At 42.0% G+C, this 71,875-nt stretch overlaps 4 protein-coding genes across 4 annotated transcripts in view; 1 reads left to right on the plus strand and 3 right to left on the minus strand.

Moving 5' to 3' along the window:
- Positions 1-11,017: 11,017 nt before the first annotated feature.
- Positions 11,018-18,877, plus strand: rgs7bpa (regulator of G protein signaling 7 binding protein a). The gene is made up of 6 exons (XM_068709330.1): positions 11,018-11,996; positions 12,979-13,145; positions 15,963-16,093; positions 16,512-16,656; positions 17,524-17,594; positions 17,807-18,877. Exons 1-6 carry the CDS (start codon positions 11,847-11,849, stop codon positions 17,896-17,898), a joined length of 756 nt encoding a protein of 251 aa, XP_068565431.1. The 5' UTR covers positions 11,018-11,846; the 3' UTR covers positions 17,899-18,877.
- Positions 18,878-20,285: 1,408 nt separating this feature from the next.
- c7a (complement component 7a) lies at positions 20,286-28,009 on the minus strand. Its single transcript, XM_068709332.1, has 18 exons — positions 27,933-28,009; positions 27,683-27,744; positions 27,476-27,554; positions 27,124-27,265; positions 26,891-27,035; positions 26,671-26,809; positions 25,346-25,489; positions 25,012-25,255; positions 24,129-24,242; positions 23,851-24,017; positions 23,493-23,721; positions 23,096-23,267; positions 22,872-22,959; positions 22,362-22,494; positions 21,324-21,512; positions 21,038-21,137; positions 20,760-20,944; positions 20,286-20,663 (listed from the first exon to the last, which is right to left on the minus strand). Exons 1-18 carry the CDS (start codon positions 27,936-27,938, stop codon positions 20,473-20,475), a joined length of 2,529 nt encoding a protein of 842 aa, XP_068565433.1. The 5' UTR covers positions 27,939-28,009; the 3' UTR covers positions 20,286-20,472.
- Positions 28,010-34,257: 6,248 nt separating this feature from the next.
- Positions 34,258-51,242, minus strand: plcxd3 (phosphatidylinositol-specific phospholipase C, X domain containing 3). Its single transcript, XM_068709335.1, has 6 exons — positions 50,727-51,242; positions 41,670-41,926; positions 41,265-41,438; positions 39,523-39,698; positions 39,118-39,219; positions 34,258-36,983 (listed from the first exon to the last, which is right to left on the minus strand). Exons 1-6 carry the CDS (start codon positions 50,977-50,979, stop codon positions 36,827-36,829), a joined length of 1,119 nt encoding a protein of 372 aa, XP_068565436.1. The 5' UTR covers positions 50,980-51,242; the 3' UTR covers positions 34,258-36,826.
- Positions 51,243-53,488: 2,246 nt separating this feature from the next.
- The window catches only part of oxct1a (3-oxoacid CoA transferase 1a), a 43,293-nt gene continuing 24,906 nt past the window's right edge, over positions 53,489-71,875 (minus strand). Inside the window, exons 14-17 of the mRNA XM_068709333.1 lie at positions 64,589-64,678; positions 63,236-63,316; positions 54,282-54,383; positions 53,489-54,174 (exon numbers count right to left, since the gene is read on the minus strand). Coding sequence (XP_068565434.1) covers positions 54,139-54,174; positions 54,282-54,383; positions 63,236-63,316; positions 64,589-64,678 — 309 coding nt within the window. The 3' untranslated portion in view covers positions 53,489-54,138. The remainder of the gene's footprint in view (positions 54,175-54,281; positions 54,384-63,235; positions 63,317-64,588; positions 64,679-71,875) is intronic.

Raw genomic sequence — 71,875 nt, forward strand, 5'->3', positions numbered from 1 at the left:
TCTCCATCTGATAAACAATAAAGCAATCTGTTGAAACAAAGCGCCACATCCTGCCTTCTCAAGTTATTATCAAACACATTTAGATTTTCTTAGAGTCTAAAGAAACTAAAAATCAGACATCAAATGAAGGAAAAGTCACACACACACACACACACACACACACACACACACACACACACACACACACACACACACACACACACACACACACACACTGTTTGTGAACCCCAGAGTGAAAAAAAAGCTGACACCATGGTAGTGGTCGTGAGAAAAAAAAAGGTGCCTCTGGTTTTTTCACCTTATTTTTTTGTGTACTCAGTGGTTGTATAGCAGTGTGTTTTCTATAGGTCACACGGGACAATAGTGAGGCCGTGACCAGTGCACCTATTGTGATGGGGCTCACCAGGGGGACTTTGTCTTTGCCAACAGTGTGGAATGTCCCAGTGGGCTGCAGGGGCAGGAGAGGGCAGGCCAGAGGGCTGCAGCGCTCACCTCCTCTACACTGGAACAGTCCCTCTAGCTCCTAGAAAAAAAACAACAAGTTACATCCAGAAGGAGTGGGATGCTGAGATAAGACTTGGGGAAAGATGACAGGGGAAAGACCAGGCTAGCTGGTTGAAGTTGAATCAGATGCGATCTGCTGGTGACTGAGGGCCTAAGAAAGCGTCGCGATGAGCTCCCATTTGGGAGCGCCTAGTGCAAATGTCTCAGGCAGAGTTGGAGGTCGCGGAAGCGAGGATGCCGTCGAAGAAAACGACAACAACGAGACTCGCACCCAGTGTTTAAAAACAGCGAGACCTAGGCAGAGGAGCGCAGATCCAGCCGGTGAGGGGAGGCCGAGCGGCGTGGAGCAGCTGGTGAGACCTGCCCTGCCAGGGAGGAAGGCACACAGAAAGACCTGCAGCAAGGACAGCAGAGGACGATGGAGAGAGGGAAACCAAGACAGGGAGGAGGAGAGACAACATGTTGAACACGTAGGAAGCGGGGAAAGAGGAAAACAAAGGCAGAGAAAGGCGGAAAGAACCGGCGCACATGGAGATGGAGCCCAGGACAGACAGGGAACAGGAAGCACTGAAAGTTTGTCCAGCAGTAATTCTGACGTCCCGTTCAACAACACTTTGGAAGTTGGAGAAGGATCAAACAACTTGCAGAGAGGATGCACATGTCCCAGACCTCCAAGCACCGGCTGCACCCAGACCATCACCACCAATTTAAACCCCCAATCCCCTCGGCCAGCAGTGAGGTCCATGTCGTCTGCTCTCCCTCAGCCTCCCATCCAAAGCAGATCCACGCCTCTGTCCCCTCAGAGACTTTCATCCAGAACAGCGGCAGGAAACCTGCACCACCACCACCACCACCACCACCCATTTAGTTCATGCAGAGTGGCAGATCCGTTCTGGATGGAGGCGAGAACAGGGGCAGCAGCTGGACGATCATCTCAAAGTCATCAGACGCGCATCCCATCTCTCATTCGCTCAGAGCTAGGAGAAGAAGAGGAGGAGGAGGAGGAGGAGGAAGAAGAAGAGGAGGACTTGGATGATGGCGAGGAGGGAGGCAGTGGCGTGATGGAGGTGATCGGTCAAACCTCAGCAGCGGTGCCGCCTTATGTTCCCTTTGGGGAGAGGAGGATGAGTAAAAGGGAGAAGAACAGGATTAGGTGTCTGAGGAGGAGGCAGAGGAGAAGGGAGAGGTGGAGACAGAGTCAACTGCAGGAGAGCAGACAGGTGAATGACACAATTAATTGAAGTCAACATTCTCTTGCCAAATGTTTTGCCAGTTATTTTAGGACTAAGATCAGGCAGAAGAGTCACGGAGTTTAGGATTAAATCATTGAATGATGTATCCTTCTCTTCCCGTTTCCCAATCAACACTGTAAATTATTTATTACCTATAAAACCAGTGTGTTATTTCTATGCGGCCACTGAGATGTAGGCGCAATTATCTACCACTGATTGACAGTCACCAAATCAAACACTGCCGTCATCATGTGCAGTCTTTTTTTTTTTTCTTTCAGTTTGCATTAGCAGGATACTTGAGAAAACCGTAGGATACTCTTAAGTCGCTCAAGTCTCAAGGCACTCCAGCCTTAAATGACCTAACTGAGCCACTCAAAAGTCCATTTACATTTTAGGGTGGAAGGCTAGTGCAAGAAATCAAGTAAGAGTTGTGTGTGTGTGTGTGTGTGTGTGTGTGTGTGTGTGTGTGTGTGGTACAATACAATGGGCAATCAGACTAAAACATCGCTTGTTGGGTCCACTTTTAACTGTATTTATTGCTGGCACTTTCCGTGACTGCTGTGTGGCCACGCGTGTATTTTGTGTGTCAGTTGTGTGTTCATTTCAACGACAGAGTCTGACTGTCGACAGCCCTATCAGCACCCGGCTCATCTCAAAAGCCATTGTCTATGCGGTTTAAAGTGGGGTTACATCTGAATTAGTTGCATGATGAGGCTTGGCTGGAGAGCCCTTCAAAAACAAGCGGACAAAAGAGCAGATTCGGTTTTGATTGGCTGCTGGGGATCTGCTGTCACGTTGGCGTACTGAAATTATTCTGACTGCTGAATTAGAGAAAGTGGAATAGAATTAGTTGCTTTGAAACACAGAATAGCCATTTTCTAACTCAATACCTCCCCGCTGATGGTGTTATTTTTGGTTAAGATATTCCTCTCTCTCTCTCTCTCTCTCTCTCTCTCTCTCTCACACATCGGGGTTGCCGTGTTAATGTATGCACGATGTAGATCCATAATACACATGCTATCTGGCTCTAGCAGATACAAATTGTGTTTGTTATAATGTGGTCGTTTATTTCTGCGGGAGATAACAGATGGCACATGCCATGAGGAAAATGCATGCAATGTTTTTAAATCTTCCCCAATTTGTCCACGCAGGAGTTATCAGGAGCCAAATGTTTAGAAACTCAGAAGTTCTTGCTGAGTCAGCGAGATGAGAAGATTGATACCGCTTTCACCTGAGAGCGGTGTTGGTCTTCTCACCTATCTCTCGGTAAAATAGCGAGTAAGCGTATTTGTCCCAACTTTACCCTTTTATTTAGTCAGAGGAAATTGAATAAGCTCGCTTGGTCGTTTGTCATTATCAAGGCCTATTTAGTATGCAGGCTCTTTTTTTCCTCAATTTTATCCAACTTTGCACTTGTACAGCTACATTCCTCTTCACACGGGAGCTGCTCACTACAAGCACAGCATTTCTGCTGTGACTCATCGCCCTTGGGATTTTAAGATGCTTCTCAAGGGCAGCTTAACAATAGTTTTTCTCATTCACCCTCTCATATAAACTGTTATTATTTTGTAAACCCATTGGTCTCCAAGCCTGATTTATATTGTGGATATGTATTTCACAATGTGCATATCCACGTATGATGCTTTATTTATTTTCTCCCCCTGCATACACACCAGCATCTTTTGGTGGAAATGGTTGTTTTAACTCCCCTTGATAGAATCGAATGTAAACACGTCTGAGTACAATGTCCTGCTGTCTTTTTTGCATACAGTATAAAGAAGGTCAAAGGTCAGAGCGGGTGGTCATCCAGTTCCCCACAGGAAGTGGTGTCATCCTGTGTGATGGGGAAACCATTAGTGCTGGATTGCTCAGCTACTCGATCCAGCTGCTGCACGGAAGCTGAAATGTGGTTTTTAGTTGCCGCCTGTAGTACTGCAGAGACATTTATTGGTATAAGAATTACAATACTTTCAGGTTAGTGGTGCAGTAGATGTCTTCGAAGTTAAGATGGTAAAAAGTCGAGGTTTAGGCCTACTCTGTGTCTACAAATATATTTAGATTTACATTGCCTATGATATGGAATTATATCTACTTTTTACCAATGCAATCAAGACAAAGGTGCCGTGATAAAGTGCAAGTTGCCAGGGGAGAGCCTCAGTAGCCGTGATAACTTGGGAGCTGAGCGCTGTGTGTTGTCTGCTCTGTGTTAATGACACACCTTGGGAAGCAGGACTGGTGCGACGCGGAAATCCCTGGAGCTCCCCCTGTGTGAGAAAGCGGTAATTACTCTGTATGAACACCCGCCCCCCCTTCCCCCGCCTTTTTTAAGACACAGGCTTCAGACACCAATCCTCTGGGTCTGCCGACTTAGTAGGTCTGAGGAGAAGATGGGGGGACTTGAGGGGCCCCAGATACAGTTCTCTAAACAGCTTTTGGTACTCCCTCTGATATGAGTTGTAGCTGAGTGTGGACTTGGGAGGGTGGGGGGGTGTTAGATGACTTGAGCTATATGGAATAAAAGGATGCAAACTAGACTTAAAAAGGTAAACTGACGACAGGCCATCTGCAGCATAAACAATTTTTTTTTAAATCTTAGAATCTGAATTGTGTCTTATGGAGAAAACTGTACCTGAAGAGATGCAACACCTGTGTTTTCTGTAACGTGAATGGAGTTTGAATTGGGGTCAGCTTCACGGTCAAATAGCTCCCTTTAGCGAACAACGTTTATGCTTTACAATAAGAAAGTGAGAACATGTAGGAAGGTAGACGTTTCACTCTGTTGAGCTCACACCTGACACCCTCATGTCCTCACACATATTATTATGCTGCACAGGTGGGTGTCAAAGACATTTACACCCAATCAAATAGGGTGTATTAAAGAGCATTTCATACACATTCTCAAGAGGAACATGAAAGAGGACAGATTCTCACTTGAATCTTGTGGTGATAATGTATGCTCAGAATCTAATATGTGGGAGAGGGGGCAGATTTCTGAATTGGTTTCCTTTATTCTTATACTTGATACTTATAATCTGTCTGTCTGAGAAGCTCAATCTGTATAGACATGACCCTGTAGAAAAAGATAGAAGAAGAGATAAGCGTTGCAATAATATTATGAATATATTCACAAAAGTATTTTATCCATCCATTATATACAGATTATCCAGGGCCAGGTCTTGGGGATAGCAGGCTTATCAGGGTATTTTAGACGTCCTATACTGCTGGTTTCCACCAGCTGGCTCTTAGGCCAAGCATCGACCACCCTGACCCCGATGTGTACATGTTTTGGTTTACCCGGTCTGTCCGATAGAAAAGCACCACTAAGGTTTAGATAAGGAAGGCCGTTCCCTCCGATCCACGCCGCCCCTCTTGTCCATGTGAGATTTGAAGTCCCCAGTCTGCGCCGTTCCCTGGGTGCAACTCAGAGACTCCAAAAAGGCCAGTTACTCCGAGTTGCTGTAACAGTAAGAGATTTCCTCTCAACGACTCACAGTCTCACAGAGGCAACCTCTTCTTTCTCCGGGGAGAACTCCAACACTGCTGCGCTCAGCCTGTAAGTATCCCCACACCTGCTTGGGACTTCTCACCTTGGGCAACTCTGGAATAGACCGGAGTCCCAAGAGGGAAGGGCTCCCCTCCGAGGTCTGGCCCCAGAAGGGGCCCCCGGTTTCACTTTCTCCAGGCGACTCTTTTCTGGACGATTCATATAGGGGTCAGTGAATCGCTCTAGGTCTGGCTCCTCCCCTGGGACCTCTTTGCCTTAAAAAAAGACCCTACCAGGAGTTAATGCCCCTGACAACACAGCTCCCAGGATCACTGGGGCAAACAAACCCCTCCACCACGTTAAGGTGGTGATTCGTTGAAGGGGGTAAAAGCACTTTATTCGTATACTTTTTTATAGTAAATGTTTATTTTGGCAGTATTCTGATTTGAATCTTATAAGCCAACTCATACATCTATGTTTGCATTTATACACATATATATATATATATATATATATATATATATATATATATATATATATATATATACATATATATAGATTTGCAAGAGGAGTAGGTATAAAAGAAAAGATGCACATGGGGCAGGTACATCTATCGATCTATCGATCTTTTCTCTCTCTGCCTTTCCTCCTCACCCAGAGTTCAACAGGGAACCCATCCAGCAGCAGCAGTAGCGAGGACGATGACGTGAGCGCCGGTGACAAAGAAGGCTACGTCTGCGCAGTGTGTCTGGACGTGTACTTCAGTCCTTACATGTGTCAACCCTGCAACCACATCTTCTGTGAACCCTGTCTGAGGACGCTGGCTAAGAACAGCCCCACCAACACCCCCTGCCCCCTCTGCAGAACAATCATCACTCATGTCTTCTTCCAGAAGGGTGAGCTAATGGGCAGAAAGCACTTGCTGTACAATTCACATGATTGGAAAAAAACAAAAACGTATCGCCTCTACTCACTCAGACAGTTTGAAATATGCCAATAAAATGTGTAGTTTAGAATGTAGTAATCCACGACTGCATGATATAACAGTTGATATATATGCATACAAGTGTATATTTGCAGCTCTATGTGTATTCGTACGTCTGTTGGCTGTTGTACTGATGACATCTAAGCTGCAGATTGTTCAGAGGGCCCAGCTGCAGATGCCCCACAGGGAGCAGTGTAGACCTTTAGTTCAGCCCCGACCAGATGAGTCACCCAGATCGAGAACGAGAAGACGAAATCAAACACGTTCGGAACACTGTCATTTAGGTGGAAATAAGAAATAAAATTCCGTGTAAGTGAATAATGCATTGGGCTATGACAAAAAAGATGTTTTTAGCAAGGACGGCAACAGTGGAACATTAAACTGTAACTCCCTAATCATCAACCTTGTGATCTCCGCATGCTGATTACATGGGACATGGTCGTGAAGTCCTGTGATTCACTTTGTCCTACTTCTAGATGTATGGAGGAGAAAGTGAGCGGCAGACACACTGTTGTGGCCATAACAAGACAGAGTGGCTCGGTGGTTACGAGCGCCGCAGACGCACTCAGGGCTCTTGTGAGTGATTAGATGACAAGGATCGTAGATTAGATTCTTGTGATGATTACCAAACCCAAGGTGACACAGAAACGGAACAAGGAGAAAACGAGGGAGTCTGGCGATGCAGCATCTGCTGCTTTTTAGAATACATCCAATAAATCAAACATAATCCATCCAGGTTATGATGAAGCGGCGGCGTGAATAAGATGTTCACGTTTGATAATATTGACTTACGTCTCCCTGTCTTTCTTGCAGAGCTAAACCAAACAGCGAGGACATTCTTCCCAAAAGAATACCTTTCCCGGAAACAGAACTTCCAGAAAGCAAGTTGTGCAAAGTGGCCTCTCCCAAGCTGCCGGAAACTCTTCCGTATCTTTGGAGGCAAGTCTTTAATTACCCTACATTGAAATTCTCTCAGTTCAGGATCAATTCATCAGCTTTGGCAACATATCAGCAGCAGTAGGACTCGTTTGTAACTTTACTGCTATTCTCTTTGTATGTACAATCATCCTAAAAGTACCTGAAGGCTTCAATGGTACAAACACAACACTTAAACTATACAGTATAGCATACGGAATACAAATTGAAGGGGACTTTCCCACACATGCAGGCAATTTCTTATTATACAAAGAATGTTTGGAGAAGATCTTGAGGGGAAGCAGTTGTTGCACCATTCCCAAGAGTCATTTGCTTACATATGTGCAATTAATGATATTGCATAATTGCTAGTAATATAAATACATATTAAAGTATTTAATGTGGAGTCAGCAATTCAGGAGAAAGATTGCTGATATTTGAACTCAAACAAATAATAATAAAAGAGATTTACCGTCCCTCTCGCTCCCACTGCCTTTCTCTTCATACATCCATGGCCTTTCTCCTGTCCTGTGCTCAAGCATGAATGTCGATTGGCTAGGAATGGTGTTGTGCGGCCCGATTTGAGCCATGGCTGTATAAACACACAGAACGGACAGCTAGTGGACCGTGAGGAGATATTATCTGAATTTGGAAAAATTGTGTTTTGGATCAGAATTGCGGACTAAACCTTCAAACACTCCAACCTTGTGGCAACAATTACTTTCGGCAAAATATGAGCTCACAGCTTCAAGTGAAGGAGCAGAACAACATGGATAAGCTGCATGAAGCAAATGTGACTTAAATACACAAAGGTTTGGTATAAAGTGAGCATATGGATGCACAGTGGAAAAGTTGATTATGCTGCAGAAGTCGATTGAAACGTTTTGTTCAGTATTTTGTAAGACACAGAATAACTCACCCATCTAAGACATGTTTGACTATTTACCCACCAAACTTGTTTTGTTGTTGTCTGAAGACAGTCAGATTTTAAGATATATACTCTAAAGAAAAGCAGAATCACGCTTAAAATCCCAATTTGTTTGTAATCTCACAATGTACATTTCATTGAATTCCCCTGATTTCCCTCAATAATTGCTTTATTTTAGAACTGCTTTTCCAAAATTGATTTTTTTTTTTTGGGTGGAGTATCACTACCACCAGATGAGATGCCCCATTTGTCACCCAAACCAGGCTTCCAGAGGCAGTCCAGCCCCATTGCTAGACGCCAGTTCCCCCACGGAGGAGGCTACCGGCTGGACGATCTGGACTTTGAGGACGAGTCTCGAGGCTGGCGTTTTGACATGGACATGGTGATCATCTACATCTACTCAGTCAACTGGGTTATTGGCTTCTTCATTTTCTGCTTCCTCTGCTACCTCTTCTTCCCTTCTTTTTGACAGTCATGGCAACTATGAGTGAATTTTAAGCAGGTGGGATGACGAGGTAGAAGAAAAGTACAAGAGTGTACAAGCTTGTTGTCTCTTCTTAATAAATAATTGAAATGGGGAAATATTGTACGGGGAAGTTTTGGGAATCAATTGTTCTCTGTCTCCACATGTTGCACATGAAATGTGGGTTGAACAACACTTCATATATGCATAACATCTCCTAGGTTGTAGTGATTTACTTCCAACATAAGTACATACAGTCTGTTAATGCTTACAATTTTGATTAACACCACAGTCAACTACAAATTTCATCATCATTTCCTAAAATCGCCCCAAAAATGTCTAATTTAAGAAGATCTGATGGGCCGTGGAACGAGTTTGCGTTACATTGTTTTCATTGGGAAACACAAGCATGAGCAGCTCCTCTGGTCATGATTGACTTCTTTAGTGCTTCTTTATACTTCATATAACATTTCAGTACTACCACAGGTATTTCATATTCCCATGATAATACTGTAGTGTAAATCCTAGTCTAATACAAATGATGATAATAATAACTAAACCACATTAAAACTGAAAAGACTTAAGTGAGCATTTTTTGGATGGATTTACCTCACAAAACTTAATTAAATGAACGATTTGCTCTTTGGTATGGGTTTATGGTTTTATGAACCTCTTTGTTCCAATTTACCACCATACGCCATATCCTTGCAAAAAAATGTAATTGGCACTTTTGTTATACTATACAGTATGTCTTGCTAGATGATTTTAATTTGCTTGGACTTTGTGGTTTGTATTGTTCTTAAGCAGCCCTTTGAGGGAAGCATGTTTGACTAAGTCACTGTATTTCATAGCCAATAACGTTTACACAGTAACACCCACATACAGACATGGCTTTTTAAATGAATATGTACATTTTAAGTGATTTCCAATTTTGTAACGAAACCATGTGTTTAAGCCAAATAAATGACTTTATACTCGACACATTTAACGCTATTTATTTGAGACACCAAAATTCTGTGTATGTTTGAGCTTTTCCAAGGAGCTTCACTTTTAGTTTCCACTTGTATCAGTGTAAAGTGGTCTGGTGGGTTGCCAGTTTGAAAGCGAGTAAAAGTCGAACTAGCACTTGGGACTGAAAGCTATACCTCTGTGGTTAGTGGCTAGTACAGTAATGTACAGGAAGCTAAGTGTCTATGGACATACGAGGAGGAGGCCATGGAGAAAGACTTTCAGTAGGCAACTCAGGAAGGCAAAGCATTTCATATTCACCGGCAGAGTTATAATGACTCTATTTATTCAAATGGTACACACGTTGAAGAGTAAAAGCCATTTAAGAAGAATGCATTGACTTGTCATCGCTCAGAAACCAGGAAATGGGTTAAGGTCCTATCTCTTCCAAAGCCAACTCAAACACATGATCGCTGCATAATCTTTAACATTTTAATAGACATAAAATTACACTGTACATTTCCTACGTCGCTCCGCGCTGTATGTGTCTTTTTGTGTTTGTGTGAGTGGAGCTGTGTGCGTCTGTGGGTGTATGTCACTTACATAGATGGATTTTGAAAGTCTTCCTCTGCATTCATAATTAAATAGTAATGCAGGTTTAGAAAGAGCACTCACCATACACTAAAATGGACTCTTAATTTATTCATAATATCTACACTTTCCTCTTTGTGGTTGTGAAAAGCATGCAAGGGCAAATAGCCACCGCTGAATACGTTTATAGTAGCAAACCAAGAATAGGAATCTTGAAAGAGTATGGTTTTTGTGCTGTAACCAAAGGCAATGAACTGGCACATGTATCGATAAATTATACATTTATATATTCATATACACTGTAACCTGTTTTGTTTCTTTGATGCCACCATTCTCCATTTGTGTGTGTGTGTGTGTGCATGAAAGAAGCATACTATATTTACATAATGCTTATTGTGGTTATGTATTTGTCTGCCTGACATGTTTTGCATGACATGGATTGCAAGTAAGACTTTCGGTGGTATTGGGGGGGGGGGTCTACTACCACCAAACATAGGAGGTATATTCCAAATATGTAATAAAACCCAAAATATTGCTGTGAACTCTACTAAAGTAACACTACACCACTGTGTGTGTGTGTGTGTGTGTGTGTGTGTGTGTGTGTGTGTGTGTGTGTGTGTGTGTGTGTGTGTGTGTGTGTGTGTGTGTGTCTACAAGCATATTATATTGCTGTAGAGAAGAGACATAATATAATAAAACACACTTTTAGTCCCAAAACAACGGCCCTGCATATCACAACTATATGCCACAGATGTGTATTTCAACCGTGGTGTTCAATGCTAAAGTTTAAATTGACCCACATTTAGTCTCCGCTGGTCTATCGAATTATCCTTATTCCATTTGACTTTTATTTTCCACGCGGACGCAAAGTGGCCAGCAGCCCGGTGTTCACACGTTTAGGAGCTAATACAGCTCAGGGCGGGGGTTTCACCTGACGGGCCCAATTAGTATTCCCGTCCCTTTGGGTGCGCAGTGTTGCCAGCCACAGAGCCACGTCAGGCCTGTAGCAACTGCTCGTCTTCTATCTGCCTCTCCAAGGTTAGAGATACAGGGCCGCCCGACCAGCTGGAAGCGCTCGAAGGGACCAGACCCTGGGAGCGGATTGAGACACCGCCATAGCAGGGATTAAGTTTTTTCTTTTTTTTTTTTGTAACGTTCAGATTTTCTCCGGCACAGAGGCTTAACGTGTCGCCTGTGCGATGTGAAATCCTCAGCGGCGTTGCGTCTCTATATACGGAGGTTGTGCAGAAAAAGATCGTTATCGCCCCATTTTTTTTTTTTTTTTATCGCTGTTTAATGGAAACGCGCAATCATAAAAAATGGTTGCATTTGGAGAATATCCGTGAACGCGATCGTCTCCTTCCGACATCGGCGCGTCAGAGAAGACACCTCAGCTAGCTGGACTCCGGGTTGGGTGTGAAGTCTTCACTGTGTGCACCGCGCGCTGCTGGATTGAAGGTGACTCGCGCCCCGTCGCAGTCGAGGCAATGCGGAGAGGAGTCGCAGGCGCTCATCCGGTACTTTTTCTGCACTCTGAGGCTCGTCTGGGAACATATTTGCTCCGTCTCCCACATTAGAGGGGGAGGAACGTGAGAGACGGACAGAGCAAAGACAAATAATCGGGGTTTCAACCCAGCCAGTAGTTGGCTGAGGTGAATTGAGCGTACAGGCGGAGGAGAGGGAAAAAAAGGTGAACAGGGTGGTGAGGCAGGAAGAGAGAAAGTGGTGGAGTTTGGTTGGGGAAATAAGACAGAACCGTTCTGTGTTAGTGCTGTTTTATTAGTGGATGTGTATGCATGAGTTCTGCATCGAATGGGCGCAAAAACCGCCCCAGATCCGCCGGGAACATCTTCCAGATCGGCAAGCCTCCGCACCGAGACCCACAGAGGAGGGAGAGCACCGAAAGTACCCGCAAAGCCCAGCGCGCCGTGGCCGACTGCAGAATGGTAGGTTTGCGACAACGTCGATGCCTGCATGGTGCCTCTGATTAGGACGTTATTAGCGCAACCTTCCTTTGTTCTAGGACGATCGACTATCCCGTGCGTGCAGGATGCACAGGCGACAGCTGTTAATAGCTGCAACAAAAAAAAAAAAAGAAGAAGAAGGATTGTAACCCGGTCTGGGAGCCTAAAAATAGATAAGCATTTGCATTGCTTTGTCGACAGTGAAGGCAAACAGATCATCTCGGCATGCAGATTGATTGTGATTTGCATTTTGGAGCGTTGGTGATTTGGGCTGATTTCAAAATTGCCCCAATCACAAGATGATCGAGATGTTCGTGACCGTGGCACATGTTTTGACAGATGTTTGACACGCGTATGTTGATCATGTGTATGTTGCATACATCAGATTTCGCCATGCAGCCCTCGCTGAGTGCAGCAGGATGTTGTAGCACAAAATGAACCAAATGTTTGTACACCAAGCCCAAGCTCTTCAGTTCTGCAAATTTAACATGATGGTACCTCCGACAATAAAAGAAAAATCTGTTGCTTTTTGTATCATCCACTTTGACTTTGCGGACTATTTTAATGGCAATGCTTCACTTTTTTTTTTTTGCTCAGTCACAAGTTACTCTAAAGATGGACTTTTGTGACCACATATGTGCAAGTTTGCAATTTATTTTTTTTAAATGCTACTTCTATTCAAGCACCGTGCACTGGCACGATATTTGTCCTCCGTGTGGGAGAAAAAAGAATAGTGAGGCTGTGTGTAGTACTGCTCAGCATTTCTTCCTGTCTGACACGTTTTCATGTTGACAAGTCAATATGCAGGCCAAGGGATGAAGGGCATTCTGCTGCAATGACCACAACAGGAAGCCACGAGCCAGCAGAAGTTGTTTGTTATATGTGTGCGGTGCTTACTTCACGAAGTCATTTTTGGGGAATAACTTATGTTTTCGTGTGATTTCATCATCTCGTTGTAACACAGATCGTCCAAGAATTCAACACGCTTGTGGCTCTGTACCGTGAACTGGTCATCTCCATTGGCGAAATCACCGTGGACTGTCCTTCTTTACGGGCCGAAATGCTGAAGACCCGAACTAAAGGCTGCGAAATGGCGAGAGCGGCGCACCACAGTCTCTCCTTGATATCGGGGTGAGTTGGCACCGACGCTGTCCATGGTGCTGGAAATAAGTGCCTCGTAAAGAGCTGATCCACGGTCCTGATAGTGCGCCAAATGGGGCGCTCTGCAACATTGCTGTGCCTAAAGTTGTAAAGTATAAATATATATATTTTACCAAAGTACATATGTGATTTGCATAAGCATCCCCGTTTTAGGCACATGTATATTGAAGCCTGCTCCTCAACACTTCAAAGAAATCATCTACGTGTCTGCCTTATTAGTGTGAAAGGGGGGGGGGGGGGGGGCAGGACACGAGTTCAACTGAAAGCATGATGTCTCTAATTGCTAGTGGGACAGCTTTACCAGGAATCAATCACAACAACATGCTGTAACTGACCGCTCCCCATTAGCTGGGGCCTAAAACGATAATGCACGAAGTGGAACGCTTCCCGGGACGAATATCTGAGATAATAGTATCAATAATGTGAAGCCAACGACTTTTGCATTGCTTTTTGCTTTTAATGTATTGTGAGTGTTTGTGTGTGTGTGTGTGTGTGTGTGTGTGTGTGTGTGTAGGGGGGTTCAGAATATTATAACAATCCAAATCCTTGGCTTTATCTCTCATTCAAAAAAAAAAGCCAATGCAAAGTGATCAGAGGATGTGAGGTTGTTAAAACAGTGGTCTGTTTACACTCGAGGTTTTGCTGAAGATATAGGGCAAAACAGCTGCGATGGAAGCTTGACGTGTCTGTTGACTTGGCCCGCACTCTCCATTGAGCACAACATCTACTCCACATCGGTGCCAGTGGAAGAAGGGCAGAGTGAGGCTTGGGATTCTGAAGGTCCTCAGTGACACTAAGATGCCAGTTGACTTGGCACCCTCAAACTTACTTAAAATAACAATTGGACAGACCGAAGCCAGTGGTGAGAGGGATTTGGAGAGTCGCTCTGCAGTTGCTAGCTGCTTGCCAAAGCTCAGGCGCTATTGGAACAATAACAGCGTCAGGTTTACTACAGCCCATCTTCCTCCTACATACACATTTGCCGGAGACCTGCAAAAATCATTCAACGATCTCCATTAAACATTAGCCTGCCATATTTTTCCATTGGCACGAGTCTAAATGTGTTAGGCTGTACTCTGCTCTGCTCTGTAACCCATTTCCCGGCTCAATAATTAATCCACTTGCTATATCTTACAGAGATTTAAGAATGCATATCCTTCACTGTCTGTTACATGCATGACAAAATCTTTCCATTTAATGTATGGAGGCTTTTGAATCGTCGCATGTGCGTCACACACTATGGTATGGTTAGCCAGCAAGCACGTCTATACTGCATGTTTCCTGTCATAAGGAGGCATGAATCATACGACATCCACTGTACAGGGACATCTTCCAGTTGCATGTTTTATAACAAGGCTTTAATACCATCTTATTCAAATCATTGAAACAGTTTACAGTGCAGAGCCCTGATGCTCTGTGCTTCTTCTCCACATATATGGCATCGTAATTATACAGCCAGATACAGTTATACCTCCGAGCCAACAAGTACTATCGACTATAGTCCTGTGCTTGAATTTTTTCTGCCGCTGCTTCAGAAAAAAGGAGACGGTGCTATAGCAGCTTTAGAGAGAACTCTTAAGTTTCCACTGCTAGCAGCATCAACGTCATTGTCATAAGGCTCTAAACCTCCTCCTCTAAAAGCTCTCCGGGACCATTTCAATGTCCGTCTCCACTGCTAGAGACGCGGGGCTTGAATTAGACAGCACAGATCATTCCCCTTTAATCAAATAAAGCCAGTGTGTCTGAATGGTTTGAGTGATGCAGGGCCTCTCCGATGTGCTAGAGGAAAGCTGATAAGCAGGATAGCATTGATGACAGCTCTGCTTTAGCAGCAGCGCCGTAGAAGGCAGCGCTGGGACAACAACAAGGATGGGAAGGAGAGGCTCGCTGTTGGAAGAGGGGAATGCAACAGCATGATTTGTGTGAAAAAATATTTGCACCAGGTGCAAGTTTCACGCCTTCCATCGCTGTCACTTTCCCCTGTGATATCACACCCACTGGATATCACCTGCTGTAGTTCCCCCTTACGCCAGATTTATGTGCTCTTGAAGCTGCTGCGGTGTCTTTTAAAAGCTGCTGATCAGCTCTGGGTAAATACAAAATACTCAGATGGGGGTTTTATGTTTGAACTTCTCCATGTGATTTTATTTACACATTCTCAGATGGATAAACAAACTAAAAAAAATATGGACACGCAATGAGAAAATCAAGCAAAATCCAGCCAGTTGCAATTTTGACCTCGTCTGCTGTTAATGCAAACTCCAGCTTATCTCTCATCTGGTGGTTTAAATTTGGGAAACTGTTTTTATGGAGTCTGATATTAGTTATTTTGGTCAATGTGTCCTTGAGCAAGACACTTAACCCCAAAATGTCTCCCGTAGCTGCGTCTACGGTGTGTAGATAGACACTGAATTGTGAGTTGCTTTGGATAAAAGCGTCTGCTAAGATGACTGTAATGTAAAATATTAAATTCCAGTATTTAAGGAATAATTAAGTTAGGTGAACCTAACCCTTTACTTCACTATGAGCCGTACTATTTGACTTTTTTCCCAGTTACCCAAATCAGGCAATGTCTTCCATTTGTATGCAGTTTGGAATCTGTATGCTGAGCACTGATCAAAGGAACTGCTAGGGTTAGGTGTAACACATCGAGTACCTGAGTTGTTTTGTGTTAATTTGTTAATGAATTATTTTTGTATTTGCTTCCATGAAGTGTATCGTACCCAGAGTTCATCAGGCTCCAGCTGTCCAGTAACCATTCTGTGTCATAACGACGTGTCATTTCAGGCCAGAGGACGGGGAGATCCACCCGGAGATCTGTCGGCTCTTCATCCAGCTGCAGTGCTGTCTGGAGATGTACATCACTGAGATGCTCAAATCTGTCTGCTTGCTGGGCTCCCTGCAGCTTCACAGGAAAGGTTAATACATGAACCAGCCTCATGGCATAGCTGTTGAGCTTGTGTGTATACGGCGTGCTTTGTTTGTCTTTTTAAAAAAATGTCATTCATTTAAAATAAAAGACAAAGAACACAGACTAGCAGATTTCAAAATACATACACAGATGTAATTATTTATTGACAGCTTTTAACATGTTTTATTATTCAGAACATCATTTAAAACTTCCCCAAAATGCCTTTAATACTCACCGGCAGACTAATCAACAAACCTGAATATATGTGTACAAGTATAAACAAGCGCTTCTGTACATCTTTCACGAAGTTGGTAAATCCCGTGATCGGACGGGTGATGTTACGTCCGTTTCCCTCGTCCTTGTTCCCCTTATGTTCAATGTAGTGGTGACACACGTTTAGGCTCGCTGCTCTCTGTGTGCTTCAGGTAAGGATTCCTGCGGTCCTACCGGGGTCGAAAGTAAGACGGAGGAGAGCTCAGACATCCCCATCCTGGAGGACACCTCTTCTTCCCCCATTGACTTTCCTCAGCTCTGCTGGCTGGTGGCCACTGACATAGAAAACATAGAAAGGTAGGCAGACGAAGAACGTCCTTCTGCGTGAGTGTGAGTTCTGTGTGTGTGTGTGTGTGTGTGTTTGTGTGTTTGTGTGTTTATTGATGCGTGAATAATTACGTGTTCCTCGTTGTAGTGCCAGTGTCAGTAAACATAATGAAAAGCATGCAACTATTTTTTTTTTTGTCACTTTACAGGGTTGAAAAGATCAGCAATGCATTAACAGGTTGCTTCATAACATTCATTATTTTCTTTATAATATATATTTAGTTAAATCACTTTATTCAACTACACCTCAAATCCTCCTCTTTCAACCTCACCAATGATGTAATAGTTCATCATTTAAAGCTTGCTTTGTTAAATATTTGTTTGTATGAAGATATAATTGCATAGCTGTATACAATGAGGACAATGCCTCAATAAAGTACCAGATGTTTTTGTGCAATGCCAACCCACGGTATTAACAACCGACTGTACTTTGCACTGTACTAAATAAATATGTAATGTAGAGTCTGTCGTTGATTTTATTAATTTAAACGTTTCATTAAAAACACGGAATCAAATTATAAAAAATGGAAAGCATCCAGTTTTACTCGGGATGTTGCAACATAGACTGTTTTGCAAACTACTTGAAAAATAGCTCACATATTGAGGCGTGTCATCATCTGTGCGTGTATAATATCAGCGGCTGAAATTAGACTATTTTATCATGCCGAATACAATTTATTTAAATATGTATTTTTAGATGACACTGCAAAAATGGGGCGGGTGAGCATTTGCTGAAGTTGTGTGTGTGTGTGTGTGTGTGTGTGTGTGTGTGTGTTTGTGTGTAAATACAGCGCATGAAAGATGCTCTATTAAAGCCCTTTACTTGTGTTATTGCAGGGATATGAGGGAGATGAAGAACCTTCTCAGTAAACTCAGGGAGACAATGCCTTTACCATTGAAGAACCAAGGTAAGACGTATGAAGCTTCGCCCTGTTACACACGCATCCCCACACACCCCTCAACCCCATAGAGCAGTGACACTTTCTAAGTCTTTTAAAGTCGAAAAGTATCGACAATTCGTTGAGACAAAGCCTGGCTTAGAGAAAAACACACGTATCTAACACTAACAGAAATGTCTAACTCGGCAGTGTTCTGCTCTGCCGTGTGTTCTTGTGCCCAGATGACAGCAGTTTGCTGAACCTGACTCCCTACCCACTGGTCCGACAGAGGAAGAGGCGGTTCTTTGGGCTCTGTTGCCTGGTAACCAGCTAAGGGCCCCGCCTTCGTGGGTAGGAGGCGGCAACAAAGACACCATCACCCACTGTCCTTCACCACTTGTGTCTCCCACCGATCTATTACTGCCATTTTCAAATAAATTGTCTCTTTCTCTCTCTTTTTTTTTTTTTTAAAGGCTGCCCCATTTTATAATTTTATTTTGTGATACAAAGACGAATTGTAACTGCGATGTAATGAAAACAAAAAAAGTCATGAACATATATTTTAAGATATTTTGCAACAAATTTTTTCCCTTTTTTGGTAAATGAAGTGAGATATTTGCTTGTCCAGTGTAAAAGAGAATGAGAGGTCGGTTGAAATAGTGTCAATGTTCATTTACTTCTGCAAACCCGAGTGAATGAAATGAGGATTCATGTAAAAAAAAAAAAAAAAAGGGAATGTAAATGTCAGTTTTTGTCAGATGTGTTAACTTATGAATAGAAGCCATCTGAATATTTCAGGACGGCACTTGCAAAGACAAAGTTATATCTCCGTGTGTCTAAGCTGAGATGAGAGGTGTGTGCAGGGTAAGTGTGTCGTGTATTACAGTATCTGTTTTCTGTTCCTTGCTGTTTTTTCTTCTTAATGTACTTAATTTAGTCTTCCATAAACCAAGTACCTGTATCCAACTTTAACTTTCCAGCTTCAAAATGGAATATATGATACAATACTCAAAAAGAAAACTTCTTTGCACACAATATCTATCTATAAATTGAGACATTAGACTTGTATATACACATACTCTTTACGCAACGCTCTCTGGATTCTTTCAAAGATGGAGATGGGTAGTACATATTCTGATTGTTGGTGTAAACAGGGAGGGTCTCCCTCTGTCTCAGGCAGTCCAGTGCAGACAGAGGCCAGGCAGCATGGTTCTTGCTTATTAATGATAGTGATCAATGTTTATGGCACGGTGAAGGTACAGTAGTCGAAGCTGATATAGGTCATTTTACATTGTTAATAAAACTTTTGTTATTGAAACGAATCATCTAGTCTCTGGACTTGTCTTGTATGTAATCCACTGAATCATCCACTGGGTGGAGACAAACTATCAGAAATGTCCCATTTGTCTGACGCGTTTGAGTTCTGGTAAGAATCGAACTGTGAGTCAAAAAAAAAAAATCACTTTTTTCATATTTTTTTTTTTATAAATTACACTATGACTTTTTTCAACAAATTATACAATGACTTCTTTTTTTTTACTTAATAAACTATGACTTTTTTCGACATAATATTTGGTAACTTTTTTTGACATGCTATGCTATGACTTTTGAGACTTTTGAAGACTTACTATTCAATGGCTTTTTACATGCTATGCTATGACTTTGCAACGTGCAATATTTTGACTTTTTCTAACTTTTTTCAAAATAATACTCTATGACTTTTTATGACTCTTTAATGACTTATTTCTAAATACTTTTTTGACTTTGTGACATTTTTACTATTTCTTTCAACATGCACGTTGTGACGTTTTTTTTCGACATACTTTACTATGACTTTTTTTTGACATGCTATACTATTATGACTATGACACTTTAATGACATCATTATGACATAGTATACTGTGACTTTACGTACAGCCATTATTATCCAATGGCTTTTCATTTCATGACATTTATGATGGCACACTATGTAAATAGTTTCTTTATGGAATACAATACCATGACATTTTCAAACATCTTCATGGCAAACTATACAATTATTTTTTATGACATTTTTAATGACTTCATATGAACTTTGTGATTTTCATATGGCATACTATACTTTGACTTTTTATGATATTTATTTTATATATTTTACTTTTTGTGACATACTTTACAACAACTTTTTATGGTATACTATAAGATGACTATTATGACAAATAGTTTGCAAACTATACTATGACATTTTCATACAATTTTAATAGAATACTAACTTTTTAATGAGACTCATGCCATACTTTAATAACACTTTGACATTCTTTATGCCATATTATCATCCTTTTTGACATTTTTATGGCATACTATACTGTGTCTATTTATGAGATTTTCATGGTATATAATTATTTTTTTTATATATATTTTCATGGTATATCATTTTAACAAATGATAACAATTTTATTACAAGATTAATGTCATTTTATACTCTGACTTGTTCATGAAAGGTTTTACTAAACTGCCATTTTCATACAATACTGTATTTTGCCTTTTAATCTGATATCTATGGCATACTATCCTATGATTTTCATGACATTTATATGGAATATTATACTATGACCATTTCGACCTTTTTATGGCATCCTACATTATGACATTTAGCTGGTGTCACACAGTTTACAGGCAGGTTCAGACACACATGCACTCACACCTTGAGAGGGCAACCAGCTAGAATACATTTTCATCAGGTCCATTTACCATTTTGCTATTTATTCGTTGTTTTGATACAGTTTTACATTTATGGTTTTATACATGCATAACGATGTTCGTTATCAATTCTGGTGAAGCGGTAACATCTGATACAATGCTAATTCACCGGAAAAGAGTGCTGAGAGTGTTATAGAGGATTACTGTGTTAAGATTTAAAGTCATGCGGTCAATCTTCGGCAGTACAAGGCAGGATACTGACAACCGACAGCGTTTCTCCTTTGCATCTCCGTAGTCCTGCTTCCCACTCGCTCATGGTCTGAGACGCTGAGGTTGCATCCTCCCCAATTTTTACACACACATTTAATCCCGGGGTCAAGCAATCTGCAGAGTCCTTGCACTGACACGTGTTGGTTTGATCTGAATGAATGGAGTGAAGACAAATGGGATCAATTACTACAAACTGCAAATCCTGTACGTTGTCGTTGATCGTTTGCAACTGTTAGACGTCCCTACCGTCACAGGTCTCCCACATGTGACAGTTGATGCAGCCTGTTGTGTTGCGCTCCGGCCACTTGCATGTGCTGTCCTCTGCTATAGTATGGTTCTTCCCCATACACTGCAGAGCAAGCATTTTGCAGACATTCAGAAGGATTGATTTTCTTTTCACAGGATTAGTGGCGCACACCTCCAGAGACAAACTGGTGGACAAACACAACAACCACAGGAAGGAGAGAATTATTGAAATCCGGCCGATTTGCAAAATGTCACGTGGACAAAGTGATGAAACATACCTGCACTCAAAAGGCATTTTGCAAACGCATTTTCCTCTGGAAGACTTTTCCCACGGTTTACATTGCACGGCAGGAGAGCTGCGTTGTTGCGGTGTATCGACTGTGGGATACATACAAATCATTCTTCCACATTGCTGACATCCATGGATGCAACGAGGAAAATTATAGTATATGGAACATTAAAGAATGAATGAAAAGTAGGGCACAATCACATCTCGTTACACAGCAGTTCACAAGCAGTCTGTTAGATGACTAAAAGGCCTGTACACCTTGAAGTGAAATGTACCTGGGCTGCATTTGATGCCTGCTGGGTCTGGTGAAAAATGCAGACTGGGGTCACATATAACCGTCGGTTCTCCTAGCAGCTGTCTACCTGCCGGACAGGACAAGGTGACTGTGTCCCCTATGCCATAGACCTGCTTTGAAGGAGAGGCTGTGACGCCATCGGAGAGGGACTGAATGCTGCACCTGGAGACTGAAAGAAAAGCGGACTTCAACGGAGTAACGCTGTACTTCATTGTGATCGTAAATGTTAAACTTTGGTTCTAAGCCACACAGGGTCCACCCTCTGCTGGACTCTAAAGGTATCACGAACAAAGTTATCACAATCATCATTCGCAGCAGGTGTAGAATATCTACCCCTAACGTGTGCGGTGTATAAGGCAGCATACCCCGGTGCTAAACTGCTGCCTTATATACTGGGTCCTCACATATTCAGGTAGTCACATCCTGCTTGGCTGGCTCCGCTTATGCAAAATGTCAGTGGGCGAATGCATGCTCCTGATTGACGGAGAGTATTACCCATAGAGACCAAGCCCCCAGTAAGAGCGCCAGGCTTTGAAGCAAATTTAAAACGGTGGAATTACAATTTCAAGGTGATGCCAGGCCCAAAAAACACTTTTCCCGTTAGATGTAGATTGGGAGAGACGTATCTCAGTGGATAATGTTTTTAGGTAAATTAACTTCCCTGTACGAACACTTGAATAGCTGTCATTTAAATCTTCAGGTCGCGAAATCTAGAGTTATGACTTCCTCCGTTCATGTGGATGAGAACGAGGCAGGACCGAGGGCTGGGAGGTGGGGTTGAGGCTATTGCGCTTGCTCTATGGGCCCAGTGATGCCAAAGATCAACGGGAAATCTGGGTATTTTCAACTAAATTCTGTAATCGGAAGTCAAGCTTTTTATTGCTATGTGAACCACTGAGTAACTTAGATAGCAATGAATGGGGCGTCAGCTCGGACACTGTATCCACTTTTCTTTATACATCCACAATGGAGTCCTTATTGAAGTAGGATTATCCTTACCTTTGTTATAGGTACTCACTTGTACACAGTCCAGGGCTGGTAGACCAGGTTCGGTTAGCAGTGCATTCTAGGATGCTGTCACCAACGAGATAAAAACTGCCAGTGCAGGTGTACTCAACCATACTACCCACAAGGTAAATGTCCTTAGGGACCTGTGGAGCAGGCGGTGACAAGAAGGGTATTAAGTTCCATTTTTCCAGTTTTGATTTTAAGTACAGATCTCTTACAAAGGAACAGAAATTAGGAACTAAAATATAAATACCCAAATGTGACTCCATGTCATTGAGCCAGGCTCATTTCCCTTTACTGGATGCACATGAAATATTTAATTTCACATACACAAAAGGCTGACTGATATATATATATCTATATATATATAGATATATATATATGAGGAGTAAGACTAAACTGTGCCCTTCTTGGACATAGTGACCCCAAACTTGAAAATCAATTAGTGTGACCATGGAAATATTCACTCTTTTCAATAGTTTGTTATGTACGGTATGTAGATGTTTGGCTTAATCTTCACCAGGATGTAGCCGTTGATTAGAACAGGCGGGTTTCCACACGTCTGACTTGCTGGGAGAGTTTGGTCAAAGCAAAGAGGCTCCATTGTTCTGTAAACAAATGAATAATAAAATCAAGATGTTGCAAAGCGTTGACGTTGGATGTTGTGAAACCTCCTTCGATGCAGAGAACCCTGGTGCCTGTTACAATAGTGTTGCAAAAAATGAAACTTAAACTCGCTCTGACTTTAAGTATTGCAGGTCTTGGTCTTCACAGTCAGACGCCTCAGTGGGTTCTCCGATACATGATTGACCCCCGTTCTGAGGAGTGGGATTAGAGCAGCTACGTGTTCTTGACCTTCGACCCCCAGAGCACGATGACCAGGCTGACCAGCAGGCCCAACTGCCGTGGATCACTCCTTAATGGGCAGAAACAGAAAGGAAGAACGAGGGAGAAAGTGAGGAACATATTGCCGTCTGTGTGATATTATCCAATAAATTCATCTCTTCATTATCTCAGAAAGGAATTGAATGAGCCTATTTACCAAAAATGTCAAATAATTCCTTTCAAACATATCAAACCACCTTGAGACCAAAGTGACAGCAGTTGTAAAGAAACCTGCCGAAAAATACGTAGCACCCACCCTGCTGACCCTCCACTTCACTTCCATGCTCACAGGCCTGTCCTGATGTGTCAGGCTTACAGATGCATTCGCATTTATCTCCAGCCATGACAACCAAGCCATTGTTTCTGCAGGGCCGGCAGCGGCAGGTGTCGCTCTCGGTGAGGTACTGCTCTATGGCCCTGCGAAGGTAGAGTCTCTTCACCCCGGCGCACTGAACCTCTTTCACCAGCTCCGACAGCGGCCGCAGCTGCCGGAACAAGAGAGCGACGGAGCGTTGTGTTATTTGATAAGACGACTTAAATGCGTATACTGTATGTGAATCCAACATTACGTTCACGCTTTTATAGTTCAAAATGCTTCTTTTACTCTCCCTCACCGTTTGTTTTATGACCTCTGGAAAAGATCGGACAGACTCGGCCCAGTTTGAGAACATTTCCCAGTTCCTGTTTGGATCAGAGAGACGCATGCTCTGCAGTGCTGCGATGTGTTGGATGCCTCCTCCCACCACGTTCACTTTTTTCACAGAATTGCTACTGGAACTTCCTATTTTGAAAAGGTTTGCAGAGATGAAGGATGACAGAATGATTCAGAAAAGGCAAGTGATTTCAGAGGCTGGTATGTTTGTATTTGTTAGTATTAACAATGAAATTGTACCACTGGAATCTCTGTTTTGCTCTTGATCACGATGGCACACCGTTTTGTAGATGGGGATTATAAAAACCCAACGTTTAGTCTTTTCACATTCATTCTTCTGATAGCTCGTGCGGACTTGGAAACAAAATCAAAGGAAAAAGAGAAACAAAAGTCAGTGTCAGAAATGAACAGCAGGATTGAGGCAGTGGTAATTAATCAGATTGACAATTGAAAAAAAAACTACTAATATTTCTAATACTAATACACTTGCATCCAACCACAGTTTTTATGGTTGCATTTAACCACTGAACATTAAAAAACTTTAATTTATTATTTGTTATTTTGGAAATTCTATGTGACCTGAAAATTGTTAGTGTCATGTTGCGTTTAAAAGACAATTTAAAATAGTCTGGTGCTCCTTTCATTTCTAAATGCATCAAGAAACAAATTGAATATTGCCTATTTATTCAAATTTTGCTGCAAATATCAAAACACATTTCAGAAAAGCAAAATAAAAGTATTTCTAGAGTAGGTTATTTGCTGTTATGAAATGTATTCAGGGAAAAAAACATTCCGATGATGTTTTCCCTAAAATATATATTTCAAATATATAATTTAGCCATTTGTGTCAATGGTGAACAACATTATCTAGTTCTATTATTTTTTTTATTTTTGTCACTTTCATATATAATACAACACAATACAAATTAAAAAGACAACTAGCCACCATTAGAATAAATATGATTGTCAACCACCAGTATGTAAAAGGTGGTTTCTTACCGTTATGTTCCATAATGGAAATGAAAGTTTCTCAAAATCATGCTGAATTTGTCAGGCGCCTGAAGATTCACTATTCTTTGATTCAGGCATACCATGAAGCTGCTGATGATATTTGAGTCCTCACCCATCTGCTTTTCAGTTTCTTCATCAATCTTGACGATGATCTTAAAGGAGCCTCCAAGGCTTCCTTCAGACAGGTAGTGTGTTCCAAACCTCTGTAAAAGCTTCCTGTAGGCAGCGTAGTCGTAGACCGACGGGAGTTTAACCAGTGCCTTCCAGAACTCCTCCGATAGCGGGAGGTACTGATGAGAGTTGCTCTGGAACTGGGCTACCTCTATGTCGCTCTTTAGAACCAATATCTTTTGGTTCTGGAAGGAATAATAACCCTGAGTAAGTTTCATTTTCAAGTTTTGATTTTCCTTTTCCTACAGTGACACATGATCAGATTCAACACGCACCTGGGTCCTGTCCTGTGTCTCGTGATAGTCATATGTGTTGTATCCTGTCGTGGTCCCGGTCACTGTCTCTCTGTTGACAATGTCCTTCGCATAGTGCCATTTACTGGTGTACATCTCATCACTGAAGTCATTCTGAACTTTAACCTGAGAACAGCACAGGTTTCACAATGTCAATTTAACAATTTAAAGCACCCAATCTTAAGAAGATGAAATAAATGTGCACAGAAACTGAAGATCTTGAGTCTTCAAAGGTACCCTGTGGTGTAAGTAAGTAATGATTTCACCACTAAATGTCCAGCATTCACAGAAGGTCTGACACCACAAGACTTCACCAATCTGCGGCATCGGTTATAACACTTAAAACTAAGCAACCTTTGTGGTAGAATGAGCTGAGGCAGCGTTGTTATTCTCTCACATTTACCCCCTTTACACCTGGAACAAACATGCAAACTGTATCTGTTTGTCCTACCTGAACAAGGTAAACGCACCCAGAAGCTAAAGCAAAAGCTGATTTAGAAATGAATGACGCCCATTCGTGGCATTGCTTTGCTTGACTTGGAACGCACCATTAACTGATTTGCATGGAGATCCGAGGACAGAGGTAAAGTGAACGCTCATTGACACCCGGATGTAAAGCAAAGATGTCATTTTTCCAGATAATATTTCCAGATACAGATCACATGTTAATACCAGGTGTTACTGGGGTCATTGTGGATGGTTGGGTCATCTAACTCAGCGACAAGTCATGTCTTTGAATCTCTTGTCCTTGGAGGCTCAACCATCGCCACATACTCTGTCTGTATATAGAATATTTTTATTTTTATTTTTTTAGTTATATTTAGCAATTGTGGACTTTTGTACTTTATTTACGTAGTTGATATTCTTTACTGTTTATTACTATTTATAATACTTGCTGCTCTGGTTTTTTACCATGTACCTTGTTTGCACTGTCCACTTTGCTGCTGTGATCCTGTAAATTCCCCCACTGCGGGACTAATAAAGGATTATCTTATCTTATCTTATCTTATTCTTGTCGCAACTTTAGTCGAGAAGCTTTAGTTTGCCAAAAATGAACCAGATCATAAAATGCATCGATATGAATGCACCTATACAAAGAGGAAAAGAAGAATAGATTAAAAAAGTGCTTTACAAATCAGGTAGAACATATTGTCACGTGTTTATAGGCCTTACGGATGCTGAGAAAACAAAAGCTGTGGTCATGAACAATCAAAACTCTGCAGGGTACCTTCACAGTAAAAAGTGAGAGGACTCCAAGAGGAGCATCACTATTAATTGCAACTCTAGATGTGTCCTGAGTGACCAACCATGAAGCTGTACTGGGTGGTACTGAGGGGCAGTCTGTAGAGAGCATTGTGGACACCGCTGTAGATGGTGCGACACTGTCCCCCAAAGCTCACTGTGTTGATGACAGAGGCCCTCCGCTGCCCTGACACCACATCAAACCTACAGAAAGCATCCCGATGTTAAGCATGTGGCACGTGCTTCTGTGTTGGTGTTTGGGCGCACAGATGATTGGTCACTTACCCGAGTCCTAGCTGGTCAATTTGAGGCGGGAGAGTTGACTGTAGACATACAATGTGTCTATCAATGTCACAGGTGCGTTCGTCATGTCCGTCCTCCTCACAGTCCTGATCTCCGTTACACACCAGAGACTTGCTGATACACTTCCCTGTGGGTCCGGAAGACAGACAAAACAGCTCTGTGATTGTTATTTCATTCTGTATGCGTATGGAAGTGAGCAGAGATTATTTTCTAACCCGATCGACAGCGAAACCTGTCACCGCATCCATCCTCTAGAGGGCAGCCTTGTGTGGTTTCACAGGACCTGGTCTCAGTCCGCCCCCCATCACAGGGGTTCCCTCCAAACTGAGCGTAGACGGCCATAGCTCGGCTTCTTGTCTGTGACAATGTGACAAAGAAATATGAAAAAAATATATACTAACAAGCATTAAAAAAAAAAGATATCTTCATCATTTAAACAAAAAAAAATCTTGCTCGTAAAATGTGTATTTTATCGTCGTTCTATAAAGTGTTTAACTTTAAGTTGTGCTAATAATTACCTCGACAGAGAAGTGCACTAGAGTCAATGCTAGAGTTATTGGTCCTCACCTGTAATTTGGTGCAGCCATCACACTGTGACCAGTCACCATAGGGCCCCCACTGGCAATGGACACTCTGGACACAAAACCTTGGGGATGAAATCGAAATCAAATGATTCGATAAACGAAACAAAATAATCATTGCCGTTATCATTTGTATCATTTATAATTTTTTTTGGTTTTTAATGTTGAAACAGCAGAGCATTAACAGATTTACCCTTTTGGAGTGAAAATGAATAGCAGCCATGGCAGGGCCGCTAAAAAGAGTTGTGTAATGCTCTAAGGAAGCGAAAAAAAAGAGGAGAGGAAAGGAGAGAAGAAGGCAAGAGAAGATGAGAGGTTTCAGCAGTAAACTGAGGACACAAAGTAAACGCTCAAATACTCAGAAATCTAATCTCAAATTGTTTTGCAGAAATCTGAAGAATAGGCTGGTGATTTCCCTGTTATTGAGTGTGAAGCCTACTTGCCTTCATGGTGAGTGAAGAGCAGCAAACAGGAGAGTCTTGAAGAGGCTTTGGCGCTGCTCAGTTTTGTTCGAGTGAGGGAGTCAAACTCTTAGAGGAACATTCCTTGGAATTCATTGGGTTTTATGAGAGGAAAGGAAGATTTATGTGTGTGTGTGTGTGTGTGTGTGTGTGTGTGTGTGTGTGTGTGTGTGTGTGTGTGTGTGTGTGTGTGTGTGTGTGTGTGTGTTTGAGGGGGGGGGGGGTCTTTGTTTTGGACAAAAGAAAAGAACATATTTTTGTGGAGCTGCCAAAATGCTCATTGTGAAACTAAAAACTAAGTTTCTTCTTGGAGTGAGGATCTCTATCTGCTGTTCTTCTTCTTCAGTATTTCAAAAACATTCCAAAAAAAGCCCACAACAACATAACTACTACCTATTTTCTGGGTTGCCCGCAGCACTAAAGAAAGGTCCGGCTCCGCACATTATCATTCTGGTACAGCAGGGGGAAAAAAAAAAACGCTCTGGCCTATTTTGCATTTCTTGAAACCAATAACAATCATCTTGGGCAGGGCTAAGCACAGGATGCAGCGACAATGCCCTTGCAAAATAGATCAAATGCTGTACATCAATCTCACAGACAGGACAGATGTGCAGTTTCTGTGCAAGTGTATCAAGACAGTGATTCGTGCAGATCAAACTGTCTGCTGTGGGGGAAAAAAAAAAAGGCCGTCCCGAAAATAGGTGAAAGAAATGCCATGTTGGGGTCAGTGCCCCTTAATTTCAACCCAATCAGCCCCTCCAGGACTCCTCATGGTACATTACACATGTTAGCTTAAAAGTTCATGCTTTTTCAAAGGTCAAGCTCAACTTTTAAACCAATGTAGACAGAAACAGAAGCAACTTTATTGGCCAAGTATGTGTACACAGACAAGGATTTTTATTTTTTTTGCATCGCTCTCAGTGTACACAGAAATAGACATCCCAGCTTGGAACAAGGACAACAAAGCTGATATTAAAGGATAGACAGGACTAGTATGTAAAGAAGTGTGTAGAAAAAGTAGGTGTACACAGTATACTCTGACCTTTTTATGATTTTTGACTTTTTGTGAAATACCATGACCCTTGTATTACCTTTTTGTTATATTAGACTATGACCTTTCACAACCTTTGTGACAAATTATTCTATGACTTTTTAATATATTTTTCATTCATTTTGTGACACACTATGCTTTGATTTTTGTATCATATTGTTTTATAACTCGCATTTAGGAGACACTGATGGGAAGATGCAGTTCAGTTCTGACTAGTACTGCAGTCTATGAATTACTTTGTACCAGAAGCATCATGCCCTTTCAATATTATTAGTCAAATGTATTCTCCTAATTATGTAATGTCATAGATCATAGGCTACCCCAAAAAGTCACAAAGTAATCCCCCATGGTGTTGGTTTCTTTCCAAAAGTTAAACGGATTCGCAACAGCAGTTATTCCGGCTCTCGGCCCTCTGTTGTGCATCGATGCTGGAGGAGATGTAGGCTACAGACGCTCTATGATAAAGACGACACATTACAAGATCTGCTAATGGTTTGAAACGGTGTTCACTTCCTGTCTTTTAAGTGCGCATGGTCATGGAATGTTTCGCCTCCCTCTCCCCCCCCCGATCCCCCTACCTCCTTTGGAAGCTTTGTGAACGTCGTCCAGATGGAGGAAAGCAGATTGCGTTATATGTGCACAATGCATCTATATTTGATGTTGTTTGCATTAGATATTTACACAGATATCAGCCATATTTGGCATTACAAAAATGCCAAATTAGCTCGGGCATTCGCAAACCTTACTTGCCAGATTCCGCCGGAGTGTGTGTTGCCGAGACAAAAGAAAGGTCTCGAACAAAGTACATTTTTCCTCACTTGTCTGTCTGAAAAATGCCATTTCAGTGTCAGAATGCTCAGAAGATATGTGGTTGGCGACCGTGGGACTAAAGACAATCAGTCACGATCTGTGTTCACATTCACTACTAATAATGGAGTTAAAGGAGCAGTGATCTAAGGACCACTCCCTCCAGCGTGTCGGAGGTCTACTGCCAGGATCTGTTTCCTCTTTATCTGTTGAGATATTTGCATCAATAAAAGAGGATTGGGAGCTTCTTGATTTTAAAGGCATCTTGAATCATTCTCAGCAATGGAGGAGCAACACCTTACGAGTTATCCACATCTGGGACCACCAGCCCAAAATACTACAGCAGCATCTGGTGCAGTTACTCTTGACATTTTTATGTTCCACTTTTTTTAGATGCGCGAAAGAGAAACAGTCAGCAGAAATCTGACAGTCTAGCGTTTGAGAAGGCTGTCTCAAACTTGTAGAATTGAGTGTGCCACTCAAAAGATGACAGCGGTGTAGACTTGTGTTTTTGAGCTCCTCGTGATAAGTTTGAACATCTACAAGCAAATTTAGCAAATGTCATTTTCTTTGAGTAAAGTACAAACCATTTGTTTTTTTCTAAAATGAATGTATATTGTCATTTCTGACTTGTTCAGAGGGAGATTTGCTGAGAGCATCAATGAACAAAAACTAAACTAGACACACATAACTATGAGTATTGAGATGTGATATAGTCTAGTAAACACTGGAGGGCAATAGAGATTTGAGAACCGTTTCCTCTTCATGGCTGAAATATGATTCAAGGCATGGGCAAATGAATGGATACGGTGAGTAAGTAGAGGCGATTTTTAAGGAAAACTGCATATAGCTAAGGCTCTATTAGGACATCTTAATGATTTGTCCGCATGTTGAAAGAGACAGAGAGAAAGAAGAAGTCCATGACAAGCAGAGGGACATCTCTTGCAGCCATATATTTGAGTTTCTTCTGCTATTTAATGAGGAAGTGTTCCCAAATTTGAATGTGGAATCCACATCGCTGTCTAATTACGGGTATATATCTGCTGTCACAGCCAGACAGGAGGCCATACTGTGCATATCCATCACATACTGGCAGCTCGAAAGGGAATACCACTGAGTTTGAGCGTTCCGATGAAATGTTTTTTCAGCAGCCTTAGGGCAGGCGAGGTTGTGTTAGTGAGCGTTGATTCCTGCTGTCTATCATTTTTGAGAAACACGCAAGAGACAATTTTATCCTGCCCACAAATTTAGGACGTCAAATTAAATGTGCAGCTCAAAATGAGCTACAAAAGACAAAATAAAAAAGTTAGTTTTACTACAGTGGTGATGGAATTTTTGGAAATGCGACAATATTTTCTGTGCCTTAACAGCAGAGGTATAAAATAGAGAGAAATACAAAGCTCAAACAAACACTTTGTGCCAACAAACTTAGCCCTGCATTCATAAAAAAAAAAAAAAATGAAGCTCCCTCAAGGTAAGCATCTTATTCAAGAGCAATTTTCCAGGTACAGCAATTTTAGAGCAATGCACAAATTGCATGGCATTTTCTTTCTTGACTGTCATCTAAGAGTAAATGGAAAAGCGAGCCTTCTATCTAACATTCAGCCCTATCATTTGTTACCATATACTGTGAATATATAGCATTTTATGCAACACCGTCATATCCAAGAAGGTGTCTAAAGAACTACATTGTTCTAATGTTTTGAGGCGAATTGATCTTATTACCACACTAACATATAAAAACCTGGAGAAAACTTTTACACAGTGTCACCCCAGGTCAAAATAGACAATCAAAGCATAAGGGATGCAGACTTTGTGCATAATAAACTGAGGAAATGACTGCAAAAGTGATTTACTGTATTTCTGAAATGACCACCCAATACTAAATGACTCGCTACTGTACAGTCAAGTCCCTGCACTTCAGGCCAGAACAGTTGGCTCAGACAATAGGCCACCAGACCGTGCCCTCCATTAGTGCCGCTTCTGTGAGTCTCATGATGTTCAGAGGGCATTTTTGATCGCCATCTGCCCTGGAAGAGAACGACAGGCGGCGAGGCTCCGACAGAGACAGACTTGGTCAATAAATACGGGGCTTATGTGCTCTACTCCACGATAAACCGTACCAATATCTCAACATTTCTTCATTAAAGTGATACTTGTGTCCTGATGGCCCACTGGTTTAAATGCAAACTGTTTGTAGCTACTACTACGTCCCTGCTTTGATTTTCCTGGGGACCTTTGGTTGCATATCATGTCGTATCCTGTCTGTTTCTACCATCTGTCAATTATAAATAAGTATAAAAAAGATATTCAAAACGTTTTGGAGCTGTGAACTGACAGGCTGTGACGTCAAACAGCTATTAACAACAACTTTGTCAGTTCAAGGTAGTTAGACAACATACTGTAGGCCAGTGGTTCCCTAAACTAGGGGTCTAAAATATATCATTATTTTATTTGTTTCTAACTTTTCTGAAATCTCTGTTTTATTCAGAAATTCTGGATAATTCTACTTCCTATCTAAGAACTATGAAAATGAAAGAGCTTCAGAAGGACACATCACTCTTGTCACTGCATCACTTGTCTTTCTTTTGCAGGTTGACAATATAATTGTCTACTGCATGTATAAGGCAAATATAACGAATGTATTTTCACAAAGCTTTAATATAGGCTGTATTTTTCTTACTTCGTGCAAAGCTGGTGTTTTTGTAAAAACATGTTTTTCAACGGACAACAGCAATGTGAAGATATGAAGCCTATGACAAGGGGTCACAAGCCAAAAGGGTTGAAAAGAACCAACATATAGGTCAAAATGGATTTTGAGCTGTAAGAGGCAACAGAGGAGCTGCACCAATCCTGAGTGGAGAAAGGGAAAATGATGTCAAGGTCACGCCTAACTCTTTGACTTTATAGGTGAGGAAAAAGTGCACCTGTGATGAACAAAGTTCTGGCCGATGACCCTTTTCAGACAGAATGACAGGATTAACTTTGAACTCTACTGTCTCTCTCTGTCCCCTTGCTGCGAGTGTTGCCTGCTGCCTCCATTTGTCCGCTTGCTGTTTTCACGTCTGACTGAGTTAATGAATGATTCCAATCCCCAGTTTCCCCCCCCTCTCTCTCTCTCTCTCTCTCTCTCTCTCTCTCCCTCTCCGATAATGACTCCGTCTTTTGTTGACTTTTAATAATTAACTGTGTATCCCAGCCTTTTTACGTCTCTCGCTATAATATCGTAGATCGTTGTGTGTAGCTCGTATTGGCAGATAAATTGCCAGCCTGTGTTTGTGTGTGTGCACCCTATGCAACTAGACACAGGAGTGGCTGGCGAAATTGCTCTTCCTCCTCCTCCTCCTCCTCCTCCTCACACTCCAAACTTTTCTGAAACTGTTCATCTCGTTACTGCCCCTCTTTAAACCGTCTGAATGCCATCATCCATCTCTACCTCCCACACCTTTACCTCCCCCTCATCTGTGTGTGTGTGTGTGTGTGTGTGTGTGTGTGTGTGTGTGTGTGTGTGTGTGTGTGTGTGTCGGAGAGAGTGACACAGACAAAAACACCAGCTCACACGGACAGTAACATCGGACATTTGCATTTTGTTTAAAACTGTTTACATGAACTCCGAGGACATAAGTGCCTGTTCTTTCACTTTGCACGGTACAGCATGAATACTGTCCATTAGGAAATGGAATAAAGTGAATAAAGGAAATGAATAAGCTATAACCATTTCCTTCACTCAACTACTGCAATGTAAAATCGAAGCAATCAAAGCACTTTAATACCCATCCAGTCAGCTGGCCTGTGTTTACCAGAACAACACCGCTGCTGTACTGGGGAACTTCCAGAGAAGTATTTGTGTATGCGTGTGACATGATGTCACTTAACCCTGTGCATAGAAATGGATCAATATGAGAACTTGACTATTCAATTCAGTGTTCGTTAAAAGCAGTCTCATGCTTTATTTATGAGGCGCATGACAGAAGGTCAGAGTAACTCTGTAAAATACAGATTTGTGTTCTTCTTTTTAAAAGCGAAGACCTTGAACCTAGATTCAGATGCGCGTGCGCACACACACACACACACACACACACACACACACACACAGTGAGCCACTCTGCATCGGAGTTATCTCCGTTACCCTCTTCGTGAGCAACACCTGGCTGCAGAATGGCAGATGCTGAATTACAAAACACAGTCTCAGCAAGGTCACCCTGGGTGCCGCTGCCCACCCACCTCCATCCTCATCACCCTGGAAACTGGATGATTTTAGGATGCTCCTCTGCACAGAGAGGGAATGGAATACTGGTATGTTAGCTTAAAAGGCTGCAACTCTAGATTTATAGCACTGCCATTTGCTGATTGAATTGAATCACAATTAAATTATAATGGCTTTAATTACAATTTTTTTTTATAATAAATGAAGCATCTCACAAACCAATCACCACTCAACAAGCCAGATACTTGACGTAGTCACTCATTAGGCATAGAAGCTTTATTTGATTTGCCGTTTCCACTTACAATAGAGTCACCTTTGAACAAAAGTTTTTTTTTTTTTTTAATTTTACAACAGCAAAGGACTCTTTTCACACCAGAACATAAAGGCAATGACAACGGTATGGACCAGGGAAGACACAAATGTCCTTACAACACGATTCACAAGCCTTTAAAGTCTGCTCGTTTCCATTCCTATGTGCACGGAGTAGTAGCAGTGCAACATTCAAAAAAATAGATCCATTTTGGAGATGTGTCTTAAAGGGTAAAAACATTTCCAGCTGAGATGCACTCGTGCTCTTGAGAGCCTTATGCAGAAGGTAACTTAGCAGATGCACAAACACTAATGGACCCTGTTGCTAAACAACAAAAGTACTGTTGGGTTCATGCACTTGAAAAGAAGAATAGAAGAAGCAGTATGACAGCTCAGTTAAGGTATAAGTTAAGAAATTATCGTCAATGACTTTGCAAAAGTTGAAATCATTTACAATTCATCGGCAGCATACTATTTGCAATTACAGTATGTACAAACTGTCCACGATATATAAAACATTTTAACATGAAACCACACTGAAGTGAACTGTTCAAACTCTAAAACTTGAACTTGAGCTCCGTATTGAAGCATACAATACAAAAAAATAAAATAAAATGACGTTCCAGCTGATACTCAGTCACTCCATCGTGAGACTTTTTTTTTTTTTTTTTCCTTTTTTTTTTTGTAGAAATGCCACAGTTACTCACAAGACACATACATTCACAAATCCAAAGAGTTGAGTTTCCTGTTTTGGTTGTATGTTACCAAACTAGACGACAACGTCTTTACAGAATACATTCTCAGCAGAAGATACCGCACTGATCAGGACAGGTGTGGATGTTTGACTCGTATGTGATTGTTTCCATGCAAAGTGGCGCAAAAACCTTGCAATAAAAAATATTCCTATTTTTCTTTCTGGGTGCCATTTTAAAGTACTTTTCCATCCTAAATGAAATACCGCAGGGTATAGAATGACACCCATTGAACATACATGAAAATGAAATTCAACTAAAGGATAGAGCAGAAATCCGGGGATTCAGTAACATTCAACACATGAAACACCTAATAAGGTAGACACCGAAGAGTTACAGCTAGATATTAAACTAAACATTTACTGTACTATTTTCAACGTGTCAAAGCACGGCTGTTACATCAAGACCCACTGACTCCATATTATGATGTTCAGCCCCTTCCTGACTCGAGATAAAACGTGTCTGTGAGTGAGCGTGAAGCAACATCATCACCTGTTATTATGAAAGACACAACACCGTGATACATCTCATGATGACTCATATATATATATACCGCACTACAGCAGTAAGTATAGGCGCACACACAGACAGTGGGTACACTCTCGTACCCAGATGTACTGTATTTTTATACTTGGCTATCACGACTCAGCACCCACCACAAAATCCAAATGCATTTGTCACGTTGGATTCTGAACCGTTAGAAATGACTAGTTTTTTGTAAGGTTCCTTGCAGCGACACCTGATGCTTGTCTTGGAATTTCAAACATGCTGATATTGTTAAGATTGTTGTTTAGATGCACCAAGGATAAAGTACGCATAGCGGGATCGGTACATTGATCTCCACTAGCCGAGCCGCACCCTCTCGAAATCTCTGTGGTTTTGAATGAGCGGGGTAATGACTTACCGATGCACAAAGGTTGTCTGATCAATGTCTAGGCTGCAAGCTGACTTCAGAGGAGACTATTACTGGGAGAAAGCCCCTTCAGAGGTTACTGCTGAGGAAAACATGTGGAAGATGGGTCGTTTATTGTCTATGTACCGAGTAAATAGATTGTAATAACACGTTTTAAACACATTCTGCTGTTGTTGTTTTTTTCAGAAACACCTGCAGTGATCTGACCAGGGATGCATACTGTAATAATTATTTAAAAAAAAAAAAGAAAACGTCTTTTGTACAGGTTTGGACGAAGAACGTCAAGCTATTTAAACCAGCCTAGAATTAGAGCGGTTTAAGTTACATAGGCTTATTTTACAACAACTTCTGAAAAAAAAAAAAACTGTCACTAGAATACAAAAAAAAAATAATGAACCAATACATTTAGTTGAAAGTTGATATGCTGTGAGGAATCTAGCCCAGGTGAAGTGGGAAGTCAGAAAACTGTGCATTTGATCAGTGGAAAAAGCAGTTTACTTTTACAGAACAGGAAGTAAAGAAAATCAACATCCTTGAGAAAGAAAATGTTGATCCCCAAAATAGAAGAAAAAAAATAAAATAAATCATAACCTCACTCTCTTCGTGCTCCAACCAAACACCTGTGTCGTTTCTCCCAATCCCAACTCCTCTTACCTCAACACCCTTTTGCCATTTGAGCTGTCAATTCACTATAGCCCTAAATAAAGTGAGAGGAGCAGTGCAGCTCCCCTCCTGAAATAAATGCCAAAGAGAAAAGAGTGAGAGCACAGACCAAAGCCCCTAGTGCTAGTGGTGGTGACTGTGCTCCCCGACGCCCCCCCCCCCCCCTGTGGGCTCTCAGGTGGCATCATCTTCATCGTCGTCCAGGTGATAGTTGAGGGTGATGACGGCGCTGATGAACTCTCCGAGCTCCACAAAGTCAGCTGTGATAATGTTGATGCCGCTCTCCCCGGGTCTCTGCGATCTGATCCACTGCATCATGCCCGGTAAGGCCCTGGGAGGACGCACGGAAACACACACACACACACACACACACACACATACACACACATACAGAGACACGGAGACATGTTAAGGGAATGAGGAAGACGGGGATACAAAGTTACAAAAGATCTAGAGGGATAGAAGAAGGGATGATTCATGGTTGGCTGGTTTAACACAGAGAGAGACTCGCTGTGATAAAAGATATCTGTGACGCAGCATGAAATGTCGGCGAGCCAGACACCAGCTGTGAGGACGACACTCTGAACACTTGCCGGACATGTTCATGTCAGCTGTGCAGCAGGGGGAGGGTGTTACTCCTGCAGATGCCTCGCCCAGGTTTTCTGCGTGGCAAAATTCTCAGAGTTGTTTCCTCCTCATGCTCGCCTCCCTGTTCCGTCGAGTTCTACGCTGGCAGACTGTGTGGCAAAACGAATGGATGGAATTCTGAAGGATGCCTACATCAAAGTAACCAAACGCCTGGTGAGAATGGCTGATAGTGAGAGTTGTCAAATGAATAATTCATGCCAGGAAAATTGACGTTGTTTTTTTTTTGCTGCTGAGGCTTTTAAGAAACTGGTGACACTAAGAGGGAGTTATATACAGACAAAAGTGGAGGTAAATCGTGAAAAGAAAATCCTGAACCAGAACTCAGCAGGGGAGATATAGAAAGAGGGAGGAGAAGGAGGAGAAGCATCGCCTTGGGTTTGTGTCAGCTGTTTGAAAAAAAACTTGAGGTTAGTGTCAAACGCCTAGAGATACCGAGGAAAAAAACAACATCCCTCTGGATTTAGTAATTACATGCTACAATGACTCACATATGACTGTTTATGTGAGTGTGTATGTGTGCACGAGCACATGAATGTTTGTTTAATAAAGTTGCTTTGTTTAAATCAGAGGTCTTCAACAGGGGGTCTGCAAAAGTTTTGTTTGATTAGACAATTATTTTTTTTTTTTTTCCCCAAACATGAATCAGTCCATTATTTTAATAGTTCAGTATTGTATGCAAGATAACAGGTATGTTTATGCATGGCAGTGGCACTAATAGGCCATTTTTGTTTCCACATTTATGTTTAAAATAAAAACGTCAATTTGAGTAGCTTGTATGCATGATTATCATACAAGGTGTGTTCATGAATGGCAGTGGAACGGCCACCCTACTCACTGTACCTTTACAATAAAAACATGAACATATGAACCTGTGTATTATTTGAATGGCTTAGCATTGAATGCACAATAACAAGAATCATACATGGCACTATAGGCCCAGTTTAATATAAAACACAATTTTATACAATATACTGTACATAGTAGGGGGTCCCTGCTCCATCTCTCTATCAGTTTGGGGGTCCTTGGCCTGAAAAACGTTGAAGACCCCTGCTCTAAAATCAAATCTGAAATTAGACAAATTGTCTCATGAATGTGATTTGACGTTGGCTTGTGAATGAGATTTTGAAGGGCTTTAATTTTGAAATGCTACATCAGAATGTCCTGGTTCTCTCCGAGTGACACCTTGAAGTGGTCTGCTATCGACCTGAAGTGAAAATAGTTTGTAACTATGCACTGTTTCCTCTAAAATTAAATCTGAAATTAGACAAATTGTCTCATGAATGTGATTTTGAAGGGCTTTAATTTTGAAATGCTACATCAGAATGTCCTGTTTTTTTCTGAGTGACACCTTGAGGTGGTCTGATATTAACCTGAAGTGAAATGATGTTGCAATTATGCACCGTTTCCTCTAAAACAGAGGTCTTCAACAGAAATAAAAAATAAAATAAAAACATGAATACATAAACCTGTGTATTATTTGAATAGCTTAGTATTGAATGCACAATAACAAGGTATGTTTATACATGGCACTATAGGCCCGGTTTAATATAAAACACAATTTTATACAATATACTGTATATAGGAGGGGGTCCCTGCTCCATCTCTCTATCAGTTTGGGGGTCCTTGGCCTGAACAACGTTGAAGACCCCTGGTTCTAACCATCAAAAGGTGTTGCTATAAGCTTGGTTCCACAGCGCCCGTGTACGTTGAATAACACTGTTTGCCGTGCTAACCCCACGTCTCATCCAACTTTAGTGTCATACTGAACATGTCCATCAAACATTCTATCTCTGTCATACATAAACAGTCGTACACACCTTTCTGTGATTGTCTCTCTCAGTCCGCTAGCCACGCCCTTCATCACAGTGCTGGCCTTTGGTGTCAGAACCACCTGGGAGACAAAGAAGGTCCCCTTCCTCCTGCAGGAGTCACATCACGTATTCAGAAATTATTTTTTTTTCTGTGTTTTTCTTCATTTTTTTTTTATGTAAAGCACCTTATGACATCTGCTGCAGAGAGGTGCTAAATGAATACATCAACGTTGCCTTACATTCAATTTATTACTTTAAGTAACCACACGGGAGGAAAAAACACTTATTCTGTCAGGAAAAAAAACAACACAACTATTTCACATGCAAATTTATGTCACATTTTGAAGCCTGCTTCCTATTACCAGTTTCCTATAAATGAATGTATTAATGTGTTTTAAAGTAGAGGCTGACCTGCGGTCAGTGACAGACGCCTGGAGAAACTGGACAAGCTTCTCTGGGTCGGTAGTGTTGGCCCAGGGAGAGGGCATCATCTGCCCTGGCCACAGGAAGGGCACTTCCAGGGCATTGGGGTGGTGGTAGAAGACAAGCACCTGGTACTCCTTCTCCCACAGATACTGCAGAGACACCTGGAGATGGAGGCACGCGCTCAGGTTATAGGTGACAAAAGAAAGAGCCCCTTCTGCGCTGAGCGACAGAAAACATTTCAAACAAGTAGCTGAGATGGACTTGGAAGTTTGTCTCGTAAGCTTTATGAATAAATGGATAGAATTGCCTGATATGATGCATCACTACAGCTTGATTATTAAGCAGCTTTGGTTCAATATTCAGTTCTGATTGACTATAGACATCGTTAGATCGATCACTACGGAGAAAGAGGGTATACTCCTATGTATTTCCATGGCTCCTCTGAATGTTCCATTGGCCACAGTATATCTGATGACAGTATTAGAGGTGGATATACTTCAGAAACCTACTCCGTATACCTGCGTATATCCTCCACTACTCCAATACACAATTAACATTGTTATTTCTGAAGAAAATCTGCAGGAAGACTGAAGACTATTCCAGCCAGAAATCCCATTCCTAGTAAATAATGAATAGCACTTTTATGCAGATCTATATGTATTCAACCTTTTTTCATAAACAGCAATATTTTTGTCATTCTGCTAGTGTAGCATATGCACATGAGAAACATATCTTTTGGTTAAATCTCTGCTGAAATATTTTCGCTGGACGAGTGTAGGTAAATCAATTAAGTTAGCAAAAAAAAAAAGACTAAAATAAACATCCCCTGTCAGCTGATTAAAGGGAGAAGCCACATGAAAAGTTGGATGGTGTGTAAGGAGGTGGCTATAGTTGAAGAATAGGCTTTTTCATCTTGACCCCAAGATCCACACAGCTCATTTATTTAGTTTTTGATTCTCCATCATTCATACTTATTATGTGATAATGAGCCTCCAGCTGTATATTATCCCCTGTGTATTTCTATTGTGAGGTAGAGGGGTGACGAGGGAATAGTAGAAGAGATCTACTCAAAGACAAAGAAGTGGAAGAAAGGGGAGCGAGGAGTGAATAAAATACCTGTGGAGGAAAGAACCCCATTCGTCTGTCTTCTCTAAACACCACCCGAGATGCAGCGCTGAGAAGACTTATTATCGTAATCATTACTTTTCCAAGAATCCACAAGTCACTATTGTCCTTTTCCACAAACTATGATCTTTGGTATTGATTACTACTCCTTCTTCCAGGTTCTAGAGATACACCGTCACCTCAGGGTGGGGGGGAGGGAGGGAGGGAGGGAGGTGGATGAAGTGGTGGAGGGTGAAAAAAAAAAAATGGACTGAGAAAAGAGAGACAAGTCTATCTGATCATGGGAGCACTTTTCTACTCAACCTCTATGCGACAGGGCAGACGCTGTGTGAAAAACAATGAACACATATAAGGGATGTGATAACCATCATTCTGCATCTCAAGAGATCACAACATAGAAATCACTGTTATGCTGCGCTGAGAAAACTATAATTTTCAAAAGCCCTTTGAACACACACACACACACACACACACACACACACACACACACACACACACACACAATGAGAGCCTGATTTGCGTTCCTTCTTAATCAAGAGTCGTTGAGTTGAGAGAAGCATCTGAAATAAACGTTTGGGACCGGCTTGTAGCTTCTGCAGTACCTCCTGAGCGAAGACGACTGGGCAGAGCTTGTCCCCAAACACCTCTTTCAACATGGCCACCAGTTTTTCATGGTGCAGGTTCTGCACGCCGTAGAAGTGGTTGAAGTCCAGGAACACAACCTCTCTGGCATGAGACGACAGGAAACTGCTGATCTGCTCTAGACCTTCTCTGACCTAAAAGAAAAGCACAATAAATAACAATACATGTAGAAATAAGTTGCTTCATGACATACTTATATATAATATAGGCACATAAAAGACTGTGATGTACTTAAAATCTCTGAATGACCATGTGTGAGTCTGCACTCTCACATAAATATGCTGCTACAAACAGCTATGTAAAAACATCACTTAGCAACCACAAGCGTTGCAAGAACATTCATCACATCAAAACTGTGTGCTGACCGTGGCACTGAAGAGCCCGTGGGCGAAGAACAGCTCGTTGTCGGGGTCGCGGGGTTTGGTGGAGATGCGCAGGTCAAAGAAGCGGATCCCGGCCTCCAGCTGGGTGGTGAAGTTCATAGTCTGCGTTGCTAACCACTTCCTCATTAGTTTCTTGGCCACCGTGCCGAAAACGGAAACAAAGTTCTGCACCGTCTCTGGCTGCTCGGGTCCCACCGGGGACGCCTCGTCAATGTAGAAACTGAAGGAATCATGGGAACCTGGAGAAGACACAAACGCGAGGACGCATGCGGGTGTTGACTGCTGCTGGTCTTATTTCTGCGGCGGGACGCAGCTGGAAGAGTCGGGGTCAGCGCTGGACAACATACCGGTGTCATGGCAACAATACTGACAGTGAATAACAGTATTTTTTGGTTAAACCTGAAGCCGGTCTTCGATCCTCTGCCTCTGTCACTCTGCATTCCTTCAAAATCCGGTCTAGTCTTCGATGACTCAATTTGAAATTTCAGAGCCGTGGAGATTTTCTAAACCCTTGAGAAAGGCCCACTTCTACCTTTTCACAGGATCTCATAGATAATAAGATCCTTCCTCTTTTTCATACAATGCGATTGGTATGCTCCTGTTGGTTGGATTCCCGGTGGTAACTTTTGAATTCAAGTTTGAAAAAGTTTAAAGTCTAGACATCTAATCAATCATTAAATCAGATGTCTTGCAGAGACAAAGAAAGATAAAGAAAGACTACAAACTCATGATATTTCTCCGGCGGATCACAGCTACTTCACCCTCTGTATCAAGGACACATAGCTGTACAAGCAGAACTGGATAGCTCTCTACCAGACAAGGTCGCTGAACTACTGCTACTGCACTGAGACGCACCTGCTGTGAACAGGCTGACCTACCATTACATTTCACGCCACCTGTAGCGCTCATTATCACTCTGTAAAACACCAAAAGATTCATGAATCTATTGCTTCTGCAGAAAGTAGTCCTGATGAAACTGAAAAGATACACATGCTGTTAAATTTTCCAAATGTCCTTTTTTATTTTGGCCTCAAGGCTCAGAAACCCATTTACATTCAGAAGCAGCGGAAATGTCAGAGATAAGATATCTCAGCAGATAAAACGGAAGCTATCAGAAAGGATTAACACCGCTTTTGGTGAGCGAGTGATGATTTACTATCATTCGGTTAAACAAAAAAATAATTGAATCAAAAGCTTATTGTAATTTAATTCTAGGAGCTGTATCAAGAGAAAGAAACAAACTAAATCCCATCCCACCAGTGGCTGTTAAAATGACATTGGACAAAAGTCTGTCAATATATTGAAGCCTTCCTAGGCGACACGTAAGCATGTCCTTACAATCGATCCATGGTGAGCTCTAGCTAAGCTAGCTAAGTCTGAAGGTTGTGTGTCCTTCCATTCCTGTTTGAGAGTAAGACAAGCGCGCGTGTGTGTGTGTGTGTGTGTGTGTGTGTGTGTGTGCGTGCGCACATATTATCTAAATTAGGCTGGCAGTAATTCTGGTATCTTCCTCCTTGCTCTCATAATTGCAATCAGCTTCATCACGTTCCCTCACTCAGACAAACATTCCCCCTCCTCCCCTCCTCCCCTCCTCCCCTCCTCCTCCTCCGACACACAGACACACTGGGCTTGCGTTGACCTTCAGCTACACTCCAGTGCCAGGTCTTCTCAGTCGGCCCACAGAATGACCATAAGCAGGTTAGACAGCTGAATCCTGGGGGCAGGGCAGCAGCCAGCATCTCTACGGGCTCATTCGTACCACCGCGGTCGCAGCGTAACAGAGTGTGACCTTAACCGGTCACAACAGCATACATCACACTATTGTTTTATTTATCCACTAATCTAGTTGTTGTTTTTCTTCTTCATTAATTGATTAAAAATGCCAAAATATGGTGAGAAATAATCACAATCACAAATGTGTGCGTAACTAACTAGAGCATGTATGACAAAAAAAGACATGGTGCCACACTGCAGAGAGGACAAACGGCGACCGAAGGGCCGAAACGTCGGGCGAAAGGTGCAGAATCGGCAGAGAAAGCCGCATTCCATCACAGTCGCACTGCTACCTGAGCGGTGAACGTGATTTAATGTTGTTTATGTTGTGAAAACATTTGCTTCACTTTAATGCCGGGGCCGTGTCTCAAGGGCAACACATTCATTTAGAAGTGTAAGGAAACACTTTTTGAAATGAACTGCGCAGACATCGCACTTTCATCTTCATACAATTCTTTACATCCAACGGCATCGCGCTTCAGACATGAGCCGTTTCCCTTTTATTACTGTCTGCTGGAACTAACAATCCACAATATGTGATGTTTACGCAACTTTTTTAATATTTTTAACTGGGAGAACGTTAGACAAGCCAGTAATCTCTGCTACCACAGAGCTCACTGAAGGAAATCCAAACTACTACTTCCCTAGTGGCCTCAACCCACCGTGAACAAACTTATTCATCTGTATCAAAAAAACAACAACTCATTTGGTGGTAAAGGCTTGCATGGTGATCATGCTTTGGTTCGCCTTGACTTAAAGGGCCACAGTCCATCATTTGGAATGACCTGCTTACTGTAAACAACATCCAAACTGTCTACTCATGCAGTTTGATAGGTGCAGCTTTGACAGATGTGAAGATTCAACATATTCTTCCTCCTAACTCATCAAATACCGACGCGTCGTCAGTGGCTCTAAGTTTCAAACTATGACGCTATATGTCCCCCCTCCAGGGTCGGTTTGGGACGTGTCAGTTTCCACTTGAATGGTGTCTTTTCAAAATAAAATTCCGTCTCCACAGAAAGTTAGATTTACAAAACCACTTAGTTAGATTTAGGAAAAGAGTGTGACGATAATGAGACTAGCGACTCACCCGGGTTACATTAAATAACCATAAATAACCACACTGACGTCTCACGGGACTAACGACTGCTGGAGACAAAATGTCAAGACACAAACAGCAGTCTCCTGGACGAAAGTCCTGTTTGTTTGACCGATCCGACTCGCACCGAGTGTAGTATTTCTCTCTTTACACTATACGCTGTGTCTAGATGTGTGCATGGACAAACGGCCAAAGGCAATGAAAATAACTAAATCCTTGAATAGTGCTAGAGGACGTCAGCTTTAAATGTGAACTTTGCGACATCATTTCGTCACTGGGGGTGAATAAGATGACGGGAACGTGGAAAAGAGAGACAATGTGCCAGAGTGCAAACAGATAAAGGCTGAAACAAGCAGAGGTAATGATTCACCTGATGATGATGATGATGATGATGACTGTTACCTTAGAGAATTGACCTGTGTTAACTGACCAATCCTGACTGAATGAGAACAGTGAGTGACCTTTTTCGTGACCAATCACTTCGGCTCACCATGGACTCTGTAGAGCAGAACATAACGTATCTTAAAAACGTGATAGTGTTATAAGTAACAGGGTGGAGGTGAGCTAAATGAAACTTCCCATCCTCTCATGGATCTTTCTATACATAGTCATTGAAATGTTGCTTCCTACAGCCAGATGTTCTCTCGTTCAATTCGCTCCAGTCTCACTTTGTTCCCCACCTTGCTATACTCTCTTCCATCTTGTTCGACTGGCGGCGCGCACAAATACCCAGGCGTTTTTTTTCCCGATGTGGCTGAATTTTTTTTGACTTTTAGAATCAAGATGAATGTCCTCCTGCTGGAGAACTCAATTAACTGCTGTGGTGAGGCAAAAGCAGCCTGTGGAGAATCCACACCTAATCATTTCGGCCCGTTTCTTAGATACTCTGACAAAAAGATTTCCTCGAGCGACTTGTAACGTTGGAAAAAGACTTCGCCGTCAGTTATAAAGAAGACATGAATGTGCACCTGGTCGGAAACAATGACTTTGGTCAAGCTACAGTTGAGGTAAACAGAGATTTGGGTGGTTTGTGACTTGCCACCCATTTGCTTCATTTCTCTATGACAATTATTTCTCTCCCTCTCTCTCTCTCTCTCTCTCTCTCGCTCTCTCTCTCTCTCTCGCTTTGTCTTTCTTTCTACCGAACTATTTTCTCCTGCTTTGTTTGTTTTCACTCTTACACCCTCCGTTTTCCAATGGATTTTAAGCCGACTGATTTCCTGCCCCTGAAGCATCTCACTGCACTGCCAGTGTTAATCCTGGCATCTGATACCATTCATCCTGCTTGTTCGGGGGCTTAAGTGGCAGCATAATGGTCTCGGGACTGACGGACAGATTTACAGCTAAAAGTCCTGGGCCGGCCTTTCCCTCTGCCCCAAGGGAGGCGGCAAGACTGACTGAAGATGCCTTTTCTGTAATGGATTTGTTTTTATTGCCTTGGAGGCCATCTTAACTCAATCCAATTGCCTTCACCCTGTCCCCCTGGCCTAAGGTATGCTATTCATTTCTTACTTATGGTAAAGCCATAAGCTGCTACAGTCAGCGATTGGAGAGGGGAGGTATGGCTCCCATGAGCCCTCGCATGTAAATATGACCCTGAGGGCTTTTTAGTATCTTTGAGGTAAAGTCTTCTGTCCAGTAGTTTCTTTGTTTTTTAATAAAGTCAAACAAAATGTACTTTTCCCTGATAGCGAATTAATTCATTTTGGCTAGCTACTGTCTAATTTTGAATTAGATGCTACGTTTTTTTTACGAGTCACTGTATATATTGAAACAAACAAACGATTAATGTGCTCATGCAGTATATCACAGTAGTATACCATGACAATTTCGTTCATCATAATACAATGCGTCCCTTTTCCAAACTTGTGTAAAGTGAAATAAAATTAGTTAGGCCAGTTCAACAAATAGTTTTAAAGCTGCATTGATCAATATTGCTCATATAAACATTGAAACAAATCATAATTTGTCTATAAAAAGGGGTAAAATAAGTAATTTATAAGGAGAAAAACACATCACTGACTGCGGCATGTATATCGACCTGTTTTGGAGTTATTCCGCCCCCTAGTGGCCAAAAATCGATTGATGGAGTTTTAAAAAGCCAGAAAGAAAAGATGTGGATTATTTGTTGATGTAAATCACTTAGAGAGTAAATGTAAACGCTTTGGCTGATTGAAAATAATCAAAGCATAGCTTATTAATACAAACAACATAGAACTTTAAATTTAGTCCTTGTGCACACCTGTAGGACACAGATATATAATGAAAATCCAGTTTAATTACTATGGTAGCAAAACAGCCGTTCCCCTGCAGTAAAGCGTGTTTCATGCTGAGAGAACCACAGAGAAACAGATTCACAGTATCTCTGGCAGCACACCTTTAACTGACCACCTCAGTTGGACGAACGTGCAGCCTGGCAGTCTGCAGCACTCACCATGCAGATCTAACAATAGCCTCAGAAAGAAACAGCCCATCATGTCCCCCGCTGATCAGCCTGGGGGGACGGAAAATGATAACTACCACCCCGCATCTTTCCCTCCTTCTCTCCCTTCAATGACCTCCATCTTTAATCTGCTACCGCTCCTTTCCTCATCCCCTCACCTTTTTCCCCCAATTAGCAACAGAGTGGAGCCGGCGCAGGTCTTCTGACTTGTAGGCAAAAGTGGCATATGGGACCAAGCATGAGTCATGTCTGAAAGCAACCATGTTCTTATCTCACAAAACAAGGTGATTTGGACTGGCGAGAATATGTTCATGAAAATATGTATTATTTTTATGTAATAAATGATAGAACCACAGTGCACCCGGCTGCTGTCATGAGTCACAGCAAAATAAACAACTCATAGTCCAAAAAGTTATGTTCAACGTTGCCCTCGTATCAACAAAATAAAAAAATGAATCTGACTGTATTCAAGAACCTTTTGTTTTGAAAAAAAATATATTTGTATCTGATTCTGACAAAAGCTGTCTTTTCACAGCTCCTCTCCTTTTCTGGACACATTTCAGTCAGCCTTCACAACAGAACTGAGTCAGCTTTCCTCAGCGTGACAAATGATTTATCGGTGTCTTTGGACTCTGGTAATCATGGGATTTGAATTCAGTGGGAGCTCTCCATGACAATCAAAGGGAAAAGAACAATCGATTTTGCAAAAATATGTGGGAATCATGTTGGCACTCAGGTTCAGGCTTTGATCAGCTACGGACAGGATTTATCGTTCACATTTTGTCTTCCTCTGCTGCACCTGTCTCTGCAGGCGCACCGCAAGGTTTCATTATAGTGCCCATTTTCGTCCCATGGGATACGCTTGCAGTGGGATCTATTTAAAGAAATTAATTAAATAAATATTTACTAACACTTCACATCCTGGTTACAATGAGAAAATGCAGCTTCATGAAACTTGCTCTCCATCTTTTTTATGACCCTTTAAATTCCAACTGTGTCCTGAGTGGAAGGGTTTATTTCACCTAAGAACTGTCGAGAAATGAAACCAGTTTCTCTCTTCTTTAGGGACTCGGAAACATGCTTTTATGTCTTCACTTATTGATTACAGTAACTCTTTGTGTGGGAGTCAGTCAGTTGGCCTCGTCTCGCCTGCAGCTTGTTCAACATGCGAGGCTACTCAAGAAGAAAGACCATCCCTCCCCCTGTTCTGGCCTCCGTTCATTGTCTTCCAATTAAATGAATCCCTTTATTAATTTTTAAAGCACTGCATAATTGTGTACAGTAAATCTCCACTTCAAGACCCCTTTGAACAACATTTTCAATCCAATCTAAACTCTTGGGTGATTGAGCGTTTCCAACTGTTTGACCGGGAAACAGTTTACACCTTACTGTTAAGTGTGTTAACGTGCTTTTGAGAGTAAAAATCGGAGCACTTTCCGATATTTTTGATTTGTATTCAAATTGTCTAAACCTCAGCACTTTGGTCAGCATTTCTTCTCTTCAGGGTCTGTACATAAAATGTCTCCACTTGCTGAAAATATTGAATTGCTTGTTGGTAACTGCTATGTTGCAGACTGTACATACTGTACGGAGTTATGAATCCTTGCTTAGATTAGCTGGCTCTTCACCATTAGTGCATTCCTTACACAAACAAACAAACAAACTGACGAACCATTCAATCATCCTGACAAAAGGCAGTTCACGGCAGAAGTGATCATCCATGATCAGTATGAATTATATATATGTTGTATAATGTGACTTTTGAACTGTTTTCACTAGAGATTGGCCAGGTAGATCTCAGTCAAACGTAACAGGAAGAGGACAGAGATAGTATCTGTCATTATGCTACCTTAAGAATCTAAATGGTTTATGGGTACGACCATATATCTTCAGGTCCTTTGGCTGCATTGGTTCACATCCAATTACTGTAAATGTGGAAAATAGATGGCATTAAAACATCATAGAAATCAGATAGCTCTGTCACAACAAAATGTTATGATAAAATCATCACGAATCATACAGATTGTATACTAATGAGTGCAGCAGTGCAATGCTGGCAACGGAGACACAGCGGGTTTGGCACCGTGCCATAACATCACCCCCACATGAGCGCTCCAAATTGCCAAAATACTTTGGCCTGCATCATTGAGGCTAGTGAACTCTATTTCTTTTTTTCTTTTTTTTTTTCCCCGTCAAATAAATAGCATCACTGAATTACAGGCAACAGCGGGGCGGATGCCGAGGATCGTATGTCAGGAATCCAACATGATGAATGTGATATCATTTCAACTCAAAGGAAGAGTGAAACAGTCGTCTCATTTGTTTCTTGTCTGTCCCAGTTTTAGCGCAGCTTGAACAAAGGCTTGTAATGCTGCGTTCCAAGATGAGATAAAGGGACGCAATATGAGAAATCAAATACATACTGCAATAAGAACACATCGTTTTTGGCTAAATAAACTCATTAAATCCTAATTTTTTTTTTTTCCTCGACAAACCTTACACCAAACTATTGCACACGAGCACAAGAAAGTGCAAAGACTGCTGATTCTGTTAAGGATGTGAACAGAATCAGCATCCAAATGGAGGATGGACAGAGAGCAGCTGAGCTGCAGGCCGCGGGGCCAATAAGAAGTAATGATACCTAATTAAATGGGACAGAGCATGTTCCCATGCTGGCTTGGCATGGGTGAACTGTGGCGTAATGCAGCACATGTCACGTGATTCGGCAAAATTACAAGCATGAGGTAATACACGTCATGCTGCTCCTGTCTATCAGCGAGCATTTGATTACATCTAACGCTGGACTACATGTGTCTTGGTATCCGTCAAGAGCAGTGGGCACAGTGCTGGTAATATGCCACGCCTCATTGGACTCAAGGTCCAAGCCATCTGCACCTGAAGAGCCATCATTGCACATGCCATCAGTAAACACACCAGGTACTAACAGAAAGAGAGAAAGAGATGGAGAGAGGGAGTGGAGGAAGAAAAAGAGAGCAGAGAGCGAGGAGGATTAGATATGCAAGAAAATGAAGAATGAAAGAGCTTTGTGTGGAGGTGTGATAATCACTAGGCAGCAGATATGGAATTAGCTGGCTGCTAATAGGCCATTCCATCACTCAGATCAGTGGTGGGCTTTACAACCAGCCTTTCCAATTTGAATGGAGTTTAAGGAGACCTGCACAACGATTGGCTGAAGGTCTAACAACTCATTTTCTATGGGAAGCGCTGTGATCTACTGCGCGCACAGACTGAACCCATCCCACTCTCTCCTCCTCTGTGGCCACCACCCCAGTGCACGCGCCAAAAGTCCCACATAATACAGAGCTCGTGGTTTATATGTCTAGTCTCAAGCTTTAGAGTGGCTCTTTGTCTTATTTTGTTTTACCTCATATCTTCTCCTCGGAATATGAGAAGAACAAGCAAGACAGCAGACCATCACAAGAGGATGCTGAACTAAAATACATGGCACTTCTCACGTTGCGCAACAGGTTTTACCCTTTGTTCTGATGAGGTGAAATGATAACCAAAGCCATATTTAGGTTGGAAAGGTTGCACGGGGTGCAAAGTAAAACATTAAAGTTTGCAAACCAATACAATATCGCAAATGTTGAAACTCACAGCCTATTCCTATATTCCTCATTTACTACGACAGCTACGCGGAATGCGCGCGGACAGAAAGACGTGGACACACTCGCTCACCTGACAACGTAAAAGAGTCACCTACCGGGAATAGCCAGGTTGGTGAGCGGAATAGTGTGCATGCTCTGCGGTAAACTTGACATCCAGTCTGCAAAGCGCATGTCGCTTCTCCCGTGAGACGAAGCCATGCTGTCGCCGTGCACAACGCTCCGTTCTCCCGGTCCGGTGCCTGCGCCAACCTGGAGTTCTCTCTCTCTCTTTCTCTCTCTCTCTCTCGCTCTCTCTCTCTCTCTCTCTCTCGCTCTCTCTCTCGGTTTCTCACTGTCTATCACACACATACACGCGCGCACACACCAGCGCGACGGAGAGCCAGTCCACACACCCCTGAGCAATACGCATCGGCGGATGCCACAATTACGAAAATGGATCAATCCAAATACGGCAACAGCTTGTACGCAGCAATAACACTGTTACACGATTCAGTTTTTACAGTCACATAATCCGACAGGAACAGCAGCCAACCATTAATAATTCCACCTTCCAGCGTTATTTTCTCTAAACGATACTAGACCAAAATCCACGCATTTTCTCATACGTGTTTTATCGCATGGCGGCAGAACACCAACCGGTGGCTGCGGCATGTTAAACATAGTGGGACAATTAAGTTGTGCACTTGAATCAATTTTGAGCATTAAATTAAATTAAATATTTTAAATCTGATCATACAAGCCTACTTGTTAAGGAGCAGTTGTATTTGTTCTGGTATAATATGCAGGTATCCTCAGTATGACATTATTAGAGATTTCCATTATCTCATTATTTCTACAAAAAAAAAAAAAAAATATATATATATATATATATATATATATATATATATATATATATGTGTGTAAAGTATTGGCTGAAATTAATGATAGCGCTAAATACTGGGATTGAAAGCGAATTCCCTATTGACCTCGAAGCGCGGATGAGGTCATGCACTTGGCTGACAAGAGAGCCATATGGCAGGGATTCATTATCACTGCAATTAATATGGCAGTGATAATGACTAACTGACATTCACTGTGTTGGCAATCAGCTGGTTGGCCAACTTATGAGTCATTCAACAAACTGGGTCACAATGGTATAAAGTTGGAGAATCTACCAACAACTGCAGATTATTTTTTTTATCGTTTATACCCATGGGAGCCATGTCGAACCTGTGTCCCTCTTCAGTCCTTCCAAGCAGGGGCGTCGTTAGGGGCTGAAGCCCCCCTAAAATGTCCTTCAGCCCCCCCAAATAATTTGGCATTATTGGCTTTAAAAAAAAAAATATATATATATATATATATATATTTTGGTGATGTCATTAAATGAAACTATTGTTTCTCACATGGACAAGTTATTTATAACTCTAACATGCTACATATGTGCGTGTGTTCTGGTTTGTTTTCTCTTCAAAGTACAATCCAACAGCCCATCATCATATGAAAGAAAAGAAAAGAAAATTGTAAGTACAGGTAGTTACAGAATGTGTCTATCTGTAGTTGTTAACGATTGTTACCTGCTTACATTTAGCTTTACTTGAGGCAAATGAAAGGGAATATAGTAGTGGGCTATGTTAACACTAAGCTAGCTAGCTAGCTTTTTCTCCAGTGAGCAAGAGTGAACGAGCAAATTCAAAATATAAGAAATAACTATCGACATCTCTCTATTCTTTGCATTAATATATCTCTCTAGTATTTTGAAACAATAATATCAGTCCCTATATAATGTTGTTTATAATCAGTTAATGCTAGTGAAAACTAAATGTCATAGTGTCCATCATAACGCTAATGTACAGGTGTATGTATATATATATAACCTTTATACAACTACAGTACAAACACCTATACTGAATGAAGAATCACCTCAACTACAGCACACGTTTTCTAAATTCATCACATCAGCTCTCTACATCCCTTTACAGTACATTGTTGATATAATTTAAATATTAAATTATTGTATCATTTTATTTTTGTTCGTAGCGCTAGTGAAGTTGCATTTTTCGTACAGAACATTTAGAGAGTATTCTCCGTTTTCCACGACATTTTCATGTGTCTTATTTGGTGATGTGACACAGGAGGAAGGGTTGATTTTAGAAAACCACTGTGGACACACACACACCTGCATAATCAGGAATCCCTTACATGCATAGACTGCCAAATCATTTGCTTTGTTTAGTTGATTACCTTTGTTCCCTCCTGGTTTGGAGGCAACGTCCATAAATGATCAGCATTGTGAAAATAATCAAAAGGAACAACAACCATTCTCTGGAGAAAACGGGTCGACTCGGACAGTTAAAACGCCCTGCTTGACTTCATGCAATGTTTTCATTTGTAATAAAAGAAATGTTTTTGCTCCACTTCTCATGTTCAAACACATTGGTTTGAGTAAAAGCCTTTCATTGTTTCCCTCTATTCCCTTTTCACAGCATTCCAGTACCCGCATGAGAAATAGGTTACTAAATGTGGGCTTACAGGGTACCACTCGCGTTTGACTCATGGAGGGGATGTGCTACATTTACATCAACAGCCGGTGGCAAAAGCCCCTGTCACTTTCTTTCATTTTTCTGGTTGATGACCCAATCCAGTTGATCTTCTTGAACCCAAAAGCCCAGTGGCTGAATTCCCCAGTTATGCAACAGCCCTCAGGTAATGGCAGCGCCTCTCTACTCGAGTGGAGAAATCACATCAAGAATGTCAATGCGAGCGCACCCTCCATATATAGAAAGCTCTAACCTGTGGAGTGTCAGAAGCCATCACTCTCAAAGCCATTTGCTTCCAATCATTGTGCGATTCGATGAATCATTTTAACAAACAAGTCAACTGTTGGTATTATTTTTTAATACTTTTTATCCAGAAACCAGAAGATTTAGAGAGAAGAAACAAAAAAAATAATTTATTTCACTCAGCAAACAAGGTTGTATTTGATTTTATATACAAAAAGGCAAGAGGAGAGCAAAACGCCTGTCGAAGAAATACGAAGCTGAGAAACAAAAAAAAGGAGTTTTACATCGTGGCAATAATTATTGTTACAAACATGTTTCTGTCGGATCCTTATTATTACATCTCTTTCCTTTTCCAAATGGAGAAATAACAAATATATCTTACATTAGATGTATAATCCAAGGACGTTTTTGGAACTTTATACAACTACAGTACAAACACCCGCTGAATGAAGAATCACCTCAACTACAGCACACATTTGTTCTCTAATATCTTTAATAGGCAACGATGTAATGTTCCCGAACCGTTTGCGAGATCAGATGTTGGCTCCGGTGATTCCCACGTTAATATTAGCGAGGCCTACACCCTTCTGATGTTTGGATGCCGATTACCAGGGAACTGAACCAAACAGTTCTGTTTAACAAGCGCATTTGACCCGTCTCAGGCCGCTTAATCACCAGCTGTTGACCACAGGGAAATAAATCGAGTGTCACGCAAACCAAAAGCACAGATCCATAGCTGCCCCTCTTTTTAGATTTGCTGCATGGACCTCAGGTTGGGAGACACCTAGAAGACACCAGACAGATCACAAGGAAGTCAAGACACGTCTCATGGTTATGAAGCTAGGATGTGAAATATAGCGCAGGTCGCCAAACTGTTATTAAGTTACTTACTTCAAAATTGGTGCCGGTGCATGCTTTGATATCCTCGGGGGTGAGCCCCTCCCACACTTCTATCAGAGTCAGGCCTTTTGTCTTATCCACATCAAACACGGCCTGGCCGGGGCAGAAAAAGAGGGGAGGGGAAAAAAAAGAAGAAAAAAAAGATGACATGTTTAGAGAAAAAGACGAGGGCGAGTGATGAGACGCAAAGACAAAATGGCGAGAATGAGCATTTCCTTAATAGATGGGTTTGAACCCTGTGGATGATGTGTGGTCACCACACATCATCCACAGAGGAGGACGCGGGAGTCTCACTCATCAAAGTGATCTAAGAGAGATGACAACACCCTCCCGCAGCACTTTGGTGTCGTCCACAGACGACTAAATAGCTGCAATTATTGGCGAAATTGTGAGTGTGAGAAAGAGTGGTCCTCAACTCCATGAGGTCGGACCACTACAAAGTAAAGAGCAATTACATATTAATTGTGGTAATACTTTTAACAGTTGAAACATAAAAGAAAAAAAAAAAATGTGTTGGATTCATGAGTCCCATGCTGGCTCTCGAGTGCTGCTGCAGTTGCTCTGTGATGTAGCACAAGAGAAGAGGAAGGGAGGGGAGTCAATGTTAACTGAATAAACCCTAAACAACATTTTGTTGTCCTCAAAATAAGTTAAATTCCTACAACCTCTTGAGAAACTCTAAATATGCCAAGATTTCCAATAACCTGAACTAAAAAACACATATATTTCATGCAGCATCGCTCGGTGAAGCATCTCCACAGGGTCCATAGTTGACAGTCAATTATCATTATCAATTGTGTGGCATTGTGAGTGTCTGTTCATACCTGTGATCACACTTCTACGAGGAGCTGTGCATATGATTTGTGAGGAGTTTTCCTGAATATAGACAAATTCATAAGCAATTATTGATTTAAGCCGATTCCAGGATGAGCTTTCACATGGTTCATACGCAAAACCGAGGGCACACGATTAATAAATGAGGCCCCAGGAGATTTCCACCACATCGCTAAGAGTAATGAAACGCAGTACGTGGGGAAAGGGCATCGCTCCTGTTGAAGAGACTGGGAGGTGGAAACCTTTAGCAAATTACCATTAAGAATCCTCACTAACCTGTCATTTACACTGAAGGCCAAAGCACCATGAATGCATCGAAAGAAGAACTAAGTAATGTTGTGTTTTCTGAAACTCAATCTGACGCGCTAATGCTTGTGAAGTACCTTCAGGGAGCAGACCTGTGAGTACCTCTTTAAGCCTTCTTTTTATTCTATGAGCCATGTTTGTGCTCAACATCAGAGTGACACCGTTTGTTCTGCCCAAAGTGTCTCGTCTCAAACACATTTTGGTTCTGGGTTCATGTACTGAATAATGATTGTCAACACTGTAACTTTATGTTATTACATTCTCAATAGATAGATCTTAAAGATCGGGAAAGATTTCCAGCATAAGGATGACCGTTGGTTTCTCAGGTACCTACCTACTCTCATTAAGTTGGACGATTGCCCAGCTTAAAAGGAGCAGTGTGTAGGATTTAGTGGCATCTAGTGGTGAGGTTGCAGATTGCATCCAACCGGAATACCCTTCCGCCCACCCCTCCTTTTACCAAGCGTCGTTGGAGAACTACGGTGGCCTTGAGGTTCTCTCTGGAGCCAGTGTTTGTGGTTTGTGTGTTCTGGGCTACTGTAGAAACATGGCCGTGCAACATGGCCAACTCTGTGAAGAGATCTCGACGAGAAGGGCTCATTGGAAAGTATCGAAAACACAACAATTCTTCGTTTTAGGGGACTATGCACTCATGAAAACATAGTTATGAATATATTCAATTTCTATAAATCTCCCGTTAATCCTAGACACTTTTCCTTTAGGATCGTTATGGATTTCTGTCGACTGATAGCATCATCTGATTCAATTTGAAATAACTTAGACTGCTGCTTCTCAACACAAGGCTGACATGAGGTTAAGTAGGTTGTAATGATCGGCTGAGTCTATCTTTGAGTACTGTTTATTTTCCTTTGCAAGTGTTATCAGTGGCCTGCAATGTTGACATGGGTTATGAAAAGAAGGCGGCGTTTAGCAGAAGCTGTAATTTACCGGGTATCAGATCCGCCCATTCCCTTAGATTTAGCGTATGTACTTTTTCCCCTTAGGTTTTCATGGTAAGGCGAACTGTTACAAGGTGTACGTACAGTACAGCTTATACAATAGCCCTTTAAGCTAAATCTGGAGCCATATCATTATACTGATGCACAAAATACTCGCTGAGCTGGTTCCTGTTGCTTCCCTCAGCAGGGACTGACGGACTAAGCCACAGACACATCCAGGCAAAGGCTGTCAGGGCTTTCAGCTCATTAGAAACACACACACACACACACACACACACACACACACACACACACACACACACACACACACACACACACACACACACACACACACACACACACACACACACACACACACACACACACACACACACACACACACACACACACACACAGAGTGACAGGGCAGGAGGCAGATATCTCACTCTAATATAGCGAGACAGATGGAATGTCACAAGGGTCTATGGTTAACACAGGCACTGACATGCAACTCTAATCGTCACACGTGTCTCAAGTGATTAAGGGAAATTAAAGATGTCCCAGAGGTGCTGGATATAGGAAGAGCAGCAGCGTGCCGACAGGTGCCATGTGATCAATGTGTCCTCACAGTTTGACGTTTTCTGCTTTAAAATACACCGAATCAGGACACAAAACGAGCTGAGCCAGTAAATCAGAAAGCGAAGAACCATCGACTGACCTAGTTTCTGGTATCCACAAAAAAAAATAAAAAATGTGCCTCCATACGCAAAGCAGCCTTTTTGGTTGTGAAACCGTTGAGTCACCTTTCTTCACAGTCTTCAGAGTCACCGCCATCGTTAACGAGATTGATGCAAGTTAGTGATTAAGAAGCTGCTACTCTAACCTCTAAATGTGTTGTCTGGTGAGAAGTGGGCTGAATGTCACGGAACAACAACAGGCCAACATCTTTCAGCCCACCTCACGCTCCAGACAAATGTGAACATTACAAAGAGACGGGAGTGAAATGTTTTACCCTTCAACAGCTCATCCAGTGTCCTGTCAACGCAATACAGCAATTACAAGGAGCAGGTTTTGAGATGTGTTCAGACAAAAACAGTCTTGACGATAAAAATCATTTTAATTTGGTTCCTGGAGTAATAATTGCCGCCATTGGGCTCTGCCGTCGTCACGGGAAAAAAAAACGCCACAGGTAACGCATTTCTTGGCCCATTATGATGACTGAATAATTCAGGAGTTGTTCTGCTTCATCTGTGAATGAGTGTGCAATTGTTTTTTTAATTTTTTTTATTTAAAACAGGAGATAATTCCCTAAATAATTGTTGAGACGAGAAAAGTACCGAGAAACTTAACTTAACTTAAAAAAAACCAAAACACATCGTCATAGCAGCGATTCGAGAACCAGGAGCCACGGAAGTGATGCGCTTCACTCACCGCACATGATAAAAACACAAAAATGATCATTCCCATGACGGTGCCGCAAGCGAGCCCGCTTGTGAACGGGGGCCACTGTGGTTAAGAGAAAAGAAAGGGCAACGCTGTGTATAGAAACAGCTCCAGACCATATAGAGAGGCGGCAGAGACTCTGCCTGAGGCAACAGGTTTCCTCATCACCCCGGGTCTCCAATCGCAGCAACAGGACGACGCTTGAATTACCATCCCTTCTGGCCATGGAGAGCCGAGGCGGACGCCGCGTCTCTGAGAATGTATTGTGTGTCAGAGTCTTGAGCGGAGGGAGCAGAATGTTTTTTGGCGGGTTTGGCAGCGCCCAGTTTCTGTTTTCATTTAAAAAACTAATTGGAGCCAGGATTTTATTTATGCAAAATAGCAACAAAAAAAAAATACATTTAGGATAACCATTATCAGGCATTTACAAGCATTGTTCGCCACCTGGTTTCCCTCATGTTTTACCACTGGGGGTTTTCTCTGGTGATCACCACAGTAGGACAGTTCTCACATCCCATAAGTCATTGTACAAACGGTGCTTTGGCCTAATAAAAGAACAAAAAGCTCAAACGTTAGGCTGTTGTATTCTAGTCATCTGACCATAAGTTGCTAAATAACGCGGTTCCGCTTGACTTCAGACATTAAGCGCTAATTGGTTTTATATCACCATCTTTAATACGTTTTTAGTTTACCACCACATCCTGTGAGATTAATAACAATTGTGTGTAATACAAAAAGTGCTGGCAATATCCTCACTGAGGTTTCAGCATGGGGTCTTATTTATTTGCAAATGGTTGAGTTTTATTGATCGGCTTTTACTGGCAATCACAGATAATTGGTTTCCCCCCCCCCCCCCTTCCTTATTGTCATGGAGATACATGTGGCAGAGGAGACTACTGTTCCACTTTCAGATGTATCACTTGCTAAACGGTCCTGCAAAGGGATTTCAAATGTCTGTCATAAACAAGTTGAATCCCACTGGCAATATGGGAGGAAACCATTTCCCCTCATAAAACTGTCTTTCCAAAGCGTAAAAGAGAGTTTTGAAGGCCGAGGCTTTCCTTCATGTTCCACCTGAAAAAAAAGGGGGAAGACTAAACATTTGTAAATGTGTAAATACCTTACAGGATCTACAGACATTGCATTAACTATAATCAAATTGCTATGAACCAAGCGTAATAAATAGTAGAATCTACAAGTCAGTGTCTTAATCCCAGATTCTCTCTTGGGTTCTCTCAGCATACAGATACTGACCATCCCTCTAGATGAGGACAACGCACATTTGTTTCAATAGATAAATGCTCTGAACAGCACTGGGCTGTGCACCAAACCCATTATTATTCAACAGGTAAGGTTGAATAACGCTCTCCGTTTTGGAGTAATTTAAAACACTCTCATGTGTCACAGTCGGAGCTTTCGGCGTAGCCTTTTGACATCCCTGCCTGCTGTCATTGCAGTGAAAAACAACTCATCACTAAGGTTCCTGAAGGAGAAGAAGAACATAGAGTTGGTTCACGGCTACTGGACGGGCCCCCTGCGGCTAAATCATAGCGTGCACGTTGTTTATTCATCAACCTATTCCATTTAATAACATGCACATGCTGCACATGCACTCTGAGGTCTAGAGGGTTCTTACGTTGTCTCAAACTCGCACCGGTCTGTGTTTCTCATACATTATGTGTGAGTCCGCGAAAAAATAAGAAACACTCGTTTTGGCAAACTTCACTCAGACACGATATTAGAGGGAAGAAGCATCAAGAAAGGAGGCCTGAGAAAAATACAGAGCGGGTTGTTTGCGATAAGCAAAAATTGGCTTCGCAAAATTATAGTACGAACCGAAACCATGTTCGCCATGTCTGACTAAATGGATGTGGATTCAAACTTCAAATTTTCTTCACCCAAATTTGTGTAATTTTCTTCACATCGCACCAGACGTGACATTAGAAGGATGGAGAGTAGAATAGAGGAGGAGGGTTATGATAAGCAGTAAGCATGTGTTGAAAGAGATGCCAGGAAATGAGAATAGGAAAATGAAAATTTGAGTGATTACCAAGAAAAGTAAAACGCTGGGGATGCAATAAGAGGAGAGCGTACTAATGGATGTCGAGGGAGAGAAAACGGCAGGAGATGAAATGAGGAAGGTGAAGAGGAGGAGGAGGAGGAGGAGGAGGAGGTACAAGTGCTAGTAGGGCAGCAGAAAGAGCTTTAACCTTTGTAAATATTGACAGAAATCTGCTCGCTGAGAAATGTTGCGCAATCACAACAAAAGCCAGCCGAGCAGGAGCGAACAAGGGGGGGGGCGCGTCTGACAGGTCGTGTTTTAAATGAGCGAGTTCCAAAGGCAGCGAACACCAGAGGGTTACAGGGAAGTGACTAAAGTACAATAGGACACTGCATCAGCACTAAGCTCCACTGTTGAAACCTCTCTAGGCCATTTTCCTTCCTAACCTCCCCCACACTTTTTTTTTCTTCTTCTCCCAAATCAGCATTCATGCCTCCTCCATCCTACTTCCTCCATTCTCACTAACTGCCATCTTACACCCACCCCCCCCCCCCCCCCCCATCTTAACGGCTCTTAATTTTCTTCCAATCTTCTACTTTAGCTTACTGCTCGTTTCCCCTTCAGCAGACAATTCCACCCTCGGGCCGCGATGAGCACTATTCTGACAAGAAGAGCGTTACCTGTAACTTGAATGTTGGCCATTACAACTGGATGGGAGTGATACAAATATATTCAAATAATGTTCATGGCCTCAATATGACCACATATTGCTGTATCCAAATGTTTTCACCTTCTTCCGTCACAGCACAAGGAACACAAACTGTGGGGAGCTGATGAAATTCAAACACAGAGCAGAGAGAGAGAGAGAGAGAGAGAGAGAGAGAGAGAGAGAGAGAGAGAGAGAGAGAGAGAGAGAGAGAGAGAGAGAGAGAGAGAGAGAGAGAGAGAGAGAGAGCGTTACATACAAATGAAGACGATGGAGATTTTGCCTTTAGGGCTAAGCTCCATAAGCTTTCCAAGGGAGACTGAGCAGTGAGAATCCCCAGAGTACACCCAGTGGTCCAACTTTTTAAAAGTGGGAACCACCAGCCCCACCAGCCCCACCAGCCCCACCTGCCAGCCTGTCCCCGACTACCATATCCAGAACCCCAGGATCAATCTTTTCCATCCGAGCCCACCGTGGAGCTTCTTTGCTACCTGAGTGATCCCCTCCACAGAGGGCAGGTGGGTTGCCTTCACGTTTTTTTCCAAAAATATCATAATAATAAAAAAAAAAAAGTCCAAAACATATAAAGCTGCAGATCAGCTACGACTACAATTATTGCAGTAGCATCAACAACATTAGAAGCCGGGCCCCCGAGGCAGAGATGGGAGCATCAACCGAATACGTAATGAAGGGAAACCCGACCCTATCCGTGAAAATTAATAAACCATAACTAAATCAATAAGAGGCCTCCTTCCCCAAATCCACTGATTGAATTAATGTTAACTGAATAAATGTAATTTCCATCTACTTGTGTCACTCTGTTGCATCATAACAAGCTCTCAGTTGCAGTGTGATTGTTTTCCTATGTGTTTGTGTGTGAGGGAGATGTAATTGAGAGATAAAGACACGATGTGTGTGTCTTGTGTTCCAAGTCTGGGTGTGTGTGTGTGTGTGTGTGTGTGTGTGGGTGTGTGTGTGTGTGTGTGTGTGTGTGTGTTTCTTATTGCTGACATATTCAGGGGACTGATTGGCTGTGATAGGAACGCAAACCCACTGACTGGGTTTAACTTATTAGATTTTGGTTTCACTTAATCACTCATGACTGCAAGGTGGGGAATTGTTATACTTTGCAAGGTGAACAGCCAGGTTTCTAATAAAGACAAATGAACCAATATTTTTGTAATTCGTATTAAATAAACAAACCCATAAACTGGTGGTAGAGGGAGGAACCTGCAACTTTGGCCACAGGTTAAAGGCTCAGTATCTGTAGTGGCTAGATCAAGTGTGCATTCATGTTTTACAACAACATGGCTGCTTAACGCAGAATTAACGATAAAGTTACAGATATCCACCTCCATGTAAAATATGTCCCAGAAATGTTAATATAAACTAACCACAAACGTCTCTTTTGCCCCCCGAATCTAAGTCTTTTACAGGCCACATGTACTGCTCAGCCACAGGTGACTCATTGCCACCAAGTAAGAAGCACCTATGAGTAAGCAGCCAAGTTCATCCATCCATCCATCCATGCATACACAAAATATGTATTTTATTGTTAAATTTATATTTATGAATAAAGAATTTTTGACAACATCATTATCAAATTTATCATAAAACTAAATATTTGTCATTTCTTTCTTCTTTTTTTTTTTAAAGAAACCAAAGAGCACATTTTTCCATATTCATGCGTTTAAATTATATATTCAATAACAAATCTGCAAAGATTTAACCCAAATTTTTGGGTGTGAGAATAATCCCAAAATATGTGCTTTAATATTTCTGAATATTCATCACAGAAAGAGAAGTTTGTGTTTATGTCAACTTTAAATTTCTGCATGCAGTGATTGGCAGGGTAATAGTTATGGATCATTTTGAGCTTATTCAATATGAGAAACACTTTCTTTCTACCGGGGAGTCAGCTGGGATTATCTCTACCTTCTTATGTTCAAGGAAAAATGAAGCAGTAAAAAAAATCTGATGCAAGATTTCTTAAAAACAAACCGGCCTGCTGACTCTGACCGCCCTGATATTCTTACTCTAACCCTAACCCAATGCAACGAGTGCTAGCCAATCAGAGGCAGAGTAGGGCAGGTCATTGCTTCACCAAAACAGGACTCATAATTGAGCCTCTGGAACATGCATTCCAGCACCAACCTTAACTAAATGAGTCAGTCCTGTAGAGGCAGAGTAGAGCAGGTCATACCTTTGCCAGTAGGACGAGTTATATTGCATCCCAGGTGAGCCACTAGTCCTAATCCAGTCTCGCGTTAGCTTACAGTTCTTTAGGGCTGCTACAACAAGCTAACCGTTGCATTGGCTTTTCAGTGTTTAAAACGTAATATTTTTTCTAATACGCTACAGTCTTTATCTTATCGATTTACTTTCAGTTTGTCACACTCACGTACAAAGAATTTAAGATATTTGGAAATCATCATTGGACCAACGACCCAAGTTAGGCCGTCCTCCCTTGGCTCGTTGCACGTGTAACCCAGCAGCTGCTGCTGTTGGAGGATTTTAATCTGAATTTCAAAAACATTTTCCAAAGAAGAGAGAAAAAATATTTTATAAATGATGCTTAGATTGAGTCAACCAATTTCTATTTTTTTATATTTTGATCTCCCTCTTTCTTGCTTCTCAAAAAATAGAGGAGCAGCAACCTCCTCTGCCTCTATGGACCTGTATCAAAATGATTTAAATATATAGAAATCAAACTCACCTTTTCTGTGATGATTCGATCCACACACTGCTTTCCAGTTAAAGGCAGGCTGCATGTGTCCAATATCTTGTGTTTTCCTCCCTGAAAGACAAAGGGTAGTTGATCAATTAAATCATTCGAGGTCAGCCACCTTTATTCTCTGTGTTAATACTTTCAGGGACGCAGTTTCAGTTTCAATATATCCAGGGATGCAGCTGGTTATGTACACTCATCCTATCCCCGAAGGATATACAGCACATAGATCAAGATGGCCGCCTCGGTGTGTTGGTGCGCATTGTTTTGTATGCAGGCACTTAAATCCCCAGGACAATTTCCTACCGTTACACACCATTTCTCTTTTAATATACACATGACACTTTAACAATATACTTGATTGAACATACTCTTATTTGTTTATCATATTTTATTGTAAATTTTCATATTTTCTATTTTTAAATCATGTCACACTATTGCTGTTTTACTCGTACGCACCAAATCACCTCGCAAAAATTCCTCGTTTGTGTAACGCACTTGGCAATAAACATATTCCATATGAGGCTGTCTCAGTTTGCCCAACAGTCTGCTTGAAGAAAAGGCACTCATCAAAATGCCTCTGACGCTGCCTGAGAAGCACACATCATACATCAACCCCCCCCCCCCCCCCCCTCCTCCCTCCCTCCCCCATAATGAATGAGAGCAGACTTCAGGGCAGTAAATTTATGCTCACCTGCTGCACCATCTGGAATATAGCTGGGCGCCAGACAGGCTCCCATTAGCAAAAAAGCAGCATGCTACTCTGAATGCAGAATGTTACGTTGAACTTGCATCATGGCGGTTCGGACTTTCGAAATAGTTGGGAGTGTCTGCTGCTTTTGTCGAAGACCCTGTGGGGGTTACTCATCCCTTCCTACAGAACCAGTCTAACTAATCAGCTGTTCCCAATACGCCGAGTCCAATTCTAGACTTCTATTCAATTTAGCCGAAGACGAAGCAACAGGTTCAATCTAAGCAGGACAAAATGTCATCGGGATGAGCTGGCGCTCTCTGTTGAAGAGGCATTAAGCAATCCATTAACGGAATTATCTCTAATCAGTCATAACACTCATTACCGTAGGAATCAGAGACAAGGTGCACTGGTGGGTTGTACCAACATGGGAAAAGAAAATTGCAAATTTAATTGGACCTGGACCCTTGGGGAAGGAAATGAGTCTTTTCGGGTAATTTGTAAAGCAGCGCGGGTTAGAACGAGCATGGTAAAAAGCTCACACACACACACACACACACACACACACACACACACACACACACACACACACACACACACACACACACACACACACACACACACACACACACACACACACACACACACACCTTAGCCGAGTGCTCCATTGTGACCACCACCTTGGTTCCAGCGCTGGCCACTAAATCCATGGCTCCTCCCATTCCCTTCACCATCTTACCCTAAGAACAGAAGATAAAAAAGGGATTAAGGCTTCAGCTTCATTTCTTTTGAGAGGACAAAACAACATAAACACCTTACAATATAACACACTCGAATCTTAAACAGCCAATAACCATGGCCCTAAAAATTACCATGAAGTTCAATGAACAAAAAATAGAGCAAAACAACAATAAACAAAAGGCATTCATTTGGAAGGGTGGAAAGAAATGAAAGCAATACGTTTTCTCTTCCAGTGCCCTGTTTCAAGTAGATAGCTCTCCTCAAAACAACTCCCCCCTCCATCAAAAATACAGAACAGTTTACTAAGCTGATATGTGGCTCTGTGTCTTCAAAGCGTGGATATCTTCTACTGCTCTGTGCCTGGTGAAAAATAATTTCATGCCTGCACTAGTAAGACCCTGAAAAACTTCACAGACAGAGAGAGGAGAAAGAGTTCAGAACGGATCTTCAGCATCCAACTATGAAGCAAGGAACCTCCGGAGGTGCGCACGTCCTTCGCACATCTCGAGAAACAATGATCTACTTCACGGTTGGCGGAAGTTATACAGTGGGGGCGGGGCTTAAGGGCTCTGCGGCCTTTACAGGCTGCGGCTTATTGACTGCAGTTCACGTTTTACTGCTGGATGCCGGACATACGACTGAAGAACGACTGTTCTCCAATGAGAACTGTTCGCAGTGGGCTCTGTGAATTATACTGAGTGGCGTTGAGGCGGTCCCTGGAAATAAAGGTGCACTCAGTAGACCGCTGATCTCCGCCAGGTGTGTCTGCAACGAGCACTGCTGTGATGACTGCCAACGTATCAAAACGTGGTTTTCCTGTGCAGGTTTCACACAACAGATTTGCTCTCATTTCAAATCGCCGATGTTCGCATCTGCGTCGTGCAAGTATAGAACTGCAACGCGATGTGATTGTTATATTTCTTGACAATATGCGAGGTTGATGCCCAATAAAAAAAAAAAAAAAAAAAAAGGCATGGAACAACTGTGTCTCTGGCCGCAGAACAATACAATCAAACAATCGGTTTCTTCCCCACTTTGTCTCACTACGGGGGCCAGTTAGGAGCAGTGAGTGATGAGGCAGCAGTCAGCATTCAATCAATGGCAGTGTCTAACAGGCAATAAAAGGTGTTTTGAGAAAGTGTGAATCACTGCAACCACGAGAGGTCTTTGGGCAGTCAGCCATGAATGAGCATCCAAAATATGCAGTTTGGTGCAGCGGTGTGTAAGTAAGTAAAATGTATTTATGAAGCGCTTTTCACAGACAGTCACAAAAGTGCTTAACAGGAGTGGAATTACAAGCATAAATAACACAAAGTGACCATGTAAAGGCCAAAAGTTTACATTTAAGACAAAAAAAATATGCAAGATTAGCCGTGGACGGACACAAAGACGCACGCACCTACACACTAGATCACTCATGAGCGATCTCGTTATCTCCTGGCGCAGTAAACAATAACATTCACCGTCTTTGTATTGGGACACTGGCAGAAATGTCTGATGTGACCGAATTAAAGCACGAACTTAAAGGTGAACCAAACCTTTACTTGTCGGAGCGATGTGATCAAAACTGATGGTTCTTGGTACAATTAGATCAGCGGCATCTTGAGTGTGTATTTAATGGTCGCACTAAGATGCAGCAGTAACAGGACTCCAGTATTGGGCGTTTTCAATTAAAAAGGCATTCACAGCAGCATTTTTTTATTTCGCTTTTTGGGCTGGGAGTAACTCTTGACCACGGTTTCTTGCACAAATCACAATCGTAACAATCAACACATATCCAGAGACCACCGTCTCATTTTTAGGGAGAGAAAAAAAAAATGAAGAAATGCGAGCAAAGCAATGAGCAAACAGCAAAGCATCTGCATTGAAGCAAACGTTAGGAGGCATCCCTTTCAATACAGCCATGTTCCCCGTTTCATCATTTTATAATGAGTTGCTTGGATTATATGGTTAAACTACGGGCTTTAAACCATGTCCGAATGCTCATAAGTGCACTAAATGTCTTGTTCCAATTCAGCGAAATTAAATCAAATTTAAAAAAAACGTAAGATTAAAATCACAATCTGCGAGTCAAGAAAGTACTCCAAAAAAAAAAGCAATCTGAAAGATCATCACAGCAACAGAATTGCCAGCCGGGTGAAAAATTGTCTTCTAGTCCCTCGTTGTGTTCACTACAGAGGGTTTCCAAATAAGGACGGCTCATATGCAGATATGCCCACAGGGTGACGGCTGAGTAACTGAATTAAAATCCCATTTGCGCATCAATCATGTGAAGAGTCTGCTTTGCTCTCTGCTCGATAACCAGCGGATATATATGCCAAGTGCGGTAGGGATACGGTCTGCCTCCAGGGAGGCCAGCTGGGTGGAGAAGATATCAACAGAGAGCGGAAGGAGGACTGGGAGAGGGCAGGAGGCGAGGAGGACGTAGGGAAAGGCATAGATTAAGGATAGAGGCTGCATTTTAATTCCATATACTTAAGGGTATTATCTTATAGAACACCGGCGGAAAGTGGCTTAACGTAACATCCTTAAATAAAAAAAACCACAACATCAATGTGATTAAAATAGGATCCATTTTGACTTTTAACCTTCAAAACACACCCATTTAGCAGGGCCTCTTCAGATGATACTCCAAAAGGAAACGGTGTCCTTTTTCATATGATCAATGTTAATGCACTTTCTGACAGTCAAAGGGCTAGGTGATGTGTGCAGAGGAGGGGGGAGGGGGGGGTTATAACCTGATAGTAGCACGTCTGGATTTACAGCCGCTAATGTACTCCACCCAGCAACTTAACTGTAATTAATCAAAGTCGGCATCTGCTTTTAAGATTACACGTCTGTGACGAAACACTAGTCAGGGTATGATCAATAAAAGAGTAAAAAAAAAAAATGAGCATTTGAAGGAAATCACTTAATGTTTTGCTGTTGGGAGGGGGGGGGACATCACATGTCTCCTGGAAACACAGTTTCCTATGAAAGTGAATTGGTCGCGTCTTTCTGGCAACTGAAAACGCAGACATCAAGTGAGTGGAATTGTTATGGGCCATTCACTTTTGAATGAATGCAAGCTTTGAAAATGATATGATGCAGCCACAGTGGATGGCAGCCAAGCATGCAGGAACAACAATTCAGCTTGTGTGTGTGTGTGTGTGTGTGTGTGTGTGTGTGTGTGTGTGTGTGTGTGTGTGTGTGTGTGTGTGCGTGCGGTCTAATGTGTCTCTAATGCTTACGACCTTGGTATATAGAAAACACTGTAATAAAATGACATTGCTCACCGAGTATTGTCCGTGACCTATATTGCCGGGAGGATTGGCATTCGCTTGCCTCTGATTAACGGCTTTGCATGTGGTTACCCAGGGCCGCTTTGATGTGACCCGTTCCACGCAGCAAAACTACATTTATGAAATGGTGCGATGGGATGAGCTAATAATAATTCCGCCTCAAAGAAGTGATTTTATTCAATGAAATCAAACCTTCGAAGAAAACTAGGGGATCTACTGGCAGAAGTGGAATATTAAAAAAAAAAAGATGTTTTCTTTAGTGTATCTGTTGTGACACTTAAAAAGGCCAGCAGAACATGCAGGACGGCACTAAAACGGAATGAAAAGATTGTCAGTGCAATATCCACAGAAAGAGATATCCTCGCCTGGATAATTTAGCTATTTAATTAGCGCAACTTTGATGACATTAACCTTGCTGGCCCACAGGTGTTACATTCCCTCACCACTCTGTAATGTTAGCACCATGGGGTGAAGATGCCCTTTGAGACTGTCGTTCAACTGCTGAATTTAGGGGTCTAACAGTGCAGGTTTGGTACAGTAGGAAATCAAAGCTGGATTAGTTTCTTTTTATTTATTTTAAACAGACAGTAGTGCAAGTGTCAAAGATAAGACAAAATCCTCTTGTTGGAGTTTGAGCATTTTGCCCATCGGCAACTTTGGAAAACAATTTCACTTTAGAAAAAGGGAACATTTCAAACCCTTCTGTATTACACTGAACAAACACTGAAAACTGAAAAGCATGTCATCCTCTTTGTGTACCAGTTGTTGTTGTTGGTCTTAAAGCCTGCAGGCTCCCCTTGGTGATCCTTGTTTTAATGTCACAACGCTATGAATTGTGGGTAATTTCCTCTGGCAAAATGCAGACTTGTGCACAAATAGTAAAATGCATTAGGGGCTGAAAATGTCTTCGAGGTAGCCCTCATGCACTTGACAATTTGACAGTGTGACACCACACAGCCTCAAAGTCTGCGAGTCTCTGAGTGTGGACTGTGAGTCTCTGAGTGTGAGTCTCTGAGTGTGGACTGTGAGTCTCTGAGTGTGGACTGTGAGTCTCTGAGTGTGGACTGTGAGTCTCTGAGTTGTGGACTGTGAGTCTCTGAGTGTGGACTGTGAGTCTCTGAGTTGTGGACTGTGAGTCTCTGAGTGTGGACTGTGAGTCTGAGTTGTGGACTGTGAGTCTCTGAGTTGTGGAGTGTGAGTCTCTGAGTGTGGACTATGGACATTGGGATCGGGTTTTTGTCCTTACCTCAGCACGACTTGAGGTTTTCCGGGTGGATCTCGCTCTTGTGAGCTTTTGGTTCTGCACCGTACCGTGACCCCCTGACCCTGACCCCTTGCTCCATGACAATTCGGCACAAATACGCAAACTGTACCCCCCCCCCCCCCTCACTGAAATACAATCATAGGGAGAAATTCAGAAAACACTGTTCAGGGAAAACTGTAACATAACATATTGCAGAAGACCTAATTCTGTTCAAAATGTGGTTTCATGAGGTATGACAATGTTCGTTCTTTATTTCGCTGCTTCACATTAGCACCAGTTAGGAGAAATACTCCTTGCACGTCTTCCCACAGACATTTTTCCATTCTACTTTTTCCACTGGCTTTTTGAACTCTCTCTTTTGAAATGAATCCTTGCCAAAGGCGGATAAACAGCATCCTAAACTGCCAACTAAATGGCGTTAGAGAACATCCATTCATGTAATGGCTGGATAATGTGGGGGAACCACAGAAGTCAGTCTCAGAGGCGCAGAACCCAGATAAGACACTAAAAAAAAAAAAAAAAAAAAAAGACAGGCATCCGGTACAGGCACACGCGACTTACTTCACACCTGATGCAAACAGTCCATCACATATAAAATAGTAGTAAGGAAATACATAGTATATCAAATACATGCAACAATAGTATATCAAGGCTACATATATGATATGTAAAAAGTACAAAGAGGTACTTAAAGATGATGATGGTATATACAGGAACATACCAGTAAGAAAAGTACCCCCGTAATGAAGTACTCTTACTAAATGTACTCACAATATACCACTCCTGTTGCAAATACCCTCCAGGACATGCATTAAGCATATACAGGATGCAGAACCCGGATAACACAATGACACCTATTATAACATGCGAGAGACGTTGACAGATTCAGTCCCAACGAGGCTTTCCTCAGTGAGCCATCAATGGCACACAACTAAGGCTATTTATAGATAAAAGGCCGATGCAGCATTTTACGAGGGTAAGCAATGGAAGGCGATGAAAGCGCAATAAAAAGCTTCCTTACTGTGAATAACTGCGCGTACAACATCTGTCCACGAATGCGGGTCCAACAGGCGCAGCAATTCAGAGTCTGGCCTTCTTCTTTTCAAAGCGACCTCTCTCTACGGAGGCGCCTGCATACTGTACTCTGAGAGGGAACACTCAGGGAACGAACATTCTGTTGCCTTTTTATCCGGTATCAGTCAAACGGATCGACTAAAAAGCGAATAGCTTTTATTGGATTGACGTTCCAAAATATGAACGCACGACAAAAAGCATCGAGGGACACACACGTACTTTGACTAGCACTGCGTTAGTCGTAGTATGCTTAGGGGTTTGCTTGCATTTTTTTTGTTTTGTTACCATGACAACAGAATATGATTTCCTCATTTGTGTTTAGCAAGTGTTCACTTTTCAGACAGTGGCAGGAACAACACGGAGAATGACCCCCTTCACAATCCAGAAGTCCCCACTTTACCAACTGGCTTCATTTCTGTCCCCCCCCCCACGAAAATCTCTGACGATCTCCTCTGTCTGACACAAACGGCTCTATTTAATAACATAGCGACGGACCGTCGCAAGCCTCCGTTACCCAGACAACTAATGACGAGAATCAGAGGGGGAGACAGGAAGACAATGGACGACGCGTACAAAAGTAACTGGAACACAATGTTTTACAGTGTGCGACTGGTGAACACGGCGTAATCTACACCGCTCACGTTACACGGGAGCGCCAAAAAGCGTAAAAAAACCCAAAAACGTATACAAACGTGAGACTGAGAGCTTAGTGTGTAGGACTGCAACTGGCAACCAATCCAGGGAAATCCGTTTCTGATACAGCAGGAAAACTTGTGACGCTCTAAGTGAAATGCACTTTTCATTCTCAAGCAGCTCCTTCCTTAAAGCTGGCATCAGGCCCTATCATGAGCACAGAGTACATTTTAATAGTCAGTAGCTCTCTATTGTAGCACTTAAGCTGCCGTTTATACTGAGCCTCCGGAGTTTTTTGGGAATATATTTCTGCTGTAGCGAACGCGTTTCTCTGATAAAAGTCCACGACTATCAGACTGAATTCTACTGTATCAAATACAAGGTTTGATTATATTGCTTTGGTCAATTTTAAATATGTTCACTGTTGCTTCATTTACCTCTCAGATTTGAAGGAGCAGGTGAAAACTAAAAGTAGCACTGTTCAGGCAGCCCAAATCAATAAAAGTCAAATTTTAGAAACAGTATCCGCGTCTGGAGGACCACTAGGTTCAGGACAGTGGGATGAAGCTCCAGCAGCTCAATGATGTAACACCATCCTATATTCTAATGCCGCTTTCTCTCCATCAATTGGTTTTTTTTCCAGATGTTTCAGACTGAGTGGAGATGTGAACGCGTTTCAAAACCCTCAACTGGAAAATATTCATCTACATTTTGCATATTCGAAGCATTCAAAATCAACATAATCGAGCTAAGAGTACTGCATCCACCACTCCTACATAAAAACATTTCCAATTTCACGCCATGTACCCATCTTAGGTAGTGAATAATTTTCATTACCCTAGAAGGTGGGAGATGTAATTCTCCTCATCAATCCTTTTGAAAATGGGGGATAATGAAGATTGAATGCGGAGGTGAGGACAGAGCGGTATTTCCATCTGTGTCGC

Source organism: Cebidichthys violaceus, unplaced genomic scaffold, assembly GCF_023349555.1.
Source record: "Cebidichthys violaceus isolate CVI_PGR_0920_01 unplaced genomic scaffold, fCebVio1.0.p SCAF_143, whole genome shotgun sequence".
Classification (NCBI taxonomy): Eukaryota; Metazoa; Chordata; class Actinopteri; order Perciformes; family Stichaeidae; genus Cebidichthys; species Cebidichthys violaceus.

What these genes read in the sequence shown, in the direction of transcription:
- c7a (XM_068709332.1), bottom strand. An exon ending in CAGGTTTCGCTGTCGATCGG is followed by an intron (nt 27,036 to 27,123) that starts GTTAGAAAATAA and finishes CCGGACCCACAG; the next exon opens with GGAAGTGTATCAGCAAGTCT. An exon ending in ATTGACCAGCTAGGACTCGG is followed by an intron (nt 26,810 to 26,890) that starts GTAAGTGACCAA and finishes TGCTTTCTGTAG; the next exon opens with GTTTGATGTGGTGTCAGGGC.
- rgs7bpa (XM_068709330.1), top strand. Translation starts at nt 11,847, where the DNA reads ATGAGTTCTGCATCGAATGGGCGCAAAAACCGCCCCAGATCCGCCGGG. An exon ending in CCTGCAGCTTCACAGGAAAG is followed by an intron (nt 16,094 to 16,511) that starts GTTAATACATGA and finishes TGTGTGCTTCAG; the next exon opens with GTAAGGATTCCTGCGGTCCT. An exon ending in GACATAGAAAACATAGAAAG is followed by an intron (nt 16,657 to 17,523) that starts GTAGGCAGACGA and finishes GTGTTATTGCAG; the next exon opens with GGATATGAGGGAGATGAAGA.
- plcxd3 (XM_068709335.1), bottom strand. Translation starts at nt 50,979, where the DNA reads ATGTGTGTGATAGACAGTGAGAAACCGAGAGAGAGAGCGAGAGAGAGA. An exon ending in ACGGGCTCTTCAGTGCCACG is followed by an intron (nt 41,439 to 41,669) that starts GTCAGCACACAG and finishes CTTTTCTTTTAG; the next exon opens with GTCAGAGAAGGTCTAGAGCA. An exon ending in AGAGAGACAATCACAGAAAG is followed by an intron (nt 36,984 to 39,117) that starts GTGTGTACGACT and finishes GCGTCCTCCCAG; the next exon opens with GGCCTTACCGGGCATGATGC.